The 72,089-nt window shown below is 48.0% G+C and overlaps 1 long non-coding RNA gene across 1 annotated transcript; it reads right to left on the bottom strand.

The window, feature by feature from the left end:
* Positions 1 to 4,889: 4,889 nt before the first annotated feature.
* On the bottom strand, positions 4,890 to 29,614 carry LOC136794335 (uncharacterized). Its single transcript, XR_010840943.1, has 3 exons — positions 29,347 to 29,614; positions 5,344 to 5,493; positions 4,890 to 5,148 (listed from the first exon to the last, which is right to left on the bottom strand). It is a non-coding gene; the product is annotated as an uncharacterized lncRNA (long non-coding RNA).
* Between the last annotated feature and the right edge of the window lie 42,475 nt (positions 29,615 to 72,089).

A 72,089-nucleotide genomic window follows, 5' to 3' on the forward strand; every position in this document is an offset into this window, starting at 1 on the left:
ACCCCTCCATGTGGTTGTGAGGACTTAGTGAGACGATTCACAGGAGCTCCAGGCCCCACGGCAGGCACAGTGCAGTTTCTCCAGAAAGCCCGGCTTGTGGTTCTGCAGCAGCCCAGTGAGGGGCGGCAAGGTGAGGAGACTGTTAGTTTCTCCTCTCTCCTGGTTTCTACGCTCCATCACTCCTATAAACAATTTCCGACTCGGGTGTTTTAGTGAGCTGAATTGTGTCCTCAGAAAAGATGCACAGGGAAGAGGCCACATGAACAGAGCCAGAGATGGGAGGGATGCAGCCACAAACCAAGGACTGCCTGAAGCCACCAGGAGCTGGAAGAGGTAGGAAGGATCCTCTCCTGGGCCTTCAGAGAGCTTGGCCCCACTGACACCTTGATCTGGGGCTTCTGGCCTCCAGAACTGTGGGAGAACAGCTTTCTATTTTTGGGGCCACTTTGTTACAGCATCCGCAAGAAAAAGCCCAGGTGCAGGTAGGTTGCCTTGCCGAAAACCAAGCTTCATATCTGGTGCCTTGTTTCTTTGGAAAAACTCTTTCAAACGGAGTGGACCCGCTATATGGGCTTAGACCCATATAGAAAGAACCAACTCACTCAATTTGGTCTGACTCCTTGGAAGGGGGTAAATCTCTAGCCTCGTCACGAGGACCCAGTTCAACCAAGAGACTTTAGGGAAGATGACCCAGGACTCAGAAAGGGCAGGAGGTCAAAGGTCATCAGAGCCGCAAGGCCAAGCAAGGATCTCTGCACACAGGAGAGCAAGGTCAAGGCAGCATCCACATGTGTCCGGAGCCGTCACCACCGGGGCACAGAGCACAGGGGCTTACCTGAGTTAGAAGTCCAGCCGTCTGTAAACTTGGATGGGAAAGAAATGTTATTGTTATTTTCACTGGCCTCCAGCAGAATGTAGCATTTCCCTGCTTCAGAAACACAGGCAACGAAGCCCACAGGCTCTGCCACGCCTGTGACCACCGAACCCACAGATATTTTCATATTGCATTGCTGCCGTTGCAAGAATCTTACATGCCTTCCATGCTTCTCTCTCCTTTGAAATTATGGTAGTTATTGGATAGACCGCTCAATCTTGTTTTTAATGTATGAATAAAGAAGCACATGGATTACCATTTCACAGTTCTGGTTTTTTGTAATATTTTGTGAACTGTGTTTCAGCATAATGGTTTCCTTGGTAACCCTATATGATTAAGTCCTTATTCTGAGAAGCCATCCTAGGCTTCTCCAGGCTGCTGAAGGAACCCGAAGGAGTCCTAAGCACGAAGTAGGTTAAGAACTCCAGATTTAGACATGAGAAACCTACACAAGTGCTGTTGTGCCTCTTTCAACATAAGCTCTGTGCGGCTGGAATTTTTCAAGATTCACTGTCACATGGAGAAGACAGGTGATCTTCTTCTTCACTAACCAGAAGCAAAGAGATGTCTCTCCATCTCCATACAACAATGCAATTGATGTATAGCCAATAATCTCCACCAGATCGGCACCAGTCCACTGCCTAAAGGGAATAGGCATATTCAATTCCGTGAACTGTTGTATTGTGACACTGTCTCATTTCCGGGAATCAGAGGGTAAAAATGATATATGTCTGTGGTTTAGCATTTGCGACTTTGCTCTGGCTTTGCCCGTGACTGCCAACATCTGCAAATTATTATGTGCTTAAAAAAAAAATCAACTGCTACGAAAAGCTGCACCCACGGTCCCTGGGGGGACCAGGCCTCCTGCAGGCCCACAGGGAAAGTTCTGGGGCCAGGAGGTGGCCGGGTCAGGACCCCGGAATGCCTAGGAAGTCCTTGAAGACATTTGTGAGTACAGCTGGGTGCCCCCTACGAGCATGAGTCTCTCTTGGTTCCCAGGTCGTGGCTCACTGGTCATTCATTCATCTGTTAGAGAAAAGGGGAAAAAAGCTGTGGCTGCCCACAGTAAAAATTACTCAGCGTATCCACGTCAATGTCAAGAGTCATTTGGTCCCTAGACCCATTTTTTGCCCCAGGCCATCAGAACATGTGAGCACAGTATCCAGGGGGCTTATTTCTAAATGCAGCCACAGAGGCTCTGCCAGTCAGGGATGACGGGTCACACAATTTGAGAGGCCCAGGCCGGGTGCCTAGAACTTGGCAGGACCCAGCACCTCACCCAAGAACCCAACCCTCTGCTGGTCTGAGCTGGCTGGCTCTCATGACAGACCTGGAACAACAGAGCAGATGTTTGTGTGGGAAGGAAACCACACCTGACATCTGTCCTGCAGTGGGGAGATGTGTGTGTTCACAGATAGCGCTGGAGTTCCCTGGGGGGTGGGGCAGGCAATTAGCTGGCTGCATCACAAGTAACCTAATTATGGGGGAAATGGGATAAAACCCCGAGTGGTAAGCAGGGCGACTGCTCCAGGTGGCTCTGCAATGTTTCCTGTTAATTTTCTCCCTAACTCACATGAATGTGATAAAGATTATTTAAGAAGAGCACAGGTGGACTCATGTCACGTGTGAATGGACGAAAAGGCGTTGAGTGTCGCCTCATGCATGGAAGGGGAGGAGGGTGGAGTGGCCCATTGGGCGTACAGTGAAATTTGAGGACTCTGAAAAGAGGCCAAAAAGGGTATTGGTGGAAACAGACACACGTTGCAAAGCAGTGTATCACTGTGAACCCAACTACGGTATATTTATTGAGAAGGATTATATAAACGATGAGGATGTAAGGCAAAGGAGAGATTCCAGGAAGCCTTCCTGGAAGAGGCGAGCTCTTAAAAGAAATGATGTGCACAGTTGGGGGACAGCTATGGGGAAAAGAAAGTGCACTAAAGCCAAGGAAAGAATAGGAACAGAATTGAAAAACCCAAAACCAGATGGCTGAAAGGCAAGAAACCCAACTCAAGGATGAGCGTCCTTCAGAGGTGATGCCCAGTCAGGGGAAGGGGTGGGGAGAGTAAAGGATGTTCACCCCTGGCTGTAAGCAAAGGCCTGACAGACCCCCCCAAACTTTATTTGTAACCCATGTCAAAACAACCGAGCCTTCCATTAATGTCACCCAGAGTCCCTATGACGCCAAATGTATAGAACCTGTATACCCGGTACACCTAAGCCTGGTGACACCTAGGATTTGCACGTAGTGAGCAATGAATAAACACTTCTGTCTAATTTAAGAACTTTGACCTCAAACTCATCACCTCTTTAACTTGTGGATGAGCTGAATGAAGTAGAGTTGAGCCATTGAGATTGGGAGTTATCCTAAGTGATGATGTCCCATATCTGTTTTTTTATTTGAATGCATATAAGATCACACTGAAATCACTTTGTAGTTTCAGAATATACAGCAACTGATGGAGCTGGGGGGTGGAACAGAACACACGTCACCCTTGAGCAGAGTGCATGTGAAAGACACATTTCCTAAAAGGGTGGAGGCTCCTCTGACCTAGATATTAGACTGACATTGGCATCTTGACTGTCCTGATCTACTCACCTTGATGACAGAATCTCAAGCAATTATTTTAATTGAAGACTTCATAATGACAATCAAGAGTATGACCCCTACCGGGGAAGGCATTATATACAGAATGAAGTCAATATATATTATATATTATATACAGAGTGCAGTCAACAGATAATGTAACGCGGTTTTTATCCACACACGCTGACACACACATAGGTTAGGAATACCTGAAATGTGTTTCTGGTGTCACCAAGCCTATGGTGGGCATCGGAAATAGCTCCCTCCTGGGTCTGGCCGGGTACTCTTCTTATTTTTGTGTCTAGAGTCTCTAGTCCTGGGGAACCGTCTCTGTTTTTTGTATCCCACTCCGCTGGTTGTTGGAATAGCCTCTTCCTTGAATTCAGGACTTGAAATTATTGCAGAGTACCCTCAGTCTTTTTGCTGGCCATCAAGTGACGGCCACTCTGTTAGTTTCCTGGGGCTGCTGTGACAGAGCACCTCAGACTGGGCGGCTTAAGCAACAGGAATTTACCTCTCAGCTTGGAGTCCAGAAGTTCAAGATCCAGGTGTCAGCAGGGTTGGTTCCTCCTAAGGGTGGTGAGGGAGAATCTGCTCCCCACCTCTCTTCTAGCTTCTGGCGTTGCCAACAACCCTCCGCGTTTCCTTGGGTGGTAGACAAATCACCCCCACCTCCGCCTCCGTCATCACATGGCATCTCCCTGTGTGTCCTGTGTTACTGCTCCTCTTCTTAGAAGGACACCAGTCCTGTTGCATAGGACCCATCCTAAGCCACTATGAGTGACCTCATGTGAACTAATTATATCTGCAAAGACCCCATTTCCAAAGCAGGACACGTTCTGAGGTACCAGGGGTTAGGACTCCGACCTATCTCTTGGCAGGAGGACACAGTTCAACCCATAGCCGTCCCCCTAGTGGATGGTCCTCAGTAACTGCGTATAGAGACCTACTTCCTGCTGTTTCTAACGGATGCACTGTTCTGTCTGAGGCTGAAAATTAAGGAGACCCCCTCCCTCTGCCGAGGCACCCCACCCACGAGTCGTTGCTGTAGCTGCTCGCTGCTAGAAGATTCGCTCACTCTCTACAGTCCTGCAACAAAGGGCTGCATTTTGTGTCTTCACACACACACACCCGTACATAGACACCAGGGCTTTTGGCAGGAAGGGAGTAACACCTCGGCTAAGTCTATTTGAAAGGGTCTCCCTGCAGAAGGAGCACCATATTTAGCAAAACCGAAAGATAAATTTGAATTTCAGATGAACAATGAATTATTTTTTTAGTATAGGTATATCCCAAGCGGTATTTGGAACATCCTTATACTGTAAAAACAATGAAATTCCAATGTAACTGGGTGTCCGGTATTTTATGAGGCCACCCTCCCCGCACCACCATGTGACAATGGTTGATGTGGGTCGTGTGATGATCCCCCCACCCCGCCCTCTGTCCTCTCCCCGTCTTCCCCGTAGCCTGGGGGCCAGGGCGCTACAAGATATGAGCAGCGGCAAAGGGGACCCAGGTGGAGTTTAAAACTTGGAGCAGATCATCCCCCAAATAAACAGTTCACGTGGTGGGCGTTTCCAGTTCTACATAAAATCGCTTCGGAATAACACACGTGATGGTCCTCAAAGTTGATTTTCATTTCCAAATTGCTCGGACAACGCTCTCCAAGAACTCGCCAAGATAAAACCTGATGGGAAAGATGTTCTTGGTCTGGGAAGCCTTCCTCCTCTCCTCCCCTCAAGCAGTGAATGCAGCTGGAGATGGTTTCTGGGCGGCTGCAGGAGCCAGGAGCTGGCCTGAGGAAAGCCAGCTTGCCTCCTCGCCCTTGCCTCTCCCCTCCAATGCCCGGCCCCACCCTCGGCCCCGTCCCAGGGCTCCTCACCTTCGTGGTCTCCGCCCACGGCTCTTCATTTGGGATCGACCCACCGAGTAGCGTAGCGATCGGAAGGGCTTTCAGTCTGCTTCTGACCACAGGTCTGCTTTCGAGCTCTAATCCTTCACATGCACTATTTCTGCCCCGCGGTTGCTCCATCTTGAAAATGAGAATAGAGCAGGACGGGAATCAAGACACAGACGTAGAGCATGGACTTGAGGACACGGGGAGGGGGAGGGGTAAGCTGGGACGAAGTGAGAGAGTGGCATGGACGTATATACACTACCAAATGTAAAACAGATAGCTAGTGGGAAGCAGCCGCATAGCACAGGGAGATCTGCTCGGTGCTTTGTGACCACCTAGAGGGGCGGGATAGGGAGGGAGGGAGGGAGACGCAGGAGGGAGGAGGTGTGGGTATATATGTGTATGTATAGCTGATTCACTTTGTTATGCAGCAGAAACTAACACACCGTTGTAAAGCAATTATACTCCAATAAAGATGTTTAAAAAAAAAAAAACGAGAATAGAGATGTCCCTTAAAAATAAGGCTTTTTTTTAACTCTGAGGAAGCATATAATTTTCTAAAACCGCTGACCTAAAATCTGATTGCTAATTTCCAGGACAGTACTGTATGTATTCCTGACTTTGCTGTCTGTACCTTCTTCAGGACACACCCACCCACTGCTCTGCTGCTGTCTCTTTCTAGGCTGGAAGAGTTAACCACTGAGATATACTGGAAAGGTACAACCACCCTCCCCGCTGGGCTGGCGGCGGCCCTTTGGTTTACACCTGAACATCACTGGCCGTTTGGAATCCGACAACCCTCCCTTACCCACCCCTGGTCATGGGGAAGCTTTGCATCGCTTCTGACTTTTTGCAGGAATGTCCCAAAGCACAGAGAAAGTTGTAGGTGCCCAAGACCATGGATGCAGGTACAAGTACAGTCTAGGTGTCCAAAGCTGTGCTGGGTGGAAGAGACAGTGAGTAAGTAGGGGGGTTGGGTGAGCACTTCGAGGTAGTAAATATGAGAGAGGTAGACAGCAATACACATGGAAACTGGTCCACCAGGTGAGTGGGTCTGCCTTGCTATCTGCCGAATAGATGTCCTTGGAGGTGGGAAAACAGTGTTCTTCTGTCTGGTTACCTGGAACTAGGCTGAGCCTGGAAGCAGAGGCCTGGGTCTCCACCCGCAGAAGAATTGGAGGGTCCTTATCTGAGGCCCTTGCTAGGACCCCTGCCGCCCTCTCTAGCCATCATTTTCCTCTCAGCATTACTGGTCCCTCTAAGAACAACAACAACAGAAGTGATTAAGGTGCTAAGTAATAAGTGAAAGGTGATTCTTTCTCAACTAGAAAATTTGTACCAGCCCCTCTCCCCGTGAGCCCGGGCGGATGAGGCTGTGGGATGGTCGAGGAGATGATCCCTTTTTTTTTTTTTTTTCTTTTTTGCGGTACGCGGGCCTCTCACTGTTGTGGCCTCTCCCGTTGCGGAGCACAGGCTCCGGACGCGCAGGCGCAGTGGCCACGGCTCACGGTACCAGCCGCTCCGCGGCACGCGGGATCCTCCCGGACCAGGGCACGAACCCGCGCCCCCTGCATCGGCAGGCGGACTCTCAACCACTGCGCCACCAGGGAAGCCCGAGATGATCCCTTTTAACAGAATCCCGTGGTGGTCACTGTGGTCTGAGCACCAGGCTGGTGTCAGGCTGGTGATGCTGGGAAAACAAAAACTGCAAGAACATGAGGGTACGGTTAGCATCCGCAGGGGATGTGTCTGTTCACATCAGGGGCACAGGCCCTCTTCGTGTCCTGCTCCAAGAAATTCCCACACCGAGGCTCAGAGAGAGGGGGCATCAGCAGCGTCTAGGTGGCTGTCCATCCACTCCAGAATGTCTCTCCCGCACTTTCTGATGGATTCCGTGGGAGTCTGGCCCTTTCTCGGGAGTATTTCTATGGAGCAAAAACGCACAGACTGATCATCGGGTCACCTTCCCTCTTTGCATCTTCTCGGGAGCCTTTGCATCAGGCTGTACCCGGAAGGACTTTGTCTGCTCACTTTCTTCTTGACTTCTTTCCCCCAAATCCACTGAAAACACTTAAAACCACTATTTCACTGACTTTTTTTCTGAACCATTGGAGAAAGGTCCCTTTGGCGAGAGCTCTGCCAGTGAAAGACTTGGAGCTGAATTCAAAACCTGGAATCAGGGAGCCGGACAGCTGGTCTAGGCTGGAGACCACAGCCACAAAGGAGGAACGCAGCCCCTGTACCTCCCGGCGTCCCCTGCAAATAGAGGGGCTCTGCAATGAACTTCCCAAAACGCGGCTGGGAACTGCACTTTGGAAACCAGAAGTACAGGGCTGACTGAGCCCATCCTGGCTCTGCGTGCGCCAGACCTCGACGGAGTGAGAGCAGCCTTTCCGGGAGGGGGTGGCCTGTCCGATGCCTTCCCCAGGTTTTCTTCACCCGGCAGCCAGTAAACGCCCCGATCGACTGAGACAGGGCTCCTCCGAGAAGCCCACCTCCCCACACACAGACCTCTTTGCCAGTTTGCAAAAGTGCGTGCCAGCACAAGAGAGTGCGCACGTGTGTATGGGCGTGTTTGATGAAAAGCGGCCTGTTTAGAGTTGGTCAAAGGCTTCGGAAATCAAACGTGGCTCTGAGCTTCTCACCGCAGAGTGAGTCCACTTTGAGGAGAGGCCTTGACTGACCAGAACACGGGCCCGGGAGCCTGGAACGTGGCCCATCCAAACCCGGCCCCAGCCCCGAGGCACGGATCACACCCAGTATTTCATTTCTCTGGGTTTGTTTTTTCTTGCATCAACAAAAATGTAGACGGGGCTTCCCTGGTGGCGCAGTGGTTGAGAGTCCGCCTGCCGATGCAGGGGACGCGGGTTCGTGCCCCGGTCCGGGAGGATCCCACGTGCCGCGGAGCGGCTGGGCCCGTGAGCCGTGGCCGCTGAGCCTGCGCGTCCGGAGCCTGTGCTCCGCAACGGGAGAGGCCACGGCAGTGAGAGGCCCGCGTACCGCAAAAAAAAAAAAAAAAAAATGTAGACGTAGAAGGGAGAAGAATATGAGACCAGAAAGGCTCATTGTTACCTGAACGAGAGGGTCACACTCGGATTGACTGAAGTCATTGAAATGCTCTGAGGATTAACGCTAATTTGCTACGAGGTTTTTCTTAAGAGATTAAACAGAGCACAGCAGGCTTGCCTATAAAACACAGAATGGAGTCCTCAGCTATAATTAATGTCTATAAAGTTCTCTTTATCAGATTTAGCTCATGCCATCGCAGGAGGGGTGGTGAAGAGCTCTGCGGGCTCTCTTTCCTTCAGGCGAGAAAGGGGAACTTTGGGTCCCTAAAGCTCTTCTGCAACTGCATGGGAAGCAGAAACACCAGGGTGAGGGGTTAATGACAGTCCCAGAGAGGGGACTCAAATGCAGCCCCTTGGGGGGAACTCAGGGCCCTTGGGGGGCTCTGAGTAGTTGTCCAAATACCGCTCAGCCAAAAAAGAGAAGGACATTTTGCCATTTGTGGCACCAGGAATGGACTTGAGGGCATTCAGCTAAGTGAGATAAGTCAGACAGGGAAAGACAAGTGCTGTATGATACCACTTATGTGTGGAATCTAAAAAAATACAACAAACTAGTGAACTACACAACAAAGAAGCAGACTCAGATATAGAGAACAAACTAGTAGTTACCAGTGGGGTGAGGGAAGAGGGGAGGGGCGATACAGGGTGGGGAGGGAAAAAAGGGGGTTATTATGGGATTGCATGAAGTCATACGTGTGAAACTTTTGAAAATTGTAAAGCTCTATGGAATGTAAAGAATCTTGCATTCAATAAAAATAATAATAAGGTAAAAAAAACCCACTACGATGATTCACCGTCCACCACAGAATGCTTGCTCTGTCCCATCTGCTTTAATGAGGATGCAATCCAAGGTGGCCCAGTAACCACAGTCTTTCCAAGGGGACCCTAACTAAGGACCCAAGAGCTGGGAAATCCCACCTCCCTGCGAAGTCAGGGTGCTTCTTGTGGGGACACACCTCACACCCATTGACAGTGAAAGGGGTTCAGCTGACCTTGAAGATCCTCTCAGGGAAATAAAAACTAAAGCAAATGAGCAGAAGTTTACATCAAGCTCAGTTTCACCAACCAGTAAACGGCACAGCCTAATTGTGGCCCGAGGGTCCTCACGACCCGGAAGGGTCTGACCTCACAGCACCTTCTCACGCCCCCTGGACACTTGCCCTCTGCGCTGGAATGTGGCCACAGAGGTGGCTGACGTTTGAAACCCAATGGGGAGCAAGGGGGAAAATCAAGAACAGGTGAGTAAAGGGTGACAAATTTCAGGGTATTTAGGTGGCGTTTACATACTCTACGGAGGTGCACAAACATTACACAAACGACGCACACAGCGTGTGCCTTAGCTGCTATTGCGTTGACTTGCACTGCATCCCCCCTACAAATTCCTGTGTTGAAGCCCTAACTCCCAGCAGCCCAGACTGTGGCTGTATTTGGAGATCGGGTCTTTACAGAGGTGACTAAAGTAAAATGAAGCCGTTAGGGTGGGGCCTTAATCCAATCTGACTGGTGTCCTCGTAAGAAGAGAAAATCTGGACATAGAGACACCAGGGAGGCTTGGACACAGAGGGATGGCCACGTGAGGACACAGGGAGAAGGAGGCCGTCCACAAGCCAAGGAGAGAGGCCTCAGGAGAAACCAGCCCTGCCCACACCTTGATCTGGAACATTCAGCCTCCAGAACTCTGAGGAAGTAAATGTGGTTTAAGCCACTCCGTTTCAGGTATTTGGCTATGGCAGCCCTAGCTGACTAATACAACCACCGTCAGAGAACCAGAGGCCGCAGGGCTCCCACCAGCCTGGACACCTTGGGCACCAAACTCCCACCTGTGGTCCTGGGATCCCTGCCGCCACCCCGGCTCCAGAGCACAGCTCAAGGCCACAGTTCCATGGTTCCAGGAGCCTAGTGGGCAGCACATGGCAATAAGGAGAACACTCGCCTAAGACGTCACCTCCTCCAGGCAGCTTTCCCTGACTGCTGCCCCTCCCCTGGGCTGGGCATCCTGCATCCATCCTCCAGCCTCTCCAAGAGCACTAGCATCCCATGCAGAGGACCACTCCCGGCACCGTGTGGTAATTCTCTGATTCCCTCCGCGCAGCCCCAGGAAGCCCCGGTCCCGTGCCTTCTTCTCAGCCCTGTGTCCCGGCACCCAGGTCCCCACAGAGCTGACACACTAGGGCAGGAGGTGGCGGAGGCCAGAGGCCGACCCGCGTGGTCCAGCCTTCGTCATCAGGGGATGTGCGAGGCGTGTGGGAGCACAGGGTCAGGCCCCTGATCTGCTTAGGATGGCCAAGGATGACCCCCTCAGGGGTACCCCACGGGAGCTGAAACCTGCTGGGGGATTAGGACATGGCCAGGCTCGGGGAGGGAAGAGTGTATCAGCAAAGGGAACAGCATGTGTGACAGCCCAGCGGTGGGCAAGGGCAGTGCCAGTAGCTGGAAGGAGTTCAGGATGGCTACAGGGCAAAGCTACGTGAGCTAGAGAGAGAGCTTGGATGGGGCTGCACAGGAGACTAAGGCAAGGCCTGAAGCCCCTTTTGTCAACCAGGGTCAGGCCTGTGAGAACCTACTGAGAAAGGAATGGCCGCAGGAGAGCAGCCCCCGGGGGTTTTCTGCTGCTTCCCAGCCCTCTGGTCCGGCAGGGCAGCCCTCTTCAAACACCATGACTCCAATTCATGGCATTCTGCCCTGAAGGACATCCACGGGTGTCCCGGGTCATCCATCATCACCGGATGAGGCTTCAGCAGCACAAAGCCTAGCAGAGCCCCCTGCAGGGCTCTTCACAGAGTTGGGAGGGGCGGGGGGTCCAAGGCAGAGTCCGTAGGCTGACGCTGGCCCTCAGGGCTTGCAGGCGGGCTAGGAAGGGCAGGAGCTCATCTGATCCGGGGTACAAAGCCCTGTCCCCTCCTCTTGGAGGCCTCATTCTACTCCCCGTCCCCCGAAATAAGAGGGTCACATGGGAACATCCGTCACATCAGCAGTCAGACACCAGCCCTGCGCTCCAAGAGAAAGAAGCACTAGGGGCCCGGGGCACTTGATCAAAAAAACGGCCAATCTGGCCTTTGCTCTGGGAGGACTTGAAGACAAGCTTCTGCCCAAGCGGCAAGTAACAGCACAATCTGGTCCCCAGGGTATGAACTTAGCTGGCTTTCTTAAAAAGGAAAATTATCCCACTGCTAGATTGCGCTTGGTTGCAAAGAATAGCCGGTCAGAGGGGGTGATTCATTCAAGAGTCAGGCTGAGCTGGGACAAGGATACCAGAAGCTTTCCAAACAAAAGAAGGAAAAGGCCAGGATAAGGGTTTGGGACATTCCGCCAAGAAATATAGAGGAATCAATCATTTCCAAACTGCTCTTGAACCTGCATTTCCCCAGTATTTGTAAGAACTCAAGTCTGTTCCCTCCTTCTACAAACTGCACCAACCCGATCGGGGGTAGAGTCATAGTTTACAGAATTTAGTGTGTGTGGACGTCATCTCTCCTACAGTTACATCAATAGCACCATATGTTGCTGATATTTTGACCTGAAAACACAATGGTTGGCTTTAGGAATGTTTTTTAATCAAGTGACGTAAAAATATTGAAATAACATGCCAGGGATTATTTAGAGTTCTACTAGGATGCTGAAGAGATGGGAAAAAATCATTTCTAGAATAAAATTATTCCACAAGAGTGTTGAACATTTTGGCAAAATTAGCACCGTATGTTGCATGTAGTGAGAGGGTGATATCGCTCCGTTGCTTGACTGCATCAGTGAGTCAATAAATCACAGGCACTCAAGAAATATTTGTTCAATGGTTAAGTGGGTGAAAGAATGAATTCAGGGGCTAGGAATGGCATAGTCAAATTCACATAATAAGGAACCCTCATAATAAGCGTCAGCAGTTGCACAGTTTATTGCTGACACCCTAAATTCTGAAATGTAGTACATTCTACGTTTTCTTCTTATTTCCTTTTCTGAGTTTCTAACAAATAAAACAAGACATTCTTGGATGCAAATAATCCCTGGCAACCCACGCTTACATACATCCTTCTTCTTTGTTATTCTCTCTGAGCACCTTTCCTTGGCCTCTGCTTGTCCCCAGATCATGTCCCGACAGGTACAGGTTCAAACTGCCCAGAAGGAGTCCGCTAATCCAGCCGTCCACAACATGCCCTGCATCTGGTAGACCCGTTACCTTCTTCAAAGAGGTTTTCATTTTATTTTAATAACCGAATGTGCTAATTCAGGCATCCTCTCTCTCTCACACACACACATACATGTGTACATGCATGCACAAGCCTACACACACATGAACACCCACCCAAGCACGTGCTCACGTGTGCACACCTGCTCACGTGGATCCCGTCCATGGAAACCACGGTCCCCGCCTTCGAGAGAGTAAGAGGTGAATCTGAGGACCTGCCAACGAGAGCCAACACCTGAACTGGCTCAAGATTTTCTCCCCAGTCCAGAGCTTTCCCATCTCCTGTTCTGGGCAGCCACCCGTGCGTTCCGAAGAAACAGGCTCCAACTCGACTTTCCCATTCCCTGACCCTAGGTCAGTCCTAATTCTCTCTGTGATGAAGTTTAGACATTTGGAAAACAGTCAGTATGAATGCAGGCCCTGTCCTGAGGCCTGGAGGGCCGTATCTCAGATGAGCAAAAAAATTTGCAAGAGGCTTCTGAGGAAATGTGACGCATACGTACAAAGAGACCTCACATTCTGGCTGAGTCTGGGAGTTTCTTTTTCCTTCCAGAAAAACTTATTCATCACATTTGCCAAATGCCAATATCCTGACAATTGATAGGATTAGATCATGTTACATGAAGAGGAAGGAAGTCTGTTAAACTTCTTACACATGTGTTTTCTCTCTCTCTCTCTTTCCCTATGTCTCCCTTTCTCTCTGTGTGTCTCTCTCAATCTCTCTGTCTCTGTCTGTCTGTCTGTCTCTCTCTCTCTCTCACACACACACACACACACACACAGCACTGCACGTCTGATTCACTTGCACACCAGCCTCCTCCCTTGGACCGGCCCACCCACAGCTGACACTCTGAAGTGATGAAGTGTTAATGCTCGGAGCACCTCCCCTCACCACCTGCCACAGCCTAGACTCCAACTCGGAGAGGGCGTGGAGAGCATCCCCGTGTGGCTGAGGGCGAGACCATGACCGCAGACGGAGAGGATTAGATGTGTCAGACAGCCAGGAGAGGCTGGGCCCGGAACGGTTCTGCAGCCCCTGGCTGCAGACACCCTTGCGCTGCGGCGTTGCTCATCAAAGCGATGACCAGAGGAGATGCTGGTCTGCAGAGGCCAAGACCAACGAGTGCAGTTTGGGGCATTTGGGCTTAAGAGGTGATCAGAGAAGGAAACCAGCAAAGATTCTTAAAAAGGAGAGATTTGGAAAACCTTCCATTCAACAGACTTTTGCCCCAGCACAGCACTTGCTATTTATCAGGTGATGATTTAGTCTCTGGGGCTTCAGCACCGAACAAAATAGACAGAGATCACACCTTTACGGGGTTGACACGGGGATGAAGGGGGCTTTGGGACAGACAAAGGACAAGGTAAATAAAACATGGTATCCCAGATGGTAATAAAGCCTAAAGAGCAAAATCGGGCAAGGCAAGAGGAAAAAGTGTTGGGGGAAGTTGCAGCTCTAGGTCGTCTTAGCTCAGGCTACGGTAACAAAGCACCACAGACCAGACTGATTCAAGAACAGAAGGTTAGAGTCTCATAGTTCCAGAGGCTGGAAATCCAAGATCAAGGTGCAGGCAGGGCTGGTCTCTTCTGAGGCCTCTTGGCTTAGAGACCATCCTCTTCTCCCTGTCTTCTCACATGGTCTTCCCTCTGTGTGTGTCTGTGTCCTAATCTCTTTTCTTATAAGGACACCAGTCAGCTCGGATTAGGGCCCACCCTAGTGACCTCATTTAACCTTAATTATCTCTTTAAAGACTTGATCTTCAAATAAGGTCACATGCTGAGGTACTGGGGGTTAGGACTTCAACAGATGGATTTGCGGGGGACATAATTCAGCCCACAGCAGGTACGGCGGTGGCTGCAGGCTTTTGCCCTGACAGTAGATTCATTCTCCCTGCTTTTCCACTCTGCACTTTGCCACAGGATCCTGGGGGTGAAATACATCAGTGGCCCCCGCCTGCCAGTTGGGAGCACATCAGAAGATCACAGAGAGAAGGGTGTTGTATTTATTCCACCCCCCAACCTTCCCTGCTGGGTTGCTTCAGAGATGCACTTCCTTGAGCTCTCTCTCCACGGTTCTGTCAATGATAAAACTGCACCCCCCCCCCTTTCTGCCTTTGGACCAAGAGTCAGCAAGGGCTCCCCACTGTTGCTGGTCCTGGGGTGCTGCACCACCCTGCCCCCAAGCTGGTAAATTGTCTGTTTATTAAGTTCTCCTCAAGTTACCCCACTTCAGTGGGCCATCTAGCCAAAACAGGGAGCCAGGGCAGGCTTCCCTGAGAGTCAGAGGAATAAAAGGCAAATCAAGGAAAAATGGTATCCCAGAAACCGAGACAACTTCAAGAAGGCAGCTGTGATCTATGGTAAGAGCTACAGAGAGTAAGAACCCGCCAAGCAGAGATGAATAGAGAAAGACCAGGCCCCCTCAGCCGCAGTGGTGGGGGACAGGAGAGTCAGGATGTTCCTCAAAGCCAAAGAAACTCTTGGTTAAGGAGAAGGGGAGTGAATGTCATAGTAAGCACACACGCCAAAAGCCTTATCTGCCCTGCGATCCAGACACAGTGAATGAGTAGCTGTTGCCTCGGAACGTTCGGCCTCCCCAGCTTTGCACGCAGCACACATGTATGGGCATTGCACGTATGTGTGTGTGCGTGCATACAAACACGCACGAGCAGATGAATGAGCTGTCCTCGGGGCCTACCACCACAGATGGTATTCCTTTAGTAAAGATGTGTATCTCCCACTTCAAGCCAAACAATAGATATCAATCTAGCTTTGAAGATAAAGCCTTAGTTATTCAAGCTATGCCTCTCAGAAGATGTGCTTTGTATTACCGCTTAATTTATGATACGATTTCTGTAGGTCTGGTGCTGACGTGGTAGGAGATCTCCTTTTCAAAAGTCCCTTCTTTCTTAATAGACTTTATTTAGAGCAAAACTGACTGGAAGATACAGAGTTCCCATAAGCTCCCTGCCTCCACACCTGCACAGCCCCCTTACTATCAACCATCCCGAACAATTATGTCCATTTTTAAAATATGTTTTAGTCCATTTAACCAACCATAGAGTTTTTCCAAAATCTTTCTGAATAAACAGCATTACTATGTGTCTATTGGCTAAGAATAACAAAAGATTAAAGACTTTCTTACAAATAGTTCGCAAAGCCAAGAGTTAGGCGTAGGATAGAGAGCATCAAGCCTCCCCACTCTACCTTGGCCATTCCGCCCTGTTAACCACAGCTGATACTTTCAGTGGTTTCAGCCACTTGCTTTCTGGAGCCTCACAAAAGTCTTCCTTTTGGCTCCAGTTCCAAGAAGGAGTGTTGGCTTCAGCAAATCACAAACTCTCTGGGTGCAGCAGGGAGGCAAAGAACCAGAAAGAGGTGAAGGCCCTGCCTCCCCCTAGAGACAGGAGAAATATGGTACAGAAACATTTTTGCCTAAGTATAACATTGCCCAGCCAAGTACAGAAACAAGTTTCTTTCCTTCAAAGAAAATTCTAGAAGAAAATCTTTTTTAAAACATTGGCATCTTATAGGTCAACTAGCCAGCCTTCCTACTGCAGGTAAAATCAGAGACTGGCTTCAAAAACGGATAAAGAACTTGAATAGGCATTTCTCCAAAGAAGATACATAGGAACTTCCCCGCTGGTCCAGTGGTTAGGACTCTGCCCTTTCACTTCAGAGGGTTCGGGTTCGATCCCTGGTCAGGGAACTAAGATCCCACATGCGGCACAGCCCCCCCAAAAAGATATACAGATGGCCAATAGCACATGAAAAGGCAGGCAGCATCGCTAATGATTAGGGAAATGCAAATTCCACCATGCAATACCGCTTTACACCCGTTAGGGTGGCTACTATTTAAAAAAAAAATCAGAAAATAACAAATTTGGAGAGGATGCGGGGAAGCTGGAACCCTTGCGCGTGGCTGGTACGAACGTAAAACGGTGCAGCTGCTGTGGAAAATAGTATGGCCGGTCCTCAAAAAATTAAACGGTATTACCATATGACGCAGCAATTCCACTTCTGGATATATACCCAAAAGAACTGAAAGCAAAGACTCAAACAGATATTTGCACACCGATGCTCACTATTTATAATAGCCAAAAGGCAGAAACAATCCAAGTGTCCATCAGTGGAAGAATGGATAAAGAAAATGCGGTCTATCCAGACATACAAAAGAAGAGTGTTCAGCCTTAAAAAGGAAGGCAATTCTGACACCTGCTACAGCACGGGTGGGCCTGGAGGACATTATGCTCAGTGAAAGAAGCCAGGCACAGAAGGATAAATTCTGTCTGATCCATTTCTCTGAGTGGTCAAATCCATAGAGACAAAAAGTAGACTGGAGGTGACCGTGAGCTGAGGCAGGTAACAGGGGGAGTGAGTGTTTAATGGCGTGATGAATGAAAAGTTCTGGAGATTTTCAGCTGGCGATGAATGGAAAGTTCTGGACATTTTCCGTTGGTGATGAATGGAAAGTTCTGGAGATGGATGGTGGTGATGATTGCATAACAATGTGAAAATACTTAATGTCACTGAATGGTACGTGCAAAAAAGGGTTAAAATGGTCAATGTTACGTTATATGTATCCTCTCACAATAAAAAAAAAAAAAAATTCAACTCTTAAAAAAGGTCAGGGCTTCCCTGGTGGCGCAGGGGTTGAGAATCTGCCTGCTAATACAGGGGACACGGGTTCGAGCCCTGGTCTGGGAAGGTCCCGCATGCCCCGGAGCGGCTGGGCGCGTGAGCCACAACTACTGAGCCTGCGCGTCCGGAGCCTGTGCTCCGCCGCAAGAGAGGCCACAGCAGTGAGAGGCCCGCGCACCGCGATGAAGAGTGACCCCCGCTGGCCGCAACTAGAGAAAAGCCCTCGCGCAGAAACAAAGACCCAACGCAGCCAAAAATAAATAAATAAATAAAGGAGTTCCTTTAAAAAAAAAAAAAAAGAAAGAAAAAGGTCAGCAGCATTTTTTACACCACGTCTTTCCTTAGTCCATCCCATCAGAACAGGGCAAGGGCAAGGAGGCTGCTGGGTCACCGTGGCCTCAGGCGGGGAGGGCTCTGGGCGCGAGCTGCAGCCTCCTTTCCCCTCTCCTTCCTCTTATCTGTGCGCACACAGGTAAGTGGTGCAGCCGGCACCCATCCCAGAGCCCCGGCCTTCACTCTACCCGCCTCGTCCCCGCCAGCGCCCGATCTCCACTCCTCCCGCCCCTCTGCTCAGGCCTGGCACAGAGCAGCACTGGTACCCACCTCTCCGTTCTTTAGGTGCCGGCCTCTGTTTCAGGTGTCTTCGATTTTTCTGCGCTAGTAGAAGGAATAGCTGAGAAAGATATTGACAGCCGACAGTGGGGAAAATAAGAAGTGTCTTTTTCCAACTGGAAAGCCAAGGGACCGACCTCACGGGTGATGCACTTTTTATAGAAAGCCATCACATCACAGCACGATCCCATTCTCACCGCAGCCCTCTTCGGCGCCGAGCAGCACGGCCCGCTCTAGCCGCGGTCCCCCGCTCAGACGCAGCTGCACATGGCGTGGCTGAACAGGGGTCCACCGTTCTACTTGACTTCATCATAGGTTCCCACCGCACCCCTGATGGAGGTTTGCATTTGTAAGAAGAGCCTCATTCTCCATCCCACCAAGCCCTCCGTGGAATGTTCTAGACAGAAATGGAGCTGACGGTAAGATCGCAGACGCTCTGAATGGTTCAGGACCACACAAGGTCATGAAGTCCATTCTCCCGCCCCCAGGCGGGCTCCCCGTGGACGGCAATCGCCCTGCTTTTAGGGATATCCAGAGCGGGGGAGTCGACATCACACCCTGGGCGTCGCATCCCGAAAGAGGTCCTGTTCCCGTCCCATCTGAATGCCTCACGCTGCGGGGGGAGGGGTGATCTCGCTCTCACCTGGCTACCACCTACTGGGAGGGGGGGTGATGCTCACTCGTTGTCCCCCGACTCTCCTGCAGGACAGACGATTTCACCTCGGAACACCTCAGTGACTCTCCTCTGAAGCCTTAAGCCCCACCAGAGCCCGTCACAATGGCACTTGCCCAGAGTCGGATCTGTGAAGATGCGGCATTGGCCACGGGGCAGGACTGGCCTGGAGAAGGATGGAGAGGAGTGACTGAGAGACAGGAAGACAACAGGCTGGTGGTTCTCCAGCCTGAGGGGCCCTGACGTCCCCTGGAGGGCTTGGGAAGCTCCGGTGTCTGGGCGGCATCCAGTGCTTATGATTCAGGAGCTCTGGGTTGGGCCAGAGAATCGTCACTGCCAACGGCTGGGAGGGGCTGCTGACCCCACGATGGATAAGGACACCCTCTCAGGAGAAACGCACAGCAAACCCCTCTGGCCGCCCAGCTTCCCGTGCCAACCTGCCATCACCATGCTGAGGAATGAATGTCTAACCAACCAAAAGTGACCCCAGTATCACAGGTTTCTCTCCCGTGCCTGCTGCCCACACCGAGAGAGGGGTGGCCGTCCTCTCCGTGATGTGGTCACACAGCCCCGTGGGGACCTGCCATCCTCCCACTTCGCTGCAGCGTTTGAACAGGGAACCCTCAAACCCATCCCATCAGATCCATCCAGTCACCCCGACTTCCTCCCAGGCGTGCATCCAAGTCACCTTCTCAAAGCCTATCCCCAGGGACCCAAGGCCTCTCCAGCAGAGACCCAGATGCCCCCAGCAGACCTGCCCCTCCTCTGCCCCAGGACAGGCCCCCATGCCCCCCACCAACCTCGCCCAGGTACCCGCCGTGGGGTCCGTCCTTCCATCGGCGCATCTGACTCCTGCTGCTGGAACCAGGCCGGCCCTGTTCCTCCTGGGTGTTTCACTGTTTTGCTCCAAATCTCTGCAAGTTGCCCAGGGCCTGCATCCTTGGGGAGGCCCTAACCTCCCTAATTTACCTTCCCTTTGCCCCTTGTGAAATCCTCTACTACAGCCCAGCTGACAGAGTCGGATCCCCTCAGCTGCCCAATACGTCTTCTCTCTGGTCCCTGACCTTCCTGATCTCCTACCTCCGTGGCTCCAACCCCCTCCTGTCCTCCAAGGCCCAGCCTCAAGTCCTCCAGGCATGCCTCCCCCTCGAAGACTTTCCAACCCCCAAGTCTAAAAATCATCCCCCCTCCTCTGGTACCCATAAAGCAAGAACTGTTCCCCAACTATGATTTCTTGTGAGCAACACATAAAACTAGATAGATGATAGACAGAGAGGTAGGTAGATAGATAGATAGATAGATAGATAGACGATAGATAAATAGACGATAGATAGATAGATGGTAGACGATAGATAGATAGATAGATAGATAGATAGATAGATAGATAGATAGATAGATAGTAGATAGACTATAGATAGATAGATAGATAGATGGACGATAGATAAATAGACGATAGATAGATAGATGGTAGATGATAGATAGATAGATAGATAGATAGATAGATAGATAGATAGATAGACGATAGATAAATAGACGATAGATAGATAGATGGTAGACAATAGATAGATAGATAGATAGATAGATAGATAGATAGATAGATAGTAGATAGACTATAGATAGATAGATAGATAGATAGATGATAGATAAATAGACGATAGATAGATAGATGGTAGATGATAGATAGATAGATAGATAGATGGTAGATAGACTATAGATAGATAGATAGATAGATAGATAGATGATAGATAATAGATAGATATACACCATATTGTATTGTTATTTGAACGTATGCTTTCCCAAACTAATCTTCTCCACCCCTACTGCTCCCACCTGCCAACCCAGGTCCAGAACACCTACTTCCCCTAGACCAGCACCCTGAGCAGTTGGAATAACTAATCTATATTATATTGAAATTACTGTTTGTAGGTATCAATATATCAGCTCACGTTTACATCATATTGTAGTTACTACTTACGTATATATATATATATATTTCTGGTAGGCAGAATAATGCTGCCCCCTCCCCAAATTATGCCGACGTCCTAATCCCTGGAAACTGTGACTTTGTGACTTTACATGGCAAAGGGCCTTGGCAGGTGTGCTTGGGTGCAGACGGGGTGGGTATCCTGGATGACCCAGTTGGGCCCGGTCTAATCATAGGTGTCCTGTGATTAGCAGAGGCCCTGTCCCAGCTGTGCTCACAGAGAGACATAATGGCGAGGAAGAAGAGTCAGAGGTGGACGGAGGGGCCACCAGCCGAGGAGCCACCAGAGCTGGAAAACGCAAGAAAACAGAATCTCCAGAAAGAAACGCATCCCGTGTTGACACCTCGCTTTTACACCAAGGAGCCCTGGGTCAGACTTGTGACTACCAGGAAGGAAGAGAACAAACCTGTGTCGTTTTAAGCCACTAAAATCGTGGTAAGTTGTTACTACAATAACAGAATTACTGCAACATTATAGTGTGTGTGTGTGTGTGTGTGTGTGTGTGTGTGTGTGGTGTGTGTGTGTATGTGTGTGTGTATGTGTGTGTGTGGTGTGTGTGTATGTGTGTGTGGTGTGTGTGTGTATGTGTGTGTGTGGTGTGTGTGTATGTGTGTGTGGTGTGTGTGTGGGTGTGTGTGTGGGGGGTGTGTGGGTGTGTGTGGGGGGGTGTGTGGGTGTGTGTGTGGTGTGTGTGTGGGTGTGTGTGTGGTGTGTGTGTGTGTGTGTGTGGTGTGTGTGTGGGTGTGTGTGTGGTGTGTGTGTGTGGTGTGTGTGTGTGTGTGGTGTGTGTGTGTGTGTGGTGTGTGTGTGTATGTGTGTGTGTGGTGTGTGTGTATGTGTGTGTGGTGTGTGTGTGGGTGTGTGTGGGGGTGTGTGTGTGTGTGTGTGTGTGTGTGTGTGTGGTGTGTGTGTATGTGTGTGTGGTGTGTGTGTGGGTGTGTGTGGGGGGGTGTGTGGGTGTGTGTGTGTGGTGTGTGTGTGTGGTGTGTGTGTGTGTGTGTGGTGTGTGTGTGTGGTGTGTGTGTGTGTGTGGTGTGTGTGTGGTGTGTGTGTGGTGTGTGTGTGTGTGTGTGTGTACGTGCACACGTATCCTTGCTACGCCAGAGCTCTCGAGGACAAGATGATGTCTGATTTGCCTTTGTGTCCCTTATAGAACCCAGAAAGTGCCATCATATGGTGAACACTTCATATGTACTTGTGTAATTCCCCCTGCCTATGAGTAATTTTTTGAATGATACAGAATCTATTTGGGGCCAAAGTTCATTCCTAGGCTCAGAAAAATGGGAATGGGATGCAGTAGGGGATCTGATATCCTCAGGGCAGCCAACACTTCTCAGCTAGGAAGAGGCTTTCTGCGAGGAGCTGTGGCCCAAATCACGAGAATGGCCTTTCTGGCCTGTAATTATTTCACTAGATAATGACAACCTGAAACCCAGTCTGCTGCCAGGGTGAGCCCTGGGACTGCTGTGTCTCGTTCTAGGGCCTTCACCTCCCACTGACCCCACTCACAGTTCATAAGCAGCAGTAGAGGCTGAGTAGCTGCAGGGCACCAGAGACAGAGCAAGGGTCCTACCCCGCCCCTACCAGACTTAGTCAGCGGGTCGGAGGTATGGGAAGGCCCCGGCAGGTGCTGGGTACCAGGATGCTGGAGGGAAGCCCTGGGTGGGGGGCGGAGGGTGTCCCAGGGAGGAGATACCTGCTGGGAAGCCCTGATACCCACCTAATGGGCAGGACATGGAGCTCCCTGCTGAGTCTAAACGCCTGGTCATGGACACAGCATCTGAAGGCCCAGGCCAAGCCAGTCGGGCCAGATGCAGGATGACACCGCAGCTCTCCTGATCCCACAGCTGATCAAAATCGACCTCAGGTCAGGGATGAAGAAACACCAAAACAATAAATACAGAGAAAAGCTCTCGTGCTGATGAGGCCAAGGCAGTAAGATGTGTGGGTGGTTTCTTGCGGAATCCTTGAAACGTCCAAGACTGCCTTCATCTGATTAATCAATCACGCTTGCAGAGTTAGTACGGCCGGGCAGCAAGGCCTCAGAGGTGACACTTCCAGTCTTGAAGGAGGAAGGCTAGATAAGGTCTCTTGGGAATAAAATCTGATAGGTGCTGTACACACATCATGCAATTAATCTTCACGGCAGCCGACGAGGTATCTGCCAGGATGCCCATTTTACAGAAGAATACACTGAGTCTTGGGGAGGTTCAGTAATTTACCCAGGGTCAGAGGTTAAGTGCTCAACCCTGGGTGCTACAGCGGGTGAGTTGCAGGGCCAAGTATCAGCCCCAGTCCAAGCAGCATCCCTCCCGTTTCCTTGTGCGGCGGGATCGCCCAGGCAGCTTGATTTGGGGTATGGGGGGGGGGGCAGGAGGATATTGTCTTAAGATCTGGAGCCCTGGAACCACACTGCCTCGCTCCCGATTATTTTTCCTCTCTGCCTCAGTGTCCTCAGCTGTAAAATGGGGATGAAGTCTGTATCACGGAGGTCATGAAGAGTCACCCAGCTCGTGCACGGAGGTCACTGAGCGAGGACTGGCTCACAGCTCAGCACAGGTGAGCTCTTTGATTGACATTCTCTTGGTCGTGGCTTCGGTGCTAAGCAGACTTGTGACCTTGAGTAACTGACTTTCTTTGCAACCCAACATGAAAGAAGGTGACCGTCCTTCAGGGAGCCGATTGCACGGTTGGCAAGTACCCAGCTTCCAAGAAAGCAGATCCCCAAAGGAAGAGGTGACCCTGCACCCCTGCCCAGGAGAGTCACGTGCTTGGAATCCTAATTTTCTGACATTGGTCTTTGGTTTCTCAGTCGTTCAAAGGGGCCAGTACTGCGAAAATATTCCATCGCTCCCTCCCCATGGCTCAGAAGGTCTTGTCAGGAGATATAGTATCTTATAGAGGAAGGAGCCGTTTTCTAAAAGCTCCAAGTCCCAGAAAACTTTTTTAAAAGCGAAAGTGAAAGGTCGGTGTGGCTCCCTGGGATGGTCACACGCATCTGTCACCCTGTCCACGTCACCGTAGCACAGGGCAAGACGGCGTGATTCAGGGTACGTGCGTTACGTGTGCGTGTGCGTGCGTGTGTGATGCCCTCGGAGCAGCCTCGTGCCTGGAGGCACAAATTCACCTGCATTCAAGACAGCCCTGCGGGTGAGAACAGGATCGGCGACACCCAGGTCAAGTACCACAGCTCGGTTGTTGGCTGGGAATTTGCCAAACAGCAACATCTGTTACCAAGGCCACCGCGGTGTCACTACCATTTGAAAGCACTCGACAGATGAGACAATGGTCTCACACCTGCACTCAGTCACTTTATCCTCACCCAGGATGCACGTTTGTGCAAGTCATTAGCCCATTTCTCAGCTGAGGAAACTGAGGCAGCTCATAGCCATGTCCTGCTGGAGGTCACGTAATGAGAGGCAGAGCTGAGACGGCACAGGTCTCCGACTCTGCTCACCTGGCAAAGGCCATTCCGGGCATTGGCGTCAAGGAGACACCACTGGGTCACTATTTCTGGCAGTAATTCCATCACTGTCCTCTGCGCTGAAGTCCCCTCCCCCCGACTTCCTCCCTGTCCCTTATCTCTTAAACACAAGCAGCTACCACTACCGGGCACAAAGGAAAAGAGCAAGCCCCGCACACCAAGGTTGACAGCCAGCTTGTGACGTGGCCCAGCCAGGCCTCCCGCCTTCCCCGCCCGCCCGCCCTTTCTCACTACTCTTAAGGGTATGTGAAGAATTAGCAATGTTTCTGTTGTGGAGTAATGTTTCTAAGGTGGTATTCGGTGGGCTGCATCTTTTCCAGAAAAATGTTTCAATTTTATGTTTTCATTTCAGTGATAATATAAATGTAAAAAATGATTCTACTTTCACAAATTCATAGTTGAAGGATAGATTCATAGAATAAGACTAACTCAGTGTTTTACAAATGAGAGAATCCTTGATTTTTCCTCCTTTAAGTGGATCTGAGCATTACTCAAATTTGGAGGGATAAAAAATAAGTGTCAGGATATTATCCATAATCCAGTGGTTCTCAAGATGTGTTTTCCCAACCAGAAGCGTCAGCGTCCCCTGGGAGCTTGTTAGAAATGCAAACTCTTGGACCTCACCTCAGAGGTGAGTTTTCTAAATCAGAAACTGAAATCTGGGTTTTAACAAGCCCTCCAGGAGATTCTGCCCCTAAGGAAAGCCTGAGAAAATGATGAATATTCAAACTATTATGCTAGAAACTGGAATTTGAGCAGACCTTGCAGCATTTAATTGAACCAAGGGCATTTCTGCACATATTTTCACCTGCTGCCTATTTCACTGTGGAACGGGTCCCTTTTGACCAATCACATAACACACAGCTCCTGATGCTGCACTATGCTGGAGAGCTCACATCATTCACTGGGCACTTAATCCTCCCAACAAACTTTGAGATTAAAAAAAACACAACTTATTAACTGCATTTCACAGATGAGATAAACTAGGGCCCAGAGAGGTTAAGCAATTTTCCCAAAGTCACACAGCGGATCGGGACAAAGTTAGAGATGGCATCTGTATTGCCTGATCCCCACTCTCACAAGTCATCAACTCTGCAGGAAAGAATCATTCAGAGATGGTGTCTAGAACAGAAGAGACACCTATCCTGCAAGGGACTTCAGAGGCAATCAAGTCCAACCCTGAAGGACCAGGGGGGAGGGCAACCCCCAGGGTCCCCAAGCAGAACCAGGACAAACCCTGATGCCTGCGACTTCTCGGCTAGCATCCTCCTCCCGAACCATAGCGCACTTTGCACTCAGAAAGGCAATTGGCCCTGGACAGCACGGGAGGGGAGGGCTCTGAGGCCAGGGGTCCGTGGGCACTTCCAAAGCTTCCACGGTTCCCAAAACGTAAGAACTAGAGGCCCGACCTAACGTGAACAAGAGAATTTCTGAATGCCAATGACTAATGGGCCAAATAGCTATCTTCTTTGGAGAAGAACGTTTTATCAGCAGTAGGTCTGGTTGTCATAATTCAGCCTTTTCTGAGGAGGTCATGACTCTTCCCGACACCCTCTAGCCTGCTTCCGGTTCCGTCCCACCTGGATGCGGAGCTGTCCCAATGTAACCCTCCTTTTTCTCTTTTTTCTTCCCTGGCACTCTGTCACTTTTGTTTTCAGGACTACTGCCCCCACCCCACTCCCATACCCCACCGCAGTCTCTGCAAGTCTTCTGCTCTACGAAGGGTGAGTTTCCTTTTTTTGTTGTTCTGGAAGATTCTAACACAATTGGCTCTCACCTTTATCCCTGGGCTCCAGGACGGAATTTCGAGCCCTGACCATTTTCCTGGACGTGCCCATTTTTTCTTTAAAAATGTACCTCTAGATGCCCTTATTTGTGTCCACCTCTGCATCCTGAATGATTGTTTCTTCCTGTGTGACAACAATGTAGATTTTTTTAAACCGTTGATTTACAATGCTGTTCCAGTTTCTGCTGTACAGCAAAGTAACTCAGTTATACACATATTTACATTCTCTTTTTCATATTCGTTTCCATTATGGTTTATCACAGGATATTGAGTATAGTTCTCTGTGCTATAGAGTAGGACCTTGTTGTTGATCCATTCTATATGTAATAGTTTGCATCTACCAACGCCAATTCCCAGTCCATCCCTCTCCCTCCCCCCGCCCCTTAGCAACCACAAGTCTGATCTCTATGTCCGTGAGTCTGTTTCCATTTCGTAGATAGATTCATTTGTGTCGCGTTTTAGATTCCACATATCAGTGATATCATATGGTATTCGTCTTTCTCTTTCTGACTTGCTTCACTTAGTATGATCATCTCTAGGTCCATCCATGTTGCTGCAAATGGCATTATTTCATTCTTTCTTACGGCTGACTAGTGTTCTATCACAATGTAGGTTTTCATCAGAGATTTGTTTTTCCCCAAACACTTGGTCTCAGCATCTGGCCCTTCTGGTCCTGCTACCATGTCATCTTAACAACATGCCTGCGTTTTGCACCTTCGCTACACGAGGCACCTGCCGCCTGGCATCATCTCTGCCCCCCAAGAAGGCTTACAAAGCCCCCCAGGAAGACAGGACATATATTCACCCAACAGCAAACTCAGGAACACGGTGAGCTCACTGAGTACCTTAGGTAACACCCCCGCTGAGTGAGCCACAGGCCCGGGCTTAGAAAGCACAGAATTACGACAAGGGGGCTATGGGTACAGAGGTCAATCAAGCACTGTCTGAAAACTCAGCAAGTACAATGAACCGTTTTTTGATGACACGTAAGGATTAGGATTGTTGGGATTGACGAAACCCACCTTCCTTGAAAGAGCTAGGAAGTTACAACCCCTTTTTGACAATCGACACCTTTTCTCAATCAACGAATGCCAAGATCCTATGGGTCTTCAAGATGTGTTGAATCGCAAGGACCCTCATTTTCCAAAGAGCTGGGAGACCCTGTCTGGCCGGTAGGTGTGTTGGGAGGTTGAGGTCTGAGAGGGCTGGGGACAGGCTCTCCAGGGCAAGGGACTTCTTGGCTTTTGCTTTAACCCCAACCCGCCGTGCATCTGCTTGTTCGCGTCTGAAGACCAGAAAGCACTTTTGTTCGGGGCAGCAGCCGTTCGCCGGGGCAAGCTTGGCCTCTCAGGACACGGCTCCCCGCGGCATCCTCCAACACCTCCAGGCCTTGCTCACTCCCCGCCCGGCCAGGCAAGATGGGTCGGTGGAGAAGGAAGCCCCTGGAGCCAGCAGCCTCCCCTGGGGACGCAAGCAGAGCCGGCGGGTGTGCTACACTTGGGTGCAGAGCGCCACCCGTGGGTTCTGTCCCCGTCCTGTCAAGACCCCTCCCCCACTGAGGAGCACAGATTTGCTCTTTGGAGCTTCCGTAGTGTTTTGGGGTGGGAGGCGGAGAAAGGAAGTGGAATCGCCTCAAATGCCCACAGACGACTGATTTGCACAAATGGTAACGTGCTGGGAAGGTAGAGTAGTGAGGCGCCGACCCCCCCACACACACACACACACAGCCGCAAATAGAAATATTCGTTTTGAATATTCAGACCTGGAGGTTCACCCTGGAGTGTCCTAAGGAGGCCAGGCTAGGATGGAAAGCTGCCCGAAGCTACTCCAGTCCCCTTCTTCCTGACGCCTGTCCTGCTCCTGCACCAGCTCACAGAGCCTGATCCTGAATCTGCCCCTAAAGCCGGGCCCCCTCCCCGGGCTCAGGCTCACGTGGCATCAGTGCCCACCTGGACGCTCCCGGGTGCGTCCAGGCCCCGCGGAGCGAGGCGCTGAGACCTCCGCGCCACGGTCTCCCCGCTATCGCCAGCCCCTCGCTCCCCACGCCTGCCGTGTCCAGCTCGCACGGGTTCCCATACGTGCCAGGGCCGCTGCGTTCACACTCTGCCTGTTCCAGGAATTCCCTTCCCCCTCGTGCCCCTGGAGACCCCATCAGTCCCGCCCCAACCCTTATGGAGCCCCCCCTGGGGAGGGCCGGCGGCAGTGGCGTTCACAGGGCAGAGGCGCTGTGCTCTCACGGAGCCCAGGGCTCGCTCGCGAGAGACTCAACAGTTACCCGCGTGGCTATTTAACTACAATTCATGTGAGGGCCACACAGCAAGAGAACGCCCTGTGCCACAAGGTGACCGGTGGGCCGGGGCCCTGGGGGGAATGGGGCGGGGGATGTCTCCGACAGGGGAGATAGGGGCCACCCTTTTGTTAGGAGAAGCAAACGTTCCTATCAGAATGCCTAACGAGCTCGCATCTCTCACCTGGACGGCCACGAGTTGGTCATCTGGGCCATCAGGTGAGAGAGGACGAAGGCTTGGTCCTGCGGGAGATGCTGGAGGCTGAGCCAGAGGCACGGGACTCAGGTCGTGGGAGAGGAAGGCAGCGGGTATTAGCCAGCATCTCTCAAGAAACCAGACTTAGAATGTATTTATAAGGATTTGGCTCCGGTAATTACAGAGGCTGAGAAGTCCCTGGACCTGCAGTCAGCGAGCTGGAGACCCAGGGGGGCTGACAGCGCCGTTTCGGTCAGAGTCTGAAGACGAGCGATGCCCCAGCTCGAATGGCCCAGCAGAGAGAGCAAATGCTTCCTTCCTGAGGCATCGTTTGTTCTCCTTGGACCCTCAAAGAATGGACTGAGGCCCACCCAGCCTGGGGAGGGCAACCTGCTTTACTCAATCTACCGATTCAATGCTCAGCCCGTCCAGAAAAACCCTCACAGACACACCCAGAACAAGGTTCAACCAGAACCCCAAGCACCCTGTAACCCCGCTGCACATACATTAGCTATCGTAGGGAGTTATGACTCCAAGAAACAGGGGCCGCGTCCCCAGGGGAGGAGCGGGGGCAGGGGAGGGGAGGGGAGGGAGCCCGTGCGTGTGTGCTCTGGACCCGCTGAGTCTGGGGGCCTGGGACACGCCCGCGTGGAGAGGTAAGTCACCCGCGTGGACGTAGAGCTCAGACGGGAAGAAGCAGCAGGCAGGGCAGCGCAGGCACCTGGAACCCCAGGTGATCACGAACTTGCCAAAGGCAAAGCGCGCGGGGGCGAGAGACCCACCTCCGCTGGGGGCCCTGCACTCCACCTACACCGGCCCTCCTTCAGCTGCTCGCTCACCCCACAATACAGCTCTGCGTGATGGCAAAGGTGTATTCATTTTAGATGTTTTGGCCGTCCTTTTTCTTTTTTTAACACCTTTATTGGAGTAGAATTGCTTTCCAAAGGTGTGTTAGTTTCTGCTTTATAACAAAGTGAATCAGCTATACATATACATACATCCCCATATCTCCTCCCTCTTGCGTCTCCCTCCCACCCTCCCTATCCCACCCCTCTAGGTGGTCACAGAGCACCCACCTGATCTCGCTGTGCTATGCGGCTGCTTCCCACTAGCTCTCTATGTTACATTTGGTAGCGTATGTATGTCCATGCCACCCTCTCACTTCGTCCCAGCTTACCCTTCCCCCTCCGCATGTCCTCAAGGCCATGCTCTAGTAGGTCTGTGTTTTATTCCCATCCTCCGCCAGTTTCCTGAATAAAAGTATGGACGAATGAATGCTTCCTGCTCCCTGAGCTTTGCCGCTGCAGGTGCACAAACAGCCCGTGGCTGCTGGGAGCCCGCCTCTGCCCCCCTCATCAGCTCAGCCAGACGAGGGGTGCCCCGCCTCCCCTGACAGAGGATTCTCTCCCGGGAGAATGCAAGATGAGCTCACCACTGTTCCAGGGGCTTTTCCCAGGAACTACCCTACGGACAGACTCCCTGGACGCGCCTGGGTAGAGGCATGGAGGGGCTCGCTGTGGGCCACGTGGAAATCCTCCTCTCTGGGTACCTGTCCCTCCCCACCTCCCCAGACTCGGTTTCAGGCAAAGCAAACCACTCCCTTTGCAAGACGTGCCTGTAAGGCAGCGTGGTGCACGGCTTAGAACAAATCCAGCAGCAGGACTAGTTCACGTGCACGATCGGGTGTTCACTGCAGGCTCAGCCAGAGGAGCCCTGAGCTTCCCTAGGGATGCTCCCCGGAACGTTCTGGGAACAGCTGTGCTGGGAGTGGCCTTCAGGGTTGGGCTTACGAGACAAGCCTGCTGCAGCCCCGCTGCGCGCACGCACGCATGCGCACACAAGCACGCACGCACGCACTCATACGCACACTCTCACCAGCTCCCATACATGCTCCCAGGTGCACACACGCATCACCATTCTTCCTAGTGGCACCTCCGTTTCTAGCTCGTTCCCTTTAGCCTAAAGCATGTCTGCAGGAGACTAGGGCCCTGCCCGTGGGCAGGTGGGGGTGGAGGGCGCTTCCAGGGCACAGCCATCAGGAGACAGTTAGATGGTCCTTCGGAAGCAGCTGTGGGCAGGTGAGCTGGGCAGCTTCGTGAATGCAGGTTAACCCGTCAAATGAAAGCACTGGGTGTGTTGCTTTGGGGCCCTGACAGCCCCTCCACTGTCACCTGCCCTGGCCCTGTATATGGACACGGGAGCCCGGAACAACCTTCCGCCCCAGCCTTGACCACGGAGACACACGGCAGGCAGGCTCGAGGAAGAAGAAAGGGCTTTCGTACCACCAGTTGCAGAAAGAACCATGATTTCACTCTTTGCGAGGGTTCCCTGTGCAAAAAGATGTGTGTGCCCCATTCCTGAGAGTGTTTTAAAATTCAAAGAAGTTAATATTTTTAAATGAAAATAGTCATCAGGGGTGGATTGGGAGTTTTTCCATTTATTTCTTTAACGTGGCCATTGTTTCACACTTTTAAAATACTCTTACGAAAGGGGAAGTGTCAGTCCATTTCCTCTGACCTTGCGAGTGGACCCTGTCTCCCCAGCAGGGGCTGCAGCTCCAATTCCTGCATCCGCTGACACATTGTCACCAAGCATCCCGGGAGACCGGCTTCGAGGGGCGGGGGTATCTGGCCCTCGCGTCACCCCCTGGGTCACCGCGCCCTGCTTTCCATGAAAACAAAACTTCCAACATGATCACTGACATCCAGAGATTTGCATTTCCTGGCTGCTCATCCACAGGCACCTCCCGTCCCCACGGAGATCTCGTTCGCGGTCACCACCGTGCAAGCCAAGGAGAAGTGGGCACTCTGCCCACTGGGTGGTTATTGCTTTCCTGGAAAGTTTGAGTCATACGCCCTTCTGCTTAAGCCACCCCATAGTATTAGTAAGCAAGTTTATTCAGAGCTGCGTGAGGTGTGTGAGCTGAGCCCAGTGAATATGTCACGGAGCACATCTTCCTCCTGTGATGAAACCGTCCATCTTCCCTGAGTTAGCGTTGCCTGATGGGAACGATTTTCTTTCTCAGCAGCACCCAGAGGTTTTCCACTTACTGTCCTACTGGACTGTCCCTCGGTGAATGACATAGACTCAGAATCCAGTTACATCTTTTGTTTCCTTCCAACGTTTGGAATAAGCCACTTCCTTCCCCAGGGCCTCTGGTCCCTCTCAGGTCGACTGGAGACTAACCAGTTTTCTAACCAGAATACCCTCTCTCACCTGGGTTCTCCAGAGCTGCTTTTTTGGACATCTACCAAAAAAAAAAAAAAAAAAAAAAAAAATCCTGCTGAGATGAACTTCTTACCCCTTGGCAGGAGCCTGTAGTGCTTAGCGAACCTTCGACATAAACAGGGCTCCTTGACCTAAATTTTCCTGTACACGGTAGCAGAGCAGTGATCAAACTGGAGTCTGACAAGCACGGTTGCATTTTTGGATCCACTGAGGTACAGCAACTGGATCCAGGTATTTGCCTCCATTCTTGGTTTAAAAAAGAACACAGAGTAAAAAATACCTGTGATCATCCACCTGGCTTTGCTGGAAGGTCCTCCCATGTGGATGAGGGTTTGACTGTTTTTCTTTCACGTGTCGAAAGGGAAGCGAACTGATCCCGAGACAGCTTAATCCATGGAAACACCACTCCCAGGGAGGTTATGGGGAGAAATAAACACACACGAGGGGACGGGAGCTGGGTAAGCATAGTGCAGGCAGTAGGACCGCTAACACGACCGCGGTGATGCCTCTCTAACTAGGGGGTGACTCCAGCACTGACATCTAAAGACAATAACAGGTTGAAGGAACAAGGATCACTTGTCCTGGACGTATTCCTATATCCCATCATCAGCTCTCTGTGCAGTTTCTTGATTTCTTCAAGTCTGACTTCAGGACTTTCTTGAGAAAGCTTCTCAGCTTTCCCCTGCTTTTCCTCCACCGCCTCCCACCTGACCTGCAAAATGCTCTGCAGACGTCCTCCAAGACACACGCTGCAAATTTCTTAAGGAAGTTACACTTACCCAGCTTAAGAATACTCCTTCCAGAAGATGTGGTACATATATACAGTGGAATATTACTCAGCCATGAAAAAGAATGAAATAATGCCATGTGCAGCAACACGGATGGACCTAGAGATGATCATACTAAGCGAAGTCAGACAGAAAGAGAAAGACAAGTATCATATGATATCACTTATATTTGGAATCTAAAAAAATGATACCAATGAACTTATTTACAAAACAGAAACAGACTCACAGACAAAGAAAACAAACTTAGGGTTACCAAAGGGGAAAGGGGGAAAAGGATAAATTAAGAGTTTGGGGTTAACATACACACACTACCATATATTTCTAAAATAGATAAACAACAAGGACCTACAGTATAGCACAGGGAACTATATTCAATATTTTGTAATAACCTATAATGGCAAAGAATCTGAAAAAGAATAGACATATGTATAGATGTATGACGGAATCACTTTCCCGGACACCTACAACTAACACAACATTGTAAATCAACCATACTTCAATTAAAAAAAAATACTCTTTCCACAAAGGTGAGTAGGTACAAAAAATACTGTGTCAGGACCTGAAGCCAACAGTCCAAGGGCAGGGGTGGCAGACTTTCTCTTTAAGGACCAGCTAGTAAATATTTTTGGCTTTTAGGGCCATTTGGTCTTTTTGCAGCTACTGAGATCTGCCATCAGAGTATGCGGAAACAGCACCGATCCCATGGGCATGAATATGTTCCAGTAGAACTTTACTTATGAACAATGCTAACATTGAAATTCCATGTAATTTCCATGTGTCACAAAAAGCTGTTCTTCTTTTGATTTTTTTTTCCCAACCATGTAAATATGTAAAACCCATTGTTAGCTTGTGGGCCATACAGAAACAGGGGGAGGGCTGATTTTGGCCTGTGGGCCAGTGTATGCTGACCCCTGGTCTACAGCACTTCTACCAGTAACAAAAACATTATGCTCTTGTACACTACATTGTGTATATTATAAAACACACTCAAAAAATTGACAAGGTGAAAGTGAAAAACATATAAATGGACATTCTGGAATTTTCTTCCTGAACTCCTCCATCGGATTGTTTTGCAGAGTCCTGGAAGTGCATGCATCCACTTTGGAGGTATCTGATCTGGTAAATGAGAAAAGCTTTACGAGATTTACGTTTCCTGTTAGCCCACTGTTTCCAGAGATCAAGGAATGACGGGGCGTTCAACATCTCAGCCTGAGATATTTGGGTAAAATGAAGACATGCTGGCTTATAATCACAAAGCCTAGATGTGAGAAGTGAAAAAGAACTCAGTATTTCAAAATCTGAGAAGGGCCGAGCGAGAATCGTGCAGCCTCAAATCGGCAGAAGCACTTCAGTTCGCTCAGGACCAGTTAATCTTATTCTGCGGGAACAAGAGGTCTGTCAGTTTCTCTCGCTTGGAGAAGGGTGTGGCTGCCCTCCACCCACCTCCCCCTTTGTTTTGTGAAGGATTGAAATCATCCCAACTTCTTTTTCAAAGTCTGGTAATGAATCTAAGGGGTCGGCTTAGGCTTGGAATAAGCCATTATTGGATGTCCATAGAGACAGTCTGTCTATGTGGGAAACATCCGTATTTATCTTCCGTAGCCCATGGGTCCCAGCCCAAATCTGGATCGACCAACAATCTGAACCCCTCAATGATCTCAGCTTTAAACCTGTCCCCCAGAACTAGATGTTGACTCAAGAATGGTCTAAACAGCCCTCCCCCAGTGCCCCCCACCCAAGGGGAAAGCAGTGTCAGGACTGCTGTTAGGAATGAAGTAGGTGCAATAGTCCTCACTGCTCCTAAGGGGCGCCAGTACCTGTGAAATTGACATCAGGAAATCTGCAAGATCCTGAACATTCTGAAAAGCTGGCTAGGGCGTTAAGAATTTCCGAGGGCAGTGGACATTGCTCCCAAGTGCAAGGTGACCATGTGGCCTGGACGCTCCAGGTTAGTGTCCATTGCCAATGTTCCATCTCCTTAGCTTTTACACACCTGTTCTCCCAGATCAGGAAGACAGGCCTTGGTCAGACCACGCGTCCTGATTTGAGGGTGAGAAACTATGGGCATCATCCCTCAGGAGATGGACTTTAAACACTTCTACAAACTGTGGCAAATGTATGCTCAATTCACTGGCCACTAAATGCTCTATTCTACCTCTTTCTCTCATTTTATGAAGATGTTGAGAGGCCTCGTTGGTCATGTTTGAGAATTTCTGAAGCATCCAAAGTCATGGCCATGACATAGCTCAAGGGCCATTAGAAAAACCTGTGGAAAGTCTAAGTGAACCAATATACATTTGGCCTCTAAAGGCTTCTGATGAAAATCCTGGAATTATCTATGTGTTCTAAGAGATGAAAATCAGGACAGAAAACGGGAATGGCGAGTGACCACCCTGCATGGGGGAAAGCCCAGTTGCCCTCTGCCCCCCAACACTGTTTGAGTGTGTGAGTGTGAGTGTGGGGGGGTGTGAGAGGGTGTGTGGGTGTGAGTGTGTGAGAGTGTGTGTGAGTGTGTTGTGTGTAATTCCGTGTGCGTGTGTGTGTTGTGTGAGAGTATGTGTGAGTGTGAGTAGATGTGTGTGAGTGTGTGAGTGTATGAGTGTGTTGTGTGTGTGTGTGTGAGTTGTGTGTGAGTTGTGAGTCTGTGAGTGTGTGTGGGTAGGTGTGTGAGCATGTGTGTGTGTGTTGTGCGAGTGTGTGTGTGTATGTGTGTGTGAGGGTGTGTGTGTGTTGTGTGTGTGATTCCGTGTGCGTGTGTGTGTTGTGTGAGAGTATGTGTGAAAGTGTGTGAGTAGATGTGTGTGAGAGTGAGAGTGTGTGTATGTGTGTATGAGTGTGTGTGTGAGCGTGTGTGTGTGTGTGCGTGTGTGTGTGTGGCGTTCCTCCCCACCACCCCCCTCCACCCTCGGCAGCACAGGAGCACCAGCAGTTACCTCCGCCCATTTAGGACAGATGCCTCCTGGCTGATCCTTGTCTCTCTAGCCTGGAAGAAAATCATGGGCCTCCGGAACCTCCATTGCCAGCTCAAGCAAGACCAAGATGCAGATCAACTCCCAAATAAATTCCTCTCTGTTGTCCTGTGATGTGCTAATTGACCATAATTAGAAAATTATAATAATTACGGACAATGACACAAAATCTTAAGCAGCAATCTTTTACCCATGAATTGCAAGGCCTTTCCTAAATGTTAATTAAAGGCCACACCAGCCACCTGAACTAAGGCCGTGTTATCCCACTTTAGAGATGGGGAAAACTGAGGTGCAGGATGGCACATTTTTTATTCTGCCTTGTAAGACAACATTGTACATTTCAATCCATTTAAATTAAATTTTCCAAATAAATGGCTTAGCCTTTCTGTGGAACAGCAGGTAGCTGTTAAAAATTCACGTTTTCAAAGATGGGGGAAAATGCTGATGATGGAATTTTATATGAAAATAAGAGGATGTATGCTGTATTTGTAGGATGGTCTCCTTCATGAGTGAAGGGTAAGTGTCTGTTTATGTGTCTGTGTGTCTGTCTGTTGATCAAGACTAAAACATAAAGTTAATAAAGGTTGGTTATCAGTTTCTGGTGGAATTCAAAATGATTTTTTTGCTTTTTCCTGAAACTTTTCTCTCACTTCTAGATTTCCTACAGTAAACATTTCATCTTTTATAATAAGAAAAAAATGTTATTTTTAAGACATTTTTAATTTCTAAAAAGTAAGTTTTTTAAATGTTAATAGCATATTTTATTTAACCCAATACATTCAAATATTATTTTCAACATGTAATCAATAAAAAACTATTAATGAGATTTTTTTTCATAATAAGACTTTAAAATCTAGTGAGTATTTTCCACTTACAGCACATTTCAATTCAGATTAACAACATTTCACATGCTAGATAGCTACATGTGACTACTGGCTACTGTGCTAGCACTAGTGGTGCATACTCTTGCTACCATGTTCATAAACTCATTTTAAGCAGCTGTAAAAAGCAAATATAGAGGGGCTTCCCTGGTGGCGCAGTGGTTGGGAGTCCACCTGCCGATGCAGGGGACGCGGGTTCGTGCCCCGGTCCGGGAAGATCCCACGTGCCGCGGAGCGGCTGGGCCCGTGAGCCGTGGCCGCTGAGCCTGCGCGTCCGGAGCCTGTGCTCCTTGACGGGAGAGGCCACAACGGTGAGAGGCCCTCGTACCGCAAAAAAAAAAAAAAAAAAGCAAATATAGAGATAAAAATAATTTCATAGGAGAATTATAATATAATAAATTACCACCACATAATAGTAGGTCTTGGCCAAACAAATATTTACTTAAAAGTTATATATACTTCAAAATATATATTCTAATACATTTCTTCATCTGCCTATCCTTGCAGGTAGGACATAATCCATTTGATAAGTGAATATAAAATAAGAACCTATAAATCACATTAAAAATAAAGTTTTTTAAAGGTTTTCCTCTTCCTTATTTTAAATCAGGCTCCTCAACTCTTTAAATGCACTTAGGGCATTTCTTTTTCGAGCCTCTCCACACAGTAACACAGATGCCCAGCTCCTCTCCCCTGTGGTAAATTAATAAGCATGGCCCCAGGGTGGGCCTCTTGCTGGAGTTGCCACGTGGCTAGGATTCACCTAGAGAGGCTGGACGTGGCCACAGAGGATGGAGATGAGGCCAGGGGCCAAACTCGGGTCTCGGGTCTCAGATCAGGCAGGGAGGGACTGAGGAGTCCCAGGTTCCTGCTCAGCTTGTCTGGAATGACCTTTGCTGAGGCTGCTTTCCTGGAAACGGAAGGCTGCCCCCACCTCCCCCTAAGCCCTCGCAGTTGCCCAGTGGTCAGGGAGAGAGAAAAGGGCAGCCAACATCAAAGACGTAGCAAGTGCCTGGAGAAACCCTCCCCTGCCGGTCTGGAGGTGTCACTTCCTGCTGTAGGGCAGCTGCTGCCTCTTCCTGCCCTTCAACTGAAGAGTAAAATGTTCACACCACCTTGTAAATATCACCCTCCGCCCTTAACATCCTCGCCCCAAACAGAACAGCAACCGGCAAACCTGACGCCCCTGGGAGAGGCAGGGTGGAAGGGCTCGTGCCCGCCAACCAAATCCACCCGCCACACCCCAGAAGGAGAGCAGGTGCTCCGTTGTCACTTTTGGATCTGCCCCCAGGTGCTCAGCCCCGCTGCCAGGCGTGGCTGCATGTCACCGGGCACAGGCTGGCTCTCTCTGCAGCCACCGTGGGAATTCTGGCTACACTGGGCTGGAAACACGGATGCAGTGCCCAGGGGGCAAAGCTGCAGCCCGACTTGTCTGTGGCTTGGGACTCTTGTAGAGCTGTGTCCAGGCACGTGGATGTGCCCTGGTCGATACAGAAATCTCTGCTGTGTGTCCCTGTTTCTGCAGGGCTGTAAGCATTTTCAAGGAACCTTGTACTAAAGTCCTGTCTTCGTGAAGCTATGCGTTAAACGCGGTTTTTAATAGTAGGACAGCTCTCCCAAGACCTGCCATGGACCTTGGGCGTGGAGGAAGCCAGCGTGGGCCAGAAGGAGCTGCTGGAGGGGGGCTCTAGGTGGGGGGGACCCCTAGAGCTTGCCTGACCCCACAGGGTTCAGGTTCATTCCGCTGAACAGGCCTGGTGGGTGTTCAGGGCCCTGCGTCCCGGAAGAAAGCTCTGCACATAAACTGCAGCAGGGAGCCGAGTGGGGAGGGGACAGCCCCTCTAGCAGACGGCTGGGGGGAGGGGATCCTTGGAGGGGAAAAGGGGAGGGAAGGGAAGAGAGCAAGAGGAAAGCCCCTCTCAGGGTCCAGTGGGCTCTGGCTCTAAGCTGCCCCTGAAGAACCCGGGTGTCCCTTCTACCTTCCAAGTCACCCACCAGCATCTGTTCCCTGACCTTTGTGGGAAGCTCCAAACAAGAGCAAACACAAGCTTCACGCCCAGAGGGTCGCAGCCCAGTTGCTGAGAGCCTTTACATTTTGCGGGAAGATGAGAGTTGGAGGGTGGTGTCCAGCCCTCCCTGCTCCAGGCCGGTGGCCCAGCCCCTTCCCCAGGGGGCTGGCTCCCTTCTCCGTGGTTCCTCCTCAGCAGCCTCTTTCTCCCAGCAGCTGTGGCCACAAGGGCCTGCCCCTGGGCGCCCCCCGAACCCCGTCTCCAAGCTGCACGTGGCGTTTCTGGCTTAGCTCGGGCTTCTGGAAGCAGTGGCTCAGGGAGGGTCCCCACCTCGCCTCAGGGGGTGGCCTGCAAGGCTGTCACCCGTACGGACCCCTGGGGAAAGGCAGTGTCCAGCCGCCATCCCCGCTGGGCGGGCTCATTGAGCCCCTGCGGGTGACGTCAATAATAACATCGATTGTCACTAAACGCACAGCCAGGTGTTTCTCCGTCCCAAATGTGGGACAGGGACAAAGCGTGGGGCAGGGAACCCAGGAGACTGTGTCATGTGACACACCTCTCCACCTCTACTTCCATTCATCTGTAAAGGCGCAGACCAGACACTCACTCGGAAATCCGTTCCAACCATAAAACCAAAGAGCTGATCCTGGGAGCTGCAAGCTCTCGGGAGCTGTTTCCCAGAGGTCACACACTCAGCCACCACTACCAGCCCAACATGCCCCGTCCAAGGAGGGGGCTGGGCGGTGTCAGGGCTACACTGAGGCTGGGTCACCAAGCCGGTGAGAGGCTGAGACTAGACCCCCCCCCACCACCGAGAGCCCATACTCTACCTCCCCATCTGTCATGCATGTAAGAAAAAAAAGCCCCTACGGGCCATTGTCAAGGAGGTTGAAAGAAGAGCAAAGCCCCGAGCCAAGGGCCGGGAAGCGTCTTTTCTAGGAAGAGGCTTTTACCCAGTTCCCGCGGGACCCGAACCTCCAGCCTCCTGTTCCTACCTCTGCAGGGACCAGAGCTGGTAGAGGATTTCATGTCTCTGAAGGCCCAGTTCATACCTCCAGCTCAGCTCTGAGTCCAGGGAGAGACACTGACCCAAAGGGAGGGGGGAATCGTCTCTTTGTGCCACCAGAGAGCACCTGTGAACGTGGCGACGCCGCGAGCCACTCAGGGGAGATGCGCCGTTAATTCGGGGCTGGCGCTGAAGCGGTGATGCAGTTTCTGTGGGTCAGAGGCAAGCCCACAGCAGGGCGCCCCTCGGATCAGGGCTTGAACTGCACCCTGGCCGCGCTCCTGCCGCCGCACGGTCTGGAACACAGATGACATCCAGAGTTAAGGAGGCGCAGGCAGCGTCCCAGGCCCCGCTGGGGGTCCCTTAGGGCCTGGCCGAGCCGCATACCTGTGTCTCAACGCAGGGGTTCAGCTCCAGACCCGAGAGCTGAGGACACACAGCCAAGCGCAGAGAAAGGACGTGAGGCTGGCCGCCGAGGTCACCCCGGCTGAGCTTGACAGGCAAAATCTTCGGAGTCCATCCTTTTCCAGGGGGCCCTGCCGGCCGGGCTGGAGGAAGGCCGAGGCCTCTGCCCCTGTGTCGCCCGCCGGAGGCCGAACCGCAACGACGGCCTCTTCCCAGGGTGGCTGGATCTGCACCAGCTCGCCTGGCACCAGCAGTCAGCCCCGGCCAGCAAGGCATAGTCATGGGATGCGGGTGTATGTGACAGAATATCAGGATTAGAGTCTGCGTTGGTTCCCTGGGGCGACGGTAACAAAGCGCCACAAGCCGGGAGGCTTAACAGCCTCCGAAACGTCTTCTCTCAACGTCTGGAGGCCGGAGGCTGAATCAAGGTGCTGGCGGGGTCACGCTCTCTCCGGAGGCTCTGCGGGGGATCCTGCAGTGCCTCTCCCGGCTTCTGGAGGTGGCTGGCAGTCCTTGGCTCGTAGATGCCTCACTCCAGTCTCTGCTTCTGTGGCATTTTCCCTTCTTCTAAAGACACCAGTCATTGGACGAACACCCACCTTAAGGAACCTCAGCTTAACTTGATGACATCTGCAAAGACCCTATTTCCTAAAAAAGGCACGTTCAGAGCACTAACTGAGGGTTAGCGCTCCAACATATATTTGGAGGGCCACGTCAACGCAGAACACCTGGGCTCAAAAGAAACACAACAACACAACTCAGACATTTCCACTGCAATGTGATAGTTGAAAAATATAGAGAAAGAGCCTGAAGGCAGAGCACTTGGAATTGCTATTTGTTGCACTACGTGCAGTCGTTGAAAATGAGCATCGCGAGGCTGTGCGGTCACCTGACAGGTTATTTCTAACAAGGCTGAGGCATAGTTCTCAGCACAGTTACGAGAGACGCAAGGCCTGGTGCGGAAACGAAAAGAGCTGTACTGGAGGCAAGGGGTTATGGACAGTTTTCCTCTCAGTATTTTATCTTAAACTTCTCTTTATTTAATATACTTTAAAAATTAGAAACAAGGAAGAAGCAACGGATTTGCATCACCTCTACCACGCGGCTGCTGTGAGATTAGGGGAAAGCGTTGAACTCCGCACACCTTGGGTTTCTAACTGCAGAATGGACAGAATATGTGTCCCTTCGACCTCCGAGAATGGCTGTGGGGAACACGGGTCGAAGGGACCTAAGGATAGGGAACCGCCTTGACAGCCAAGGCCACTGAGCCAAACCTTTCGTCATTCCTGTTATTGGGGGGCAAGGCTGTCCTTTTAAATACCTGAGAGTGTTCGGTGGCCAAAGATACTTGTGGCAACGAAGAGAAGGAACAGGAGGAATTAACAGATGTAAAGAGCACAGAATCAGGGGCTTCCCTGGTGGCGCAGTGGTTGAGAGCCCGCCTGGCGATGCAGGGGACGCGGGTTCGTGTCCCGGTCCGGGAAGATCCCACGTGCCGCGGAGCGGCTGGGCCCGTGAGCCGTGGCCGCTGAGCCTGCGCGTCCGGAGCCTGTGCTCCGCAACGGGAGAGGCCACAGCAGTGAGAGGCCCGCGTACCGCAAAAAAAAAAAAAAAAAAAAAAAAGAGCACAGAATCAAAGTGAGCTCACCAGCAGGCATGAGGAGAGCGGGCAGAAACGCCCAGAAGCTTGGTTCGCTCTCAGTGATTCCCTCCGGCCCCCCGAGAACGTGCAGTGTGTTTCACTGGCAGCGTCGGGGCCCACGGGGCTGGCCAGCCCTCCGCCTCTCCACCGGTGTGTGACGCATTCCTTGCGCATCTGCCTACGTGAAAGCATCCCTCTGTGATGAGGGCGGGGCGGTGGTCCACACGGAGTCCGGAGGGAAAAGTAAGGCCACGTGAGCGGAGCCCTCTTGGGTGAAGGGACATTTGGGCGAAGACGTCGAGAACTGCGGGGCAGGGGGGAGAAGGTTTCATCGGGGCCGGGGGGTGCCAGACCGCCTAGGGTCCTGAAAGCAGAGGTCTGGGCTGGGAGATTTTATTCTGCGTGAGAAGGGAAGACGCTAGAGGGTTTTGAGCAGAGTGGTGTCTTTCAAAGGCCCACTCTGCTGCTGTATGGTGGGGGGCAGTTGGGGGGCAGCAAGGCGGGGCTGGGAAATCAGCGAGGGAGAGACGGTGGCCGCTTGGACTAGGGAGGAAGTGGCGGGACGGGTGAGACGCGGCCAGGTTCTGCCCAATCCTCAAGGGATTTGCCAATGGATCGGATGTGCGAGAGAGAGTCTAGAAGGACTCAAAAGTGTGGGTCCAAGGAACCGGAATAATGGAACTTCCATTTCCTGAGACTGGAAGACCCCAAGAGGAGCAGCCCGGGAAAGGGAGGGGTGGAGAGGTCACACTGGGAGACGATTATGGTGAGCGAGGCCTTGGGGTGGGGCAGGGAGGGGTCCCCACCCACGCCGCGTCTCCAGGCTGCAGGGAACAGGCTGGCGCCAGCCTGCTTCCAGGACCGCCCCAGACTGCACTAGGTCCAGAACCATGAGTAATGAGAGATGCTCTTCCGCAAATCTCCGAGACGCTGTTGAAAGGGGGACGTGTCATAAGCGCGCCCAGGTCTCTGATAGGGTTGCTCTTCACACTGAGAGGAGGGAAGGGGGTTGTCGGAGCTCCTCCTAAGCCAAACCTGCGATGAGTTTGTTTTTTCACCCCAGGAAAGGGATCCTGAAGGTGGGAGAACAGACAAGAGGTTTAAAGACGAGTCAGATGCCACAGGCTGCCGCAGTCGGGGCCGGTGTGGGTTGCAGGGAGCTGGTGGGGCCCATCGCCTTATGCGACATTGGAAAAGCTGGGAAGCCTCATGCGTGGGTAAGGACAAGGCAAGCACATCCAGATGCTGAGGCAGGGCCGTCAAGGGATAGCTCGTGGCCGGGAGGCAGGAAGCTGTCAGCAGGGCCAGCTATGGGGACGCAGGGATGCAGAGAAGAGTAGAGAACAAGCCGGAACCCACGGGCACCTCTGCTCTGGCCCCTGCTGCCTCTGACCATAACTTCCTTCCGAGCCTCACACTAGTTTTTCATGCAGGGTTGCCGTGTAAAAGGCAGGATGTCCCGTTCAACTTGAATTCTGCACCAACAATGAACAATTCTTTAGCGTAAGTATGTCCCATGCACTATCTGACACATAATAAGAAACTACTTGCTGTTGATCTGCAATCCAAGTTTAACTGGGAGTCCTGTGATTTTATTGGCTAAATCATCGGCCAGCTCCTGCCAGAACTCTCGAGGGAAGGGGAATCAGGGCAGGACTCCTGCCCCCAGGTGGTAGGGCAACTGCTGCCAGGGTTGAGTGCTTACCCCACACCAATCCTGCACACACAGCTCCTCATCAGATCCCAGGAGGACAGATTTTATTACTACTTCAGACGGGAAAACTGAGGTTCAGAAAGAAGAAATGATTTACCGAAAATTTTGTAAGTGGGATTAATAATAACAGCTAACACGTAAGTAGCAACTACAAGGTCAGGCAAAGTTATAAGAGGTCTATGCACAAGATCTCATTTAATTCTTTGTAACAACTCTAGGAGGAATTTTGGACCCACTTTACAGATAATAAAATAAAATCACATTAATAGTAAGTGGCCTGAGGGAGAGGACTGGGGTTGGCGGCGTGAACACAGACTGAAGGGGGCTGGGGCACCATAGCTAGCCAGGAGGGAGTCCGGGAAAAAGTCTGGACCTGCCTAAGAGGCAAGAGACCGTTGTTTCGGGGTGCGCGAGGAGAGCGGAGTAAGCGCGCTGCCTAAACGAGCTCCAGAGACGGGCGCGAGCCGCGGCTGTCAGCAGGGACCCCAGAGACGGGCGTGAGACGCTAAGGCCGCCGCTGCTGCCGCCACCAAGAGGCCTGTGTGCGAGCACAGGTCACCCTCCACACCTCCCCTCCCGGGAGCCTGTGCAGCCCGCCACCGCCGGGGTCCCGGGATCCAGGGGCTGCTTCCCAGGGAAAACGCGCGGCGCGCCTCGGGCTGGTGCAACGTCACACCGGCCTCTGCCGCCGCAGGCTCGCCCCGCATCCGTGCCCCTCCCTCCCCCCGGCCTGAGTGAGCCAGAGCCCCCGAATCAGCGGCTCCTTTAACCCCGTCCTGTCTGAGCGAAGAGCAGACGCCCTCGGGCGACCTACACGCAGAGGCGGGGCCACATCCAAAGCTGAGCCCAGGAAGCTGTGCGAACAAAGAGAAATGGAAATCCCTCCCAGCAGCCTCAGGAGCAGCGGATTAAAACTCCGCAATCAACATGATGTACCTGCCTCTGTGGAATACCTGAATAGACAAGGAATCATCCTAAATTGAGGACGTGGACGTTGGGAGCAACCGTAGACTTGGGGTTTGCTGTATGTGACTGACTAGTTTCTGATTTTTATCTTTATATTAGTTTAGTTTTTAGTGCTTGTTATCATTGCTGGATTTGTTTATTGGTTTGGTTGCTCTCTTCTTTTTTTTTATTACTTTTTTATTTTAATAATTTTTTACTTTTTATTTTAATAACTTTATTTTATTATTTTTTTTCTTTCTTTTTTTTCCTCCCTTTTCTTCTGAGCCGTGTGGCTGACAGGGTCTTGGTGCTCTGACCGGGTGTCAGGCCTGAACCTCTGAGGTGGGAGAGCCGAATTCAGGACACTGAACCACCAGAGACCTTCCAGCCCCATGTAATATCAATCAGCTAGAGCTCTCCCAGAGATCTCCATTTCAACACCAAGACCCAGCTGCACTCAATGACCAGCAAACTCCACTGCTGGACACCCTATGCCAAACAACTAGCAAGGCAGGAACACAACCCCACCCATTAGCAGAGAGGCTGCCTAAAATCATAAGTTCACAGACACCCCAAAACACACCACTGGAAATGGCCCTGCCCACCAGAAAGACAAGACCTAGGCTCATCCACAAGAACACAGGCACCAGTCCCCTCCACCAGGAAGCCTACACAACCCACTGAACCAACCTTAGCCACTGGCATCAGACACCAAAAACTACAGGAACTACGAACCTGCAGCCTGTGAAAAGGAGACGCCAAAACAGTAAATTAAGCAAAATTAGAAAACAGAGAAATATGCAGCAGATGAAGGAACAAGGTAAAAACCCACCAGACCAAACAAATGAAGAGGAAATAGGGAGTCTACCTGAAAAGGAATTCTGAGTAATGATAGTAAAGGTGATCCAAAATCTTGGAAATACAATGGAGAAAATATAAGAAACGTTTAACAAGGACCTAGAAGAACTAAAGAGCAAACAAACAGTGATGAACAACACAATAAGTGAAATTAAACATTCTCTAGAAGGGATCAATAGAAGAATAACTGAGGCAGAAGAACGGATAAGAGACCTGGAAGATAAAATAGTGGAAATAACTACTGCAGAGCAGAACAAAGAAAAAAAATGAAAAGAATTGAGGACAGACTCAGAGACCTCTGGACAACATTAGACACACCAACATTCAAATTATAGGGATCCCAGAAGAAGAAGAGAAAAAGAAAGGGACTGAGAAAATAGTTGAAGAGATTATAGTTGAAAACTTCCCTAATATGGGAAAGGAAGTAGTCAGTCAAGTCCAGGAAGTGCAGAGAGTCCCATACAGGAAAAATCCAAGGAGAAACATGCCAAGACACATATTAATCAAACTATCAAAAATGAAATACAAAGAAAAAATATTAAAAGCAGCAAGGGAAAAACAACAAATAACATACAAGGGAATCCCCATAAGGTTAACAGCTGATCTTTCAGCAGAAACTCTGCAAGCCAGAAGGGAGTGGCAGGACATATTTAAAGTGATAAAAGGGAAAAACCTACAACCAAGATTACTCTACCCAGCAAGGATCTCATTCAGATTCAATGGAGAAGTTAAAACCTTTACAGACAAGCAAAAGCTAGGAGAATTCAGCACCACCAAACCAGCTTTACAAAAAATGCTAAAGGAACTTCTCTAGGCAGGAAACACAAGAGAAGGGAAAGACCTATAATAACAAACCCAAAACAATTAAGAAAATGGTAATAGGAACATACATATCAATAATTACCTTAAATGTAAATTGATTAAATGCTCCAAACAAAAGACATAGACTGGCTAAATGGATACAAAAACAAGACCTGTATATATGCTGTCTACAAGAGACCCACTTCAGACCTGGGGACACATGCAGACTGAAAGTGGGGGGATGGAAAAAGATATTCCATGCACAGGGAAATCAAAAGAAAGCTGGAGTAGCAATTCTCATATCAGAAAAAATGGACTTTAAAGTAAAGACTATTACAAGAGACAAAGAAGGACACTGCATAATTATCAAGGGATCAAGCCAAGAAGAAGATATAACAATTGTAAATATTTATGCATTCAACATAGGAGCACCTCAATACATAAGGTAAATGCTAACAGCCGTAAAAGGAGGGAAATCGACAGTAACATAATCATAGTAGGGGACTTTAACACCCCACTTTCACCAATGGACAGATCATCCAAAATAAAAATCAATAAGGAAACACAAACTTTAAATGACACATTAAAGAAGATGGACTTAATAGATATTTATAGGACAGTCCACCCAAAACAGAATACACTTTCTTCTCAAGTGCTCATGGAACATTCTCCAGGATAGATCATATCTTGGGTCACAGATCAAGCCTTGGTAAATTTAAGGAAATTGAAATTGTATCACGTATCTTTTCCAACCACAAGACTGTGAGACTAGATATCAATTACAGGGAAAAAAAACTGCAAAAACTACAAACACATGGAGGCTAAGCAATACACTACTAAATAACCAAGAGATCACTGAAGAAATCAAAGAGGAAGTCAAAAAATACCTAGAAACAAATGACAATGAAAACACGACAACCCAAAACCTATGAGATGCAGCAAAAGCAGTTCTAAGAGGGAAATTTATAGCAATACAATCCTACCTCAAGAAACAAGAAAAATCTCAAGTAAACAACCCAACCTTACACCTAAAGCAATTAGAGAATGAAGAACAACAACAACAAAAAAAAAAAAACAAAGTTAGCAGAGTAAATAGATCATAAAGATCAGATCAGAAATAAATAAATAAATAAAGAAGGAAACAGTAGCAAAGATCAATAAAATGAAAAGCTGGTTCTTTGAGAAGATAAACAAAACTGATAAACCATTAGCCAGACTCATCAAGAAAAAAAGGGAGAAGACTCAAATCAACAAATTAGAAATGAAAAAGGAGAAGTAACTGACACTGAAGAAATACAAAGGATCGTGAGAGTTTACTACAGGCAACTCTATGCCAATAAAATGGACAGCCTGGAAGAAATGGACAAATTCTTAGAAAAGCACAACTTTTCAAGGCTGACCCAGGAAGAAATAGAAAATATAAACAGACCAATTACAAGCACTGAAATTGAACCTGTGATTTTAAATCTTCCACAAACAAAAGCCCAGGACCAGATGGCTTCACAGGTGAATTCTATCAAATATTTAGAGAAGAGCTAACACCTACCTTCTCAAACTCTTCCAAAATATAGCAGAGGGAGGAACACTCCCAGACTCATTCTACGAGGTCACCATCACCCTGATACTAAAACCAGACAAAGACGTCACAAAAAAAGAAAACTACAGACCAATATCACTGACGAACATAGATGCAAAAATCCTCAACAAAATACTAGCAAACAGAATCCAACAGCACATTAAAATGATCATACACCATGATCAAGTGGGGTTTATCCCAGGAATGCAAGGATTCTTCAATATATGCAAATCGATCAATGTGATATATCATCTTAACAAATTGAAGAATAAAACCCATGTGATCATCTCAATAGATGCAGAAAAAGCTTTCGACAAAATTCAACACCCATTTATGATAAAAACTCTCCAGAAAGTAGGCATAGAGGGAACTTACCTCAACATAATAAAGGCCATATATGACAAACCCACAGCCTATATTGTTCTCAATGGTGAAAAACTGAAACCATTTCCACCAAGATCAGGAACAAGACAAGGTTGCCCACTCTCACCACTATTATTCAACATAGTTTTGGAAGTTTTAGCTACAGCAATCAGAGAAGAAAACGAAATTAAAGGAATCCAAATCAGAAAAGAAGAAGTAAAACTGTCACTGTTTGAAGATGACATGATACTATACATAGAGAATCCTAAAGATGCTACCAGAAAACTACTAGAGCTAATCAATGAATCTGGTAAAGTAGCAGGATACAAAATTAATACACAGGAATCTCTTGCATTCCTATACACTAGTGATGAAAAATCTGAAAGAGAAATTAAGGAAACACTCCCATTTACCACTGCAAGCAAAAGAATAAAATACCGAGGAATAAACCTACCTAAGGAGACAATAGACCTGTACTCAGAAAACTATAAGACACTGATGAAAGAAATTAAAGATAATACAAACAGATGGAGAGATATACCATGTTCTTGGATTGGAAGAATCAACATTGGGAAAATGACTATACTACCCAAAGCAATCTACAGATTCAATACAATCCCTATCAATCCTAACAATGGCATTTTTCACAGAACTAGGACAAAAAATTTCACAATTCGTATGGAAACACAAAAGACCCTGAATAGCCACAGCAATCTTGAGAAAGAAAAATGCAGCTGGAGGAATCAGGCTCCCAGACTTCAGACTATAATACAAAGGTACAGTAATCAAGAAAGTATGGTACTGGCACAAAAACAGAAATATAGATCAATGAAGCAGAATAGAAAGTCCAAAGATAAACTCATGAACTTATGGTCACCTTATCTTTAATAAAGGAGGCAAGAACATACAATGGAGAATATATAGCCCTTCAATAAGTGGTGCTGGGAAACCTGGATGGCTACACGTAAAAGAATGAAATTAGAACTCTCCCTAACACCATACACAAAAATAAACTCAAAATGGATTAAAGACCTAAATGTAAGGCCAGACACTATAAAACCCTTAGAGGAAAACATAGGCAGAATACTCTATGACATAAATCACAGCAAGATCCTTTTTGACCCACCTCCTAGAGAAATGGAAATAAAAACAAAAATAAACAAATGGGACCTAATGGAACGTAAAAGCTTTTGCACAGCAAAGGATACCATAAACAAGACCAAAAGACAACCCTCAGAATGAGAGAAAATATTTGCAAATGAAGCAACTGACAAAGGATTAATCTCCAAAATATACAGGCAGCTCATGCAGCTCAATATCAAAAAAGCAAACAGCCCAATCCAAAAATGGGCAGAAGACCTAAATAGACATTTCTCCAAAGAATATATACAGAATGCCAACAAACTCATGAAAGGCTGCTCAACATTGCTAATCATTAGAGAAATGCAACTCAAAACTGCAATGAGGTATCACTTCACACCAGTCAGAATGACCATCATCAAAAAATCTACAAACAATAAATTCTGGAGAGGATGTGGAGAAAAGGGAACCCTCTTGCACTTTTGGTGGGAATGTAAATTGATACAGCCACTATGGAGAACAGTATGGAGGTTCCTTAAAAAGCTACTAATAGAACTGCCATATGACCCAGCAATCCCATTACTGGGCATATACCCCGAGAAAACCATAATTCAAAAAGAAACACGTAGCACAATGTTCATTGCAGCACTATTTACAATAGCCAAGACATGGAATCAACCTAAGTGTCCAGTGACAGATGAATGGATAAAGAAGATGTGGCACATATATACAATGGAATATTACTCAGCCATAAAAAGAAATGAAATTGATTTATTTGTAGTGAGGTGGATGGACAGTCTGTCCTACAGAGTGTAGTAAATCAGAAAGAGAAAAACCAATACCGTATGCTAACACATATATATGGAATCTAAAATAATAATAATAATAATGGTTCTAAAGAACCTAAGGGCAGGACAGAATAAAGACGCAGACGTAGAGAATAGACTTGAGGACACGGGGAGGGGGAACGGTAAGCTGGGACAAAGTGAGAGAGTGGCATGGACATATATACACTACCAAATGTAAGATAGATGGCTAGTGGGAAGCAGCCACATAGCACAGGGAGATCAGCTTGGTGCTTTGTGACCACCTAGAGGGGTGGGATAGGGAGGGTGGGAGGGAGACGCAAGGGGGAGGAGATATGGGGATATACGTATATGTATAGCTGATTCACTTTGTTATACAGCAGAAACTAACACACCATTGTAAAGTGATTACACTCCAATAAAGATGTTAAAAAAGAAATGGAGGGATGTATTGGGTAAAGCTATAGGAGTAAAAAAGGAAAATAGTAAGTGGCCTCGTCACTGACTATTTGAACGCAGAAATGTGGCTCCAGTCTGTCCCCTCACCAGCATCTTAAACTACCACTGAGCCACCACCTCCTGCTCTTGGTGAAGCGATATTTACACGCAGGAAACTCACTGAGTCCCAGCTCCCAGGGAGCTCTTGGGGTGCAGTAAATTGGACTAAACTGACAACGGAAGAGAGCAAACCTCTGTGGTTTGGGAGGGGGCGAGGGAGGGTTCATGCAGGCAGGTAAGTGGAGACCGGAACATTGGAAGACGCGGCAAAGGGGAGGTTAACGCCTACCCACGTTAGGAAGTGTAAATATGTCAAGTAAACATCGCCGGTCCCTGCGTGCGTCATAGGAGCCAGGTGCTGTACGGAGGAGAATTGAACGACCTTCCTAGGTCCTCACGGTCACTCCCAGAGTACTGGCCCCGTCTTACAAACTGGAAACTGGGCCTTCAGGGGGCCAAGCAGCTTGGCTGAGGTCACCCCATCCGGAAGAGGCAGATGCAGGACAGGAACCGAGTAGGTGATCCCCAAACCAGCACATCTTTCCTGCCACCATCCTTCCTGGCTCGCTTGTAAGGATGTACGTCCTTCGATTCAAGACAGAGAGGCACGTGCAGTACAGCTGGATCCACTGAAATATGTGTCATCTCTGCTTCTGGGAGAAATGAACGGAGGGGTTTGCTCTGAGAAGCACAATCCTCATCTCAGGACCCCGCAAGCGCTCTTCCGGGCAGCGCTGAGCAAACTCCTGCTGCCCGGAGGCGGGGGGAGGGGAGCCGCCTGCACTGGGTCCCAGAGAGCTGGGGTCTCCTCCCTGGGCAGAGGCTTCCATCCGGGGAGAATGGCACCTCCCCAGGGAGACCACCTCCAACCATCCCTGCTGTTCACAGCATCATTCGTTCCTTTCCTTGTTTCTTCTTTTTGTTTTTGTTTTGTTTCTGGGTTTTTGTTCTGTTTTTTCTTTGGGGCCGTGCTGCGCGGCTTGTGGGATCCTAGCTCCCCGACCAGGGATCGAACCCGGGCCCTCGGCAGTGAAAGCGAGACCTCTTTACCCCTGAACCGCCGGGGGATTCCTTCCTTTCCTTGAAAATCCACGAGTTTCCCAAGAACCCTGGTGAGGGTTTCAGAGCTTTGGCTCTAGGTGGGAGAGCCTGAGGTTCTGATCCAGATTTGCCACCTGGGCAACTTGATGAATCTCTCATTTTCCGAAAAAATTCTGGAGAGAAATGCAGGAAAGAGTATAGGAAAGGTGAGGGAACGGAATCTGGGGAAAACTTACCAGCCTGGAACTGAGAATGGAAGGACATCCTCACAAGGCCATCCAAACACATGACGACCAGGGCAGCTCTGAGTTAGACTCCAGTTAGGATGAGGTGGGCATGCCGTTGTGTCTCAGAAATGTCGATGGGTCTCTGTGAAGCTGGGTTTCGAAGATGTAGATACAGATATAGACATAGATATGTAGATGCCAGGTCCATGTTGCTGTATCTTTTGCTCGTTTGCTTCAATCAACCCTCGGCTCAAAGCCTTTGGAGAGGATCCTATGACTAGTTTAGGCTAGCCAGCGCCCTGCTCAGTTACAGCACCGACAGCAAGCCTGTTGCTTCTGTCACCGTCCTTCTCTGCACTCTTTCTAGATAGCAAGTCATAATTAAGGCAAGGCCAGAGCCGAAAGTCGGAGGAAGTGCACATGCAGTCAAACCAGCTCTCAGATTCCAGAGCAGCTGAAAAAAAACATCACGTACCAATAAGAACGTGTGCACACCTGCGAGGACAGCCCAGCTCCTTGGTGTCGGTGCTGTGACAGAATCTAACCTTGGCTGGTTTTGTTTGTAATTTTTGAATTTTGTATAAGTTTGTGTTCCATTTGAAATATGAAAAGAACTCTTTTACAATGTAAAAACGTAAAGGAAGCTTTTAAAAAAGAGAGAGGGATGTTGAGAACAGCAATTGCCAAGCTTTACTCTGAGCTGCAGGCTTAACGCCATCTCACCCACACAACACATGATGTTTTCTTTTTTACTAGATGATGACGGCCTTGGTAATAAAATATGGAACCACACTGCAGGGGTGACATTCACCCGAAGCACTTGCATTGACCCTGAAAGCATGGGATCAAATCCAGTCCATCTGTCTGTTGAAGGAGGCTTTTCTCCTTCTCTGGTTTAAAATAACCCAGCGGATGACAATTTCAGAAATTGTTCTGTGCACTTATTCTCCCCGCAGAGGTGGGCAGAGCGGGCCTCGGGGGCTCAGTCTGCAGCAGCAGCACGTGGTCGCTTCTGGAAGGTTTCTCCGTGGGACCCCTTGTCCCGACTTGATGGTTCTACACCTCAGAGAGCAAAATCGCTATTAATACCCACCTCCAGGTTGACGCAGGATGCCCAGCTCACTCCAGATGCCACTTAACAGTTAATCCTCGTGCAAAAGACAGAGCACAGGAAGTCGATGTGGTCCAGGTGGAGGAGCGCCGGGGAAGGACATCCCGCGGGCGCTGGGGGGAGGCTCATTCACGGTAAGCATGACCGAGTTCCTAAAGCCAGCCTGCAGAGGACTGAGGAAGAGCAGGTAGGGTACCGATAGAAAAAAAACGTGTGATTCAGAAAGAGTCAGGCACCACAATGTTCACTGCAGCTCTATTTACAAAGGCCAGGACATGGAAGCAACCTAAGTGTCCATCGACAGATGAATGGATAAAGAAGATGTGGCACGTATATACAATGGAATAGGACTCGGCCATAAAAAGAAACGAAATTGAGTTATTTGTAGTGAGGTGGATGGACCTAAAGACTGTCGTACGGAGTTAAGTAAGTCAGAAAGAGAAAAACAAATACTGTATGCTAACACATATATATGGAATTAAAAAACAATGGTTATGAAGAACCTAGAGGCAGGACAGGAATAAAAATGCAGACGTTGAGAATGGACTTGAGGACACGGGGAGGGGGAAGGGTAAGCTGGGACAAAGTGAGAGAGTGGCGTGGACATATATACACTACCAAATGTAAAACAGATAGCTAGTGGGAAGCAGCCGCATAGCACAGGGAGGTCAGCTCGGTGCTCTGTGACCACCTAGAGGGGTGGGATAGGGAGGGTGGGAGGGAGACGCAAGAGGGAGGAGATATGGGGATATATGTATCTGTATAGCTGATTCACTTTGCTGTAAAGCAGAAGCTAACACACCATTGTAAAGCAATTACGCTCCAATAAAGATGCTTAAAAATAAATAAATAAATAAAGCAGAAGAGGCAAAAGAAAAAAGAAAGAAAACGTGCGGAAACAGGCTCTGCCTCCCTGGCTGCCCTCCCTCCTCTGCTGTCACTCACCTGTGGGCCCCAGTTCCACCCCTCACCTGCATGACTAGGTGATGGCTGCCGCCTCCTGCCTGCTCACCTGCTCTGCTCTAGGCCCAGAGAGGTTCTCTTACAAGGTCAGTCAGGTGGGAGCAACCCAAATGTCCATCCCCTGAAGACTGGATACACAAAGCGTGGTCCGTCCATACAGCGGAATATTATTTGGCCACATCAGCAGGACCGAGGTGCTGACACCTGCTACAATGTGGATGAGCCTTGCCAACGTTATGCTCCGTGAAGGAAGCCAGGCACAGGGGACCCTGTATTGTATGATCTCATTTATATGAAACGTCCAGAATAAGCAAATCCATAAGGACGGAGAGTCGAGTACTGTTTGCCGGGGGCTGGGCGGAGGGAGAGGTGAGGAGTGATTGCTCGATGGGCTAGGAGTTTCTTTGGGGAGTGATGAATTGTTCTGGAATTAGATAGTGGAGATGGCTGCACATCATGAATATACTAAAAACCACTGAATGATAACGCTGTAAATAGAAGAGTGAATCTTATTTTATGTGACTTTTATCTCAATAGTTTTAAAAAAGTAAGTTAGGACATGACATTCCTTAGCTTAAAGTCCTCAGTCTGGAGGCTTCCCCTCCCCCTGGGAGTACAAGGCAAGAGCTCCCCCCCGACCCGTTTGGCCCCCTCTTTGTGTTCCCGCTCTGGCCACCTGCCTGCCCACACCTCCTACCACTTCCTGGTGCCTACACTGGCCTCCCTCCTGCACCTGGAACTGCTCAAGCCTGTTCCTGCCTCAGGGCCTTGGCACAGCTGCTCCTTTAGCTGGAGGAACTTTTCAGGTTCTCCCATGACGTGTCCCCTCCCTGCATTCAGGTCTCACCTCGAATGCCACCTTCTCTCACACCTTGAGCTAAAATGCCTCCGAGCCCCCCCCCCCCCGCCTCCATGGCCCATTACCCTCTTGTCTTGCCTCTTAATTTTCTCTTGGGGTCACCCCTACTGAAACCATGCATTTAGTCTTTTACGTATCTGGTTGCTTAGTATCTGTGTCCCCCACCAGCAGACCATGACATAAGGGAACCAGGTCTGTTCTGTCCACTGCAGCATCCCCAGCATGCAGCACAGGGTATGGACTCACAAAAGGTATTTGTTGAATAGATCCAATAACATAATGCTATTTATTTCCAAACTATAAAAAAACCAAAGCTATTTTCAGTATTAATAATATCAAGTAAAATAGTTCATACTACCTAAGAGAGTCACAGACACAGGTGACAGGGGTTTAAATGAAGGTGAAGTTGTTTCTACCTGGGTTTGGGGGAAAAAGAGACCGGGCAAAATGGGAGCTGAGGAACACAGCCAGAAGTCACCAGGCTTGGGCAGGAGACAAGGACTAACTTATTACACTCAGAGCAGAGGCACAGGAGAATGCTGGGTAGAGAATTCAGCCCCGGCCTGGCCTGCCCATTGGCCTTTTGAAAAATCTTTGCCAATACATTAGTTGAGAGTGGCATTTTGTATTAATAATATTTCTTTGATTGTTAGTGAAGTTGCTGACTGCTTTTCTTATGAGTATTATCATTTCTATCTCTTCTTGTGAATATCTGTGTAGTTTGGTGCTCGTTTTTCCATTGGGTGTTGTTGGCTTGATTTCTGTGGAAATGGATCCTTAGTAAAGAGATGGGTGCTGCTTCTCACACACACAGATACACATATAGATACATATATGATACAAATGTACAGCAAATAGAGATTCCTAGTTTATTATTTAGCTTTTAATTTCATTGATGTCATTTTTGGATATGTAGTTAAATCCTTTCATTTTTTCATCATGCTGTATCTTTACTTCTATATCTAGGAAATCCTTTACACTGAGAACAGTCAGTATGCATCTACATTTTCTAACTCTTCTATGATTCCTTTTTTATACTTAACTTTTATACACGTAGAATTTATTTTAATGGCAATATGAATCAAGAACTTCTAAAAAGTTCCCACCCGTTAACCCTGCAATTCCATTTTTGCATCTCTCTGCTGAGGTCTGTTTCTCAGTCTGGTGCACGTTTGTCCCCTGAGGTGTGTGACCGCTTACCAGATGAGACTGAGGCCTCAGGGTCCCCAGGTCACATCTTCCTGGGACATCTATTGTACTGAAAGGCTTTGGGGGTAAGGCTAGAAGAGGTCATTTAAGTGATCAGTAATTGAAAGCATTATTTCAACATTAAAATAAGCCAGTCCACTCTAGAGAAGATAAAATTCATATAACATTTTAAGAAAAAAATGAAGACCTCAAAGTTGCTATTAGATTCACTTTAGGGTTAAGAAGGAAAGTTGAAGAACCACTATCCAAAGCAAGGAATCTGAGCTATGCACCAAGATTTATTTGCCAGCGTGTTCATTGCAGCTTAATTGCTTATGAAAAAAATTGGAAACAGACTAACAGTATTAAACTGTTAATATCAATTATGATAGCATAAGATACAATATGATGATAGGGATCAGTTAAAATCATTTTCATAAAGATGATTTTAATTACAATCATTTTTTCAAAGTTCAATGCAATCACAAGATAATAAGTTTAAAATGTGAGAAACAAAAATGTACCCAGTTTTACAACACCATCAAAACACACACACATAGAAAAAAGCCTGGGAAGGAAATATGCCAAAACCTTAACTGCGACAGAAGAGCGTGTGGTTTTAATTTTCTTCTTTATAATTCTCTGAGTTTCCATTTGCTTCCCAATGATTTTATGACTTTCTTCTCAGAAAAATAAACCGGGGTTTGTGGTTGATGCTACTTTGTTTGGCAGTTGTTTAGAACCGTTTCAGAAAAGAGGCAGAGGCTCTCTTAGAAGACATTTGTGGATGCATTCAGGGCCTACCTGGATAATGCAGGATAACCTTCCCATTTCAAGATCCTTAATTTAATCACATTTACAAAGACCCTTTTCCCATATATGGTAATATTCAGAGGTTCCAGACATTGGGGCCTGATGTCTTTGGAAGCCAATGTTAAGCCTACTACAGCGATCGTACCATTTTGTATCCCTGTGAGCAGCGTGGGGAAGGACATGGTTTTCACATCCTCACCAACTGAGTGTGTTGACAAAACTTTGGATTTACCAATCTATCAGTTTAGAAGTGGTATCTTAGTGTGCTTGTAATTGCATCTCTCTTACTTGAATCAAGTTTGGGATTCTTTTCATGTGTTTAAGGACATTGTGCATATTTTTTGTAAATTGTTGATATTTGTTGCATGTCTTTGATAAGGTCGTTGTGTTTGATGCCTCTCTATTGATGAACTTATTCATAAAAGGAATGTCAACACTTTGTGAGAGGGGGGGAAAAAAAAGAAAAGCGGCAGGGGGCGGTGCCCATGTCCATAAATGGCCCCAGGAGACTCTGGGAATGGGGTCCCTTTTATTTCTTTCCTGCGTGTTAGGAATGGTGGCATATTAATATTTTTGCATCTATTTTAGCATCACCCTCCGCCGGCCCCGAGCTTCGGAGACAGCCCAAACCATTACTATGTGTTCCGGAGCAAGGCTCATCCCCCTCGGCTGCCCTGAGACATTCACAAAGTGACATGGGGTCGCATTTGTCTGCTACAAGTTTTCGATCCGCTTCAGCTCCAAAACAGATCCCTCGCCAGGGCAGTTTGTGACCATGAGTGTGAGATGGATCTTCAAAGCCATTTCTTGGTCGGGAAACCTTCGGGAACACCACGGCCTCGCCTGCTGTCTCTCTGCTGGGGGTGGTACCGCCCATATATCACATGTGCCTTCACACACACGACAGCCCAGGGCAGCTGCCCACCTGGAACCCCGACCTCGGGGGCAAACGCCCTGGGACCTGCAGGGTTGTGGCAGAGCCAGAGGGACCCTGACCCCCCCCCCCATCCTGCCTTCCAGGCCCTTAGCTGTTGAACACTGAATTATTTCATACATATTACATGATTCTCTTCTCCACACACACACACACATACAAGATTAAAAATCAAAGGGAGATAGGCAATTCAGGAAAAGAGAAATAAAGAAAATCGTTGTCCAAAGGTAAGAGGATATGAGGAAAAGCGCCCCCAGGCTGATCTGCTGAAACATTTTAAGTCAGCACAGAATGAGCCCGCTTTCTCATCTCTCAGCCTGACATTCATGCTTATTTCCTTTCAGCTTCATACCTACAAGGGGGAAACGCAGCAAACTATGGGAGTCGCTCCCTCAGCTTGGCTGTCCCAGGACCCCCTTTTTTTTTATATTTCCCGATAACGCAGTTATGCCCCTGACTTGACACAGGAGTACTTTCTGAGCATTTAGTCCCTGCCAAGCACACATGCAGAGAAGCTGTGTAGGTGAAGAACGAAAGTGCTGGAAGCAGACGGCCTGAGCGAAGCCAGCACCCCCTCTTACCAGCTGTGTGAACTCAGGCACGTAACCTCTCTGTGACTCTGACTGACCAGCTCCCAGATGGAAAGAATAATCAACCTACCTCGTAGCTATTGTGAGGGTAAATGAGTGAACGCAGGCAAAGTGCTCAGAGCTCGGCCCATAGTGAGAACCGTGACACGTTAGCTACCGTTACTGTCTTAACAGAACCTAAGTGTTCTACGTCTGTTCTCACTCACACCGGGGTCTTCAAGGGTTGGATGCTGGTGACGATTATCCCCATTTCCCAGCCGTGGAAACAGAGGCTCAGGTCTGTCTGATTCCAAAGCCCTTTCTTCTCACCTTCACACCACGTCTGCCAATAAAACCCAAGTCGTGGGCCCTGTGTGAGATTGTCCAACTCCAGTTACCTTCCCCGCCATCTCTTTACTCCCCTTCCTTCCTCTACCCTCTCCCCCCCTCCTTTCCCTTCTGTCACCCAAGATACTAACATCTGGGGAGAGCCAGCAATGAACAAAAGCCATCCACCCACCAATTTATGTCTCCAGCCCAGATCTCCCGCCCAAATTCTAGACTCGCTTATTCACCAGCCAAACTCAATACCTCAAGCCCTGCATCTCCCGACCAGTGCACCAAAAGCTGAGCTCTTTTTACGCGAACTTACTGCCCCACCACTCCCCACTTCCCTTGACTCCAACCTCAGCCTTCTGGCTGCTCAGGCCCGGGGCCGTGGAGTCGTTCTCTACTCTCCCTTCCCTCGCTCTCCCGACCCCCAAGCCCCGGCCCCTCCCCACCCCTAATTAGACAGGAAGCCCTGCTGGCCCGTCCTTCAAACCATATCCAGGACCCAAGCAGTCCTCAGTGTCTTGGCCCTTTGCCCACCTCAGCTCACTCCTGATTCGCACACCACCCTCCTGACAGCTCCTGTTCTCATCACCTGTGGTTACCTGGTGTCACTCTTCCGCCCTCAGTTCGCTCCGAGCTAAAGGCAGAGTCCTTATAATGGTCCACAGGACCCTCCGTGATGCTGTCCCTCTGCAGCTCCGCCCTGCCAGCACTGCCTCTGCCCCAGCCACACGGCCTCTCGGGGACTCGGTTCCGCTGACCCCTCCTCTTGGAGCACACTTAACCCAGAGAGCTGTCTGGCTCAGCCCCTCACCCCCATTAAGCTTTCTCTCCATCTTATTTTCTCACTGATGCCTTCCCTGACCTCCCCTGTAGTGGACCAAATAGCGCCCCTCCCCAAAATCCAAGCCCACGTGGAACCTGTAAATGTGACCTTAGCTGCAAATCGGGTTGCTGCAGACGTAATTAGTTAAGAATCTCGAGATGAAATCCTCCTGGATTTGGAGGGGGTCCTAAAACCAATGACTGGTGTCTGTAAGAAGAAAGGGAGATTTGACGCACAGAGAGACACCCAGGGGAAGAAAGCCAAGAAGACAGGCGCAGAGATCAGAGTGATGTGGCCACAAGACAAGAGCTGCCTGCAGCCAGCAGGAGCTTAAAGAGACAAGGAAGAGGCTCCCCTAGAGCCTTCAGAGGGAGCGTGGCCCTGCGGACACCCGGATTTTGGACTGCCTGCCTCCAGAACTGTGAGGGAATAAACTGCTGTTGTTATAAAAGCCACCCTGTTGGTTATGGCAGCCCAAGGACACTATTCCACCTCTCTACTGACTATTGCAACCTGCCCATCCCCTCCCACCCCCAAGAGCCCCACTCCTTCCTACCTGCTCTGGTTTTTCTTTCTTTTTTTAAAATACGTGCATACAGACAGGCATACTACCCCAAAGATACTGCAAATTCAGTTCCAGACCACAAAGATAAAGCAAATATCATAATAAAGCAAGCCACACAAGTGTTTTGGTTTCCCAGTGCATATAAAAGTTATGTTTACACTGTACTGTGGTCTATTAAGTGTGCAATAGCATTATGTCTAAAAAAAAAAAAATCTACATATCTTAATTTAAAAAGACTCTATTGCTAAAAAATGCTAACCATCATCTGAGCCTTCAGTGAGTCAGAGGCAGTAACATCAAAGATCACTGGTCACAGGTCATACTAACAAATACAATAATAATGAAAAATTCTTCAATATTGTGAGAATTACCAAAATGTGACATAGAAACAGAAAGTGAGCAAACGTTGTTAGAAAAATGGCACTGACAGACATGCAGCGTTGCCACAAATCTTCAATTTGCAAAAAAAAAAACAAACACAGTAACTTTGAAGCACAATAAAGTGTAATAAAATGAGGTCTACCTGTATGTGTACATACACACAAAAACCTACTTTTACACATATTATTATTTATTTTTTCTGAACCACTCACTCTAGAATAGTTTATATTCATGGCCCTTTACACCTTAATACTAAAGTAGTAATTTCCTAGGAACATAGATATTCCCTTACAGATCCACAGGAAAGCTACTGAATTCAGAAAACTTAGCTTTGACACAATACTTTTATCCAATCTGTAGTCCGTATTCCATTTTCATCAATTATTCTAATGATGTCCTTTGTAGCATTGAATCCCCTTTCATACAGGATCTGGTCCAGAATTTAGTTGTCTCTTTAGCCTTTTTAAATCTCCTTTAACAGCTCAACTTTTCTTGTTTTTCATGATATCTGTAGAATACAGGCCAGTTATTTTACAGAATGTCCCTCTACTTGGGTTTGTTTGATGTTTCCTCTTGGTTAGATTCAGGCCATGCCTCCCGACTCAATGCATCCTATGGAATGCTCTATCCTCCTGTGTGTACCCCATCTGGAGGCGCCCGGTGTCATCTGCCCTCAACTGGGATGTTAATTCCCAGTTAAAGCTGTAGTCTGACACGTGCACAGTATTGTCTCTATTTCCCCCTTGCAAATAATGAGTCATCTATGCAATCCGTGTGGAGACTAACTCACACACACACATGCGCGCACACGCACACACACACACACGATTTAGCATCCACTGACGTTTCTGCTTAAACCAATGTTTACCATGATGCAACGTGATGATTTTTACAACTGCAACACTTGCATTTCATTTATCAAGCCAGCATCCTCCTGTAAGAAAGGCTTCCTCCCCCCTCATTTGTTTATCAACTTATCGTCAGTGTAGAGAACGCCTAGCCTCTGAGATCACCATTTTCACTATGCACTTAAAAATCATTCAACATTTACAGTGGAAGATGAGCAGTGACTTTGGTTCTCAGCTCCATTTGCACTCTGACAGAAGAAATAGATGCCTTTGCATGCACAAAAATTACTGAGAACAAAAAATAAACCAGGCAGCCTTTTAAAATACCAGTCGTGGATGGCTGTATTCCAACTCAGAGAACATAAGTTTGTAAGCAAATTAACCTTAAAGTTTTAAGAGAAAGAAGTAAATGTTAGGCATTCCTGTAACTCGGTGGACATGACTGATGATTAGAGCAGCGATGAAATAGTATGTACTGTGCTCCGAGAAACCAAGAGAGGAGGAGGAACACGAACACGGTAGGCGAAGGGCATGGGTGAAAATGCATGGGGCCTTCAGAATACTTAGCCAAGGATAACATCAAAGATGACAGAGGTGAGGTTGTTTTTGGACTATATGACAGGCCACCCAGCCAGGGAGAAGATGGGCAATGTTTCCAAATACAGATGGAAAAACTGGTTCCAAGGCCAGATCCTGTGATGATGGGGGCTGTCGACAAAACAGATGTTGGCAGAAAGCGTGACTCTGATTGAAGTGAAGCATCTGATTAATTCGTGGCTTGCCTCCTCGGAACTTTCATCTCTCACAAGTCTGAGGAAACCCTAGAACAAGGGGCTGGTGGGTAGCACGAGTCCCAATGACCAGGTGGCCATAAAAGCCACCAAACGTGTAAGCAACCAGATGTCTTTCAATAGGTGAACGGATAAACAAACTATGCTACGTGCATACCGTGGAATATTATTCGGCCATCTTACAAAGAGGAGCTATCAAGCTACACAAAGACACGCGAGGACCTTAAATGCATTATACTAAACAAAAGAATCCAATCTGAAAACTCTGTATACTATACTGTTCCAATGATATGGCATCATGGAAAAGGGAAAACTATAGAGACAGTATCAAGATCAGTGGTTGTCAGGGGTTCAGGGTGGGTAGGAGGGGAGGGATGAAAAGGTGGAGTGCAGAGGACTTTTAGGGCGGTGAAACTCTCCTGTACGATACGGTCATGATACCGCATGTCATTCTACATGGGTCAAAACTCATGGAATGTACAATACAAAGGGTGAACCCTAATGTAAACCAGGGACTTGTTCTAATAATAATGATCAGTACTGTGGTTGCCAAGGGCTGGGGGAGGGAAGGATTGGGAGTTGGGGTTCGCAGATGCAAACTATTATATACCGAATGGATAAACAACAAGGTCCTATTGCATAGCACAGGGAACTATATTCAATATCCTGTGATAAAACATAATGGAAAAGAATATATATGTGTACACATACATGTATATTATATGTGTACATGTGTTATATGTGTATATATAGTATATATGTATATATAATATATGTATTATATAACCGAATCATTTTGCTGTACACCAGAAACTAACACAGCATTGTAAATCAACTATACTTCAATAAAAAATAAATTTTAAATAAAATGATCAACATTGGCTCATCATTTGTAGCAACTATAACACTCTAATATAAGATGCTCAGTACAGGGAAACGGGGGTAGAGAGAGTGAGATGGTAGATGGGAACTCTCTGTACTTTCCACTCAATTTTTCTGTAAACATAAACTGCTGAAAGAAAAAGAATATATATATATATATTCATACATATATGAAGCTATTTTATAATTTTATAGTCTTTATAATTTTATAATCCAGTATAAAAGCCTCCCTTAAAATTATATAGAATTCATATGACGTTGTGGTATATGTTAAAGTTAATAGGCTAACGATGTCAATATCATCTACCGAATTTGGATCCCACAATATGCATGGCTGTACACTGAGAAGGAACACTTCGAACTTCCAGACTGAAGTGGGAAGTTATTTATCTTCCAACACGCAGAGAGAGGCTAAGGGAAGATAGTAGAATAAAACAAAAGAACATAAATTTTAAAATTTTTAAGGAAACAATTCATTTGGATGTTTAAGTCTTTCTTAAATGATTGAGTTAAAACCGTAACTCTCTGCACAATTGTTCCCGACACATCCTGATGAAGCAGAAAGTCTAAAACACAGGGCTGCTCCCCAGGCAGTGTCCCGCCGTTGCTTTAGAATATTCTTGCTTAAATAGAAGCATTTGTTGTTTTAACAGATCCTCAGTTAAACTGAGGGCTAATCCTGCATGCAGTAGGACATGGCATCGCATTTTCAAAACTACACACAAAGTACTCTCGGGTGAAAGAGCAAAGGCTTACCCAATACACTCTCTGAAATTAAGACTCTTCACACGTTCCAAGAAAAATAGAAGACTTTTTCCCCGGTAGCTCTACCGATCACACTAAAGGTTCTACTTCAGTTCAAACCTAAACACACAGCCAGCTCTGATGACAAAGCTGTTTAAACACTCAGTACCTCTAACAGAATAACTCGATGGTGCCAGGTTTCATTTACCTTAGATGGGGCTCTGTTTTTCCGGCTCCTGGGCCCCTCCTATCCTAAGAACAAACATCTCGTTCCAGGAAAGATTATGAGCTAATTATCAGGGATTATTGTACAAAACTACTCCTGAGTAGACAGATGGCCTCTTATAGAAAACCAATCTATAGAGTGCGTTTAAAATGGAATAAAATTCAAGAAGAGCAGACCTCTGTGTTAAAGCATATTCGACATGACACAGTTAATTTAAAAAAAAAAAAAAAAAAGCTATCATGGAACTCTGGTTCCAGGTACAATGAGAGTTAAGTGCAAGGTGGCTATATAATTTGGGGGCCCATTGCAAAGTGAAAACATGGGATCCCCATTTTAAAAATTAAGAAATTACAACTGAGCAGTAAACCAAGAGCACGTCGCTTCTGAGTGTGGGGACACAGGTGGGACGGCACACAGGTGGGACACGAAGGAAGCCTAGACAGTTTGACTTGGCTTGGACCTGTCCTGATGGTCATCTTTGCCATTTGCGGGCACTGGACAGTCACTGGTGCACAGCAGGAATATTTGAGAAAAGGGGGAATGTTTCAAACCTCTGTCTCCTCATTAATTAAACTAAAACTCTGATGTATGTTCACTATGTAACCGTATGAGAATCATGTGATTTTTGAAACATTTTGAAAATGATCATTTTTTAAAATTTTATTTTATATTGAAGTTGTGTTAGTTTCAGGTGTACAACAAAGTAATTCAATTATACATATACGTCTATCTATTCTTTTTCAGATTCTTTTCCCATGTATATATAGGATATCACAGAATATTAAGTAGTGTTCTCTGTCTTTGTTGATTATCTATTTTACATATAGTAGTGTGTATATGTTAATCCCAACCTCCTAATTAATTTATCCCTCCCCCCGACCTTTCCCCTTTGGTAACCATCAGTTTGTTTCCTAAATCTGTGAGTCTATTTCTGTGTTGTAAATAAGTTCATTTGTGAAAATGGTCATTTTTGTCAGGACCCAAAATCCTTTTCTTTACTGCTAGGTTTGAGACATCACCAGAACCCATCCCCACCACATCTGCACTGAAAACGCCACTTACCTTCTTTAGCTGCTGTTCCTTGAGAGCTTCCCCAGAGACACAGCAATCCTGTCACCCCAGTCGGCTAAGTACCTGCCCCCGCTTGGTACTACATCCTTCCCGGGGACGGGCTAAACAAAGGGGTGCCTTGGGGTCTAACCTAAAGGAATTGCACGCTCAGGCCCTCCCTCCAAGAATGTTCACAGCCCCTGAAACCTGTCCAAAGAAAACTGTAAAACTTCCACCCTCGATCCAGCAGTTCTGAACACTGGGTCTGTGTGTTTCCTTGCTAAAACCAAGCCAATGAGATGCGACGTGGACCCATAAAGGTTGGTTTTGCTGAGCCAACCTCAAACAATTTTAGTGCGTGCCTTTTTGCATTTATCACAGCTATGCAGTCAGAAAGTCTGACGTCCGTTAAAACTAAAAGGTCATTCATGTCAACAGCAGGACTGTCTCAGTTTACAGCGGGGTTCCTTCTTGTCTAGAAAAAGCAAGGGGCTTTAGTGAAAAGGATTTGGGTTTTCCATCTGGATTTTATTTTAGGTTTTTAATTGTTTTTAGACATAGTTAATGTTTGACAAGGTAATACTTGCCTGTTATCAAAAAGTGTGAGAAGGTATACAAATAAGAAGTTTCCCTCCTGCCCCATCCAACAAACCTCCACACTTAGTGGGTGGTTTTACATAATACCTTCTATCTAATATTCAGAGATTACTATGCAAATACAAACAAATGGATACCTTTTGCACAAACGGTAGCATATACCCTATACCCTATTCTGCACAGTTCCGTCCCGAGAGCGCGTTCGTTAAGTCCAACTTGTTCGTGTGTTCAACAAAGTTCGCCTAGGTACCCAACTAACACAATCGGCTATAAACTCCAAACGGATTAAAGACTTAAATGTAAGACCAGACACTATAAAACTTTTAGAGGAAAACGTAGGAGAAACACTCTTTGACATAAACCACAGCATAATCTTTTTTGACCCACCTCCTAGAGTAACAGAAATAAAAACAAAAATAAATAAATGGGACTTACTTGAACTTAAAAGCTTTTGCACAGCAAAGGAAACCATAAACAAGACAAAAAGACAACCCTCAGAATGGGAGAAAATATTTGCAAATGAAACAACAGACAAAGGATTAATCTCCAAAATATACAAAAAGCACATGGAGCTCAATATCAAAGAAACAAACAATCCAGTTAAAAAATGGGTGGAAGACCTAAACAGACATTTCACCAAGGAAGACACACAGATGGCCAAGAGGCACATGAAAAGCTGCTCAACGTCACTAATTATTAGAGAAATGCAAATCACAACTACCATGAGAGGGCTTCCCTGGTGGCGCAGCGGTTGAGAGCCCGCCTGCCGATGCAGGGGACACCGGTTCGCGCCCCGGTCTGGAAAGATCCCACGTGCCGCGGAGCGGCTGGGCCCGTGAGCCGTGGCCGCTGAGCCTGTGCGTCCACAACGGGAGAGGCCACAACAGTGAGAGGCCCGCGTACCACACACACAAAAAAAAACTACAATGAGGTTATCCCTTCATGCCAGTCAGAATGGCCATTATCAAGAAAGCTAGAAACAATAAATGCTGGAAAGGGTGTGGTGAAAAGGGAACCCTCCTACACTGTAGGTGGGAATGTAAATTGATACAGCCACTATGGAGAACATTATGGAGGTTCCTTAAAAAACTAAAAATAGGGCTTCCCTGGTGGCGCGGTAGTTGAGAGTCCACCTGCCGATGCAGGGGACACGGGTTTGTGCCCCGGTCTGGGAGGATCCCACATGCCGCAGAGCAGCTGGGCCCGTGAGCCATGGCCGCTGAGCCTGCGCGTCCGGAGCCTGTGCTCCGCAAGGGGAGAGGCCACAGCTGTGAGAGGCCGGAGTAATGCAAAAAAAAAAAAAAAAAAAAAAAACTAAAAATAGAACTACCATATGACCCAGGAATCCCACTACTGGGCATATACCCTGAGAAAACCATAATTCAAAAAGAGACATGCACCTCAATGTTCATTGCAACACTACAACAGCCAGGACATGGAACCAACCTAAATGTCCATCGACAGATGAATGGTTAAAGAAGATGTGGTATATATATACAATGGAATATTACTCAGCCACAATAAAAAGAAACAAAATTGAGTTATTTATACTGAGGTGGATGGACCTACAGCCTGTCATACAGAGTGAAGTAAGTCAGAAAGAGAAAAACAAATACCGTATGCTAACTCATATATATATATGGAATCTAAAAGCAAAAAAAAAGTGGTACTGATGAACCTAGTTGCAGGGCAGGAATAAAGAGGTAGACATAGAATGGACTTGAGGACACAGGGTCGGAGGGGAAGCTGGGGTGAAGTGAGAGTAGCATCGACATATATACACTCCAGAATGTAAAGTAGTTGGCTGGTGGGAAGCAGCCGCATAGCACAGGGAGATCAGCTCGATGCTTTGTGACCACCTAGAGGGGTGGGATAGGGAGGGTGGGAGGGAGACGCAAGAGGGAGGGGATATGCGGACATGTTTATGCGTATGGCTGATTCACTTTGTTGTGAAAGAGAAAGTAACATGGTATTGTGAAGCAATTATACTCCAGTAAAGATCTATTTAAAAAAAAAAAAAAAAAAAAAGAATGTATCTGGGACACATGGAGCTGATGCTGTTGCCCTGGGTACCCATCTCTGAGTGGGCATGGGCACTTAGCTGAAGTGCTGCCATTTTGCCCTCCTGTGAACACCCCACCAGCAAGGCCTGAGGGCTCCTCTATCCACTTCCCAACCAACACTTCGTATTAAAAGTCTTCCTAATTTTGCCTAATGGATTTAAAGCAATATCTTATTCTTTTGCTTTGCATTTTTCCCATTCCCATTCCTAAAGAGTGTCTCCTCCTAAGCTTAAGCACCTTTGGAGGTCTGCCTCTCCTGTAAATCACCTGTTTATATCCTTCACCCCTTTTTCCATTAGAATTTCTTCTTTTTTAAAAAATTGAAATATAATTGATTTACAATGTTGTGTTAGTTTCTGGTATACAGCAAAGTGATTCAGTTTTATATGTATATATTTTTTTCTTTTTCATATTCTTTTCCTTTATGGTTTATTACAAGATATTGAATATAGTTCCCTGTGCTATACAGTAGGTCCTTGCTGGTTATCTATTTTATATACAGTCGTGTGTATATGTTAACCCCCTTTCCCCTTTTCCTAACCATAAGTTTGTTTTGTATATCTGTGAGTCTGTTTCTGTTTTGTAATTAAGTCCATTTGTATCAGATTTTAGATTCCACATGTAAGTGATATCATATGGCATTTGCCTTTCTTTTCTTTAAACCAGTTTCTGAAATAAAGTCATTCTACCAGTTAGTCTATAAGTCTCTGCTGGCTTATGCATTCAAGAGTCTTTTTTTATTGAAGTATGGTTGATATACAATGTTGTGTTAATTTCTGCTGTACTTATTTGTAAATAAGTTCATTTGTATCATATTTTAGATTCCACATATAAGTGTTATCATATGATGTTGGTCTTTCTCTGTCTTACTTCACTTAGTATGAGAATATCTCGGTCCATCCATGTTGCTGCAAATGGCATTATTTCACAGAACTCCTTCTCGTTGGTACTGGTTTGTAGGTGTTTCTTGTATATTCTCTATTCGTTTCGGCTGTGGACACCTCTTTCTGCAACCTGACACCTCCTCCAACCTGTCGTCTTTCTCTAACCTTGTCCGTGGGGTCCTCGCGGGCAACAGATTTTATTGATTTTGGTTTGTTTGTTTGTGATGTGAGCTTGTAAACTTTGGCTTATTAATCCTTTTCCCTCTCTAAGGCCAAAGACATTCTCCTACATCTGTTATTGAATTTATGGTTTTATGGTTCACATGTAGGCCTTTACTCCAGTGGGGGTCAAAGCTGGTAATGAAGTTATCTTTACATTGCAAGACAAGCCGCGCAGTAGCCAATGTGTAAAAGCCAGACATTTCCTTGCAACGGCCAGAGTCCCCGTCTTGAGCCTGTACCTCTGGGGACGGCTCAGCAGGTATGTTCTAAATTCCAGTGGCTGAAGGCTTTACGGAGGCTCCTTCTCATGGAGCTGTTCCATCCGGAGCCCCCTGGCAAGAACGCCCACGCGCTCCTTCCTCCCCAGGACAAACCCCACTGAGCCCCAGTATGGGGGGCCATCTTAGTTCACGGTTTCCAGGAAGACCCGATTTGTGGTTCCAATGTGGCCGGAGCAGGTATCATCAGAGTAGTACCTGAAATACTTACATATTCCACTAACCAGCGCCTGCTCTCTGCCAGGAACTGTCATAAGCACTTAGCACCCCTTATCCCAGGATCTTTCTTGTGGTGTAAGGTCTCATCGAAGCCTCAGTGGAGACAGTCCAGGGAGTGACGAGACATGGCTGGTGAGAATTCGTCAGGCGCAGAACATGAAGTGACACACATTACACCCCGAGAAACCAATGTCATTGGCCAAACTTCCAGCATCCGCTACAGGAAACCATTCATGGCTTGTACCTCCTCTGAGCCCAGCCCTTTGCTTGAGGGTCCTGGTAACAGCGTGACTGCTTGGCATCCAGCTGGGGCACATGCAGAGCCGTGGCAAGAAATGCTCGCGGTTAAGATTGTAACACAGGGTGGAATCTAAAAAATAAAAAAATTCACGAGCTTCCCTGGTGGCGCAGTGGTTAGGAATCCGCCTGCCAGTGCAGGGGACACGGGTTCGAGCCCTGGTCTGGGAAGATCCCACATGCTGCGGAGCAACTAAGCCCGTGAGCCGCAGCTACTGAGCCTGCGCTCTAGAGCCCGTGCTCCACAACAAGAGAAGCCACTGCAGTGAGAAGCCCGTGCGCAGCAAGGAAGGCCCAACGCAGCCAAAAATAAAATAAATAAATTTATAATTATTAATTAATTAATTTAAAAGTCACCAAGGGGGGAAAGCAGCTGGGGGGGATGAATTGGGAGATCGGGATTGACATGTATACGCTAATATGTATAAAATGAATAACTAATAAGAACCTGCTGTATAAAAAAATAAATAAAATAAAATTCAAAAAAAATAAAAATAAAAAAGTCAAACTCATAGAAACAGAGAGTAGAATGGTGATTGCCCGGGGCTGGGGGTGGGGGAAACAGGAGAGGCTGGTAAAAGGGTACAAACTGAGTTATGAGGAAGGTCTGAGGATCGAATGTATAACATGGTGACTGTCATTTAGAATACTGTGTTGAATAATTGAAATTTGCTGAAAGAGTGGAACTTAAGTGTTCTCAAAAAAAGAGAGAGTAAATACGTGAGGTGTTGGATGTGTGGTCATTAGCAGGATGGTGGGAATCTTTCAAAAGTGTACAGATATCTAATCACCACATTGTACATTTTAAATACATTACAATCTTATTTGTCAACCATACCTCAATAAAACAAAAAATAAAGCTGTAGCCACATGTCAAGTGGGGTTCTCCCCATGCCCCAGACCTTGACGACGTCAGCTTGGACCCCCAATTCCATGTCAGATGCGGCAGTATGAGGTCCTCTCCATTCATCCAATGGTTTCCTGAAGTTTCAGCCTCCAGGCCGCAGCCCTGGGGCAAGGTCTCCAGCATGTGAACACACAAGCACACATGAAAGCCCAAGCATAATAACAAATGCTGGAGAGGATGTCGAGAAAAGGGAACCCTCCTACACTGTTGGTGGGAATGAAAGTTGGTGCAGCCACTCTGGAAAACAGTATGGAGGTTCCTCAGAAAAGTACAAATAGAACTACCATACGATCCAGCAATCCCACTTCTGGGTATATAACCTGGACAAAACTAGAATTCAAAAAGAGACATGCACCCCTATGTTCATAGCAACACTATTCACAATAGCCAAGACATGGAAACAAGCTAAATGTCCATTGACAGATGAATGGATAGAGTAGATGTGGTACATATATACAATGGAATATTACTCGGCCATAAAAAAGAACAAAATAATGCCATCTGCAGCAACATGGACAGACCTAGAGATGATCATACTAAGTGAAGTAAGTCAGAAAGAGAAAGACAAATACCATATGATATCACTTATATGTGGAATCTAAAATATGGCACAAATGAACCTATCTACACAATAGGAAAAGACTCACAGACATAGAGAACAGACCTGTGGTTGCCAAGGCGGGGGGGGAGGTGGAGGGAAGGACTGGGAGGTTGGGATTAGCAGATGCCAACGATCATATAGAGGATGGATAAACAACAAGGTCCTACTGTGTAGCACAGGGAACTAGATTCAATACCCTGTGATAAACCATAATGGAAAAGAATATTTTTTAAAAGAATGTCAGAAAAAAAGAAAGAAAAGCTGAGCACAGCAAATGCATGCACGTGTGGAAACGAGCATGCATGGCTATTCATGTGTGCGTACATGAACACACGTGGAGAGTATACACCTGAGAGGACACGTGTACATGAACGGGTGTGCACACTCGCACAAAACAAACTCACACAGAACACCCGTTAGGGGTGACTGGCTTCACTGCAGACTGGTGGCCAGAGAGATGGAGAAGGGTTCAAAGTGAAGTTCACCTGCAAAACTACCTCCAACTGCAGATCCTCAGCTGCCACAGCACCGCCACCCCCATCCCCCGACCTCTCTCTCCTGCCCCCTCTTTTCTCATCCTCCTCTTCTCATCTCTGCAAAAGCAAGGGGTCTTTCTCCTACCTCAAGTTTCATGGTGTTTTCCAAATATCACGACGATTTCCTCCTTGAGAAAAATTCTGCTGCCAGTCGTTCAGATGACCGATGCTTTTAAATCACTTTCTATAGTAAGAAGAGATGTACCATTTCAAGAAATTCCTCTCCTGGGCTAGCCTTCCCATGTGGATTCTTGAATGATGCTCTTTGTCACCTGCCACGGAATGGTGGGTACCTCTTAACTATTTCACCCCTCGTGTGTTTTTCAACATCAGAACCAATGCCAGCATCCCAGGTGTCATGTCAGGCCAAGTCGTTTGCACTGTGCCCAAGAGAGTCTAAGAGAACAGCACACTGACACCTTCTCAACGAACAGATAAGCAGTTCACAGGGGTGCCTGATAAATGTTTTTAATCCTCAGGATATTTTCTTACCAACCACTTTCTCCACTCCTAGTTTAGTTGCCCAGGAAGTCCATTAGCTTAGAATGGGGGTTAGAAAAGCCCGTGGCAATGACGCAGTAAACTTGGAATCCTCAATGGCCCAGGGCTCAAGACATCTACAATTGAAATGGTCTTTCAGGAATGTAGATGAGCCAGTAATTTTAAGTACTGAACAAAAGTCTCCATGACTAATGAAGAAGAGCATTATCAAGGGACAGAGGCTTGTCCCTCCCAGGAAGAAAAGAAGCTCATCTTCGATTTTTTTTTTTTTTTTTTTTTTTTTTTTTTTTTTTTTTGCGGTACGCGGGCCTCTCACTGCTGTGGCCTCTCCCATTGCGGAGCACAGGCTCCGGACGCGCAGGCGCAGCGGCCACGGCTCACGGGCCCAGCCGCTCCGCGGCACGTGGGATCCTCCCAGACCGGGGCAGGAACCCGCGTCCCCTGCATCGGCAGGCGGGCTCTCAACCACTACGCCACCAGGGAAGCCCTCATCTTCGATTTTAAAGTAGGTTCTTCACGGGTTGTCCCAACTGTTTGATGGATCAAATGTCAGTATTATTTATTTTATAGCTTAAAAAGCTGACATAAATCCTCCAGTTTCACATTTTGCCCCATTGGAATCCACAGTAACAAAAATCACAGAGGAATTTCTGGACTCTTCCCACACGTTCATCCAAAAGATTGATAATTAGAACATCGGCATATGGTCCCACGCTTGGAAAGCAGTGACTGTACCAAGCGCACAAAAATTCAGGCTCAGCAGAAACTCTAAACCTAAGGATTTGGGGGATGTT

The sequence above is a fragment of the Kogia breviceps genome, chromosome 5 (assembly GCF_026419965.1).
Source record: "Kogia breviceps isolate mKogBre1 chromosome 5, mKogBre1 haplotype 1, whole genome shotgun sequence".
Lineage (NCBI taxonomy): Eukaryota > Metazoa > Chordata > Mammalia > Artiodactyla > Physeteridae > Kogia > Kogia breviceps.